Source organism: Vipera ursinii (assembly GCF_947247035.1).
Source record: "Vipera ursinii genome assembly, chromosome: 2".
Taxonomy (NCBI): Eukaryota; Metazoa; Chordata; class Lepidosauria; order Squamata; family Viperidae; genus Vipera; species Vipera ursinii.
In genome coordinates this window covers 21,815,633-21,878,530 of record NC_139513.1, presented here as the reverse complement: position 1 = coordinate 21,878,530, position 62,898 = coordinate 21,815,633, and the positions used below count along the sequence as shown (strand labels likewise).

The window sequence follows — 62,898 nt, the reverse complement described above, 5'->3', positions numbered from 1 at the left end:
ATATTGAAGTGATTGTCCACTACGACTCCGAGATCCCTCTCACAGTTACTAACTCTATTGGGAGGTGGAAAGTGCAAGCAGAAAGAAAGCAAAGCGTTTTATACTGTATTAATATAAGAAAAGTGAGTTTCCAAGGTATGTAGTTAAAAAGAATCAAAATAACTCCCATTTACCATCTTTCAAAGTAAACAAAATTAGCTACGTTGTCTCAGAAGGTGGCAGTGTCTAGCCAAACGTGATGGGGCTCCGTCAGCTCATTTCAGCAAAGTTCAGCTCAGACAACCCATACGATCTAGTAGTGGTTAAGATACCAGGTTGGAAACCAGGAGACGGTGAATTCTTGTCCCACCTTAGGAATGAGAGCCTGCCAGTCACTCTTTCTCAGCCCAACCCACATCACAGGGTTGCAGTTGTGAGGAAAATAGGAGGAGGAAGGAATGTTAAGTATGCTCACTGCCATGAGTTATTTATAAAAAGTAATAAAGATGGGATAAAAAAAAAATCTTTAAAAAAAATTCAAATCTGGTTTGTTCTTGAATAAGAGACCACCAAGAAATTGTACCTAAAATGGAAATGACAAATCACGTTCTATCTTATGTCTAAGTATATTTATCCATTTAGTATGTGTATTACCTTTATCCTTCTCATCTGTTCCTCTGCCTTCTCTATTGATAGCATTATTAGCATTATTATCCTTTGTTATTAGAATTATTATGTTGTTTTGCATGTACACTGAGAGCTTATGCACCGGAGACAAATTCCTTGTGTGTCTAATCACACTTAGCCAATAAACCATTCCACGTTAGCACCTACCTCAAAATGGGGACATGACCCAGATCCAAAGTTCCAAAAGTTGCACCCCTACCCACCCCCACCTGTAGTTATGACTGCATTTTGGGAACACAGCAACATGGGCACATTTAAACTGTTTACAGCATCCAACAGTCACATAACTGCATTTTACAATAGTTTTACTGAAAACCAGCACATGTGGTTTTCAACAAAACCACATCATGGTGGACAATGGGTTCATTGAATTCCTATGGCGTTTGCTTAAACTGCAAACAAAAAAAGTCGTAACATCAAGACAGTCATATAACTGACCCTTTGGGGGATGGTTAGGACTTAAGTCCTTAATGGGCAAACTTCATTGTGGTCATAACTTGAGGATTGCCAGTACGTGTGAGATTCTCATGTATATTCCCACAGTTTTCTTTGTATTTATGTTTGTTTTAACTGGTTATTTAAGACTGTTCTAATTGTCGGTTTTGTTACTCACCATCCAAGGGTCATGTGAGATAGATGGCTATATAAATTTGATAAGTAGATAAATACATAAATAAACAGTAAGCTCATCAGCTTGAGTTAGCAACCTAGAACTAAGGAAAAATTTCCTGACAGTTAAACAATTAATCAGTGGTTGTGAATGCTCCAAGACTTTTTGAGACTGGACAACCATTTGTCTGAAACGATGGGGTTTCCTGCCTGAGCAGGGGGTTGGGCTAAATGACCTCCAAGATCCCTTCCATATTATTGTTGTTGTTGTTGTTAAAAGACACTAGCTGCATTTCAACATCCTGCTAAGCTGCATTTTAAATAAGTACAGGCATCCTTGGAAATGCCACTGTAGACTTGTCTGCAGGGATACCTGAGAACTACAGTGATCTGCTTTTGAAAGCAGCCTCTGAACTGAGGCCTGTTAAAGCTGTTAAAACAGACATGTGAAACACAAGGCCCGGGGGCCAGATCCAGCCCGCGAAGTGGTTTCACGTGGCCCACGAAGCCATCCTGGAAACAGTGAGGGAACGGCCCCCACTGCCTTGGCCCAGAGACCCTCCTCCTGCCAGAGACCCTGAGATCTGTCCCACTCCTGCCCAGGCCCCCATAGGCACCCTTGATGCGAACCATGTAGAGCTGGCCACGCCCACCCAGTAGGCCATATGCACTCTAGCCACGCCCACCCAGTAGGCCACGCCCACCCAGGCCATACAACCGCAATGCTGATGCGGCCCTCAATGAAATTGAGCTTGACACCCCGTGTTAAAAGGAGCTCCGCAGAGGAAACACATGACTTCCTTCTTGAAAGAGCTATAGAGTGCATTTTGTGTTAAAAAAACAGCTTCTTGTAACTGTTATGGCCTTTTATGGTTTGGAACCAGAAGGGTTGCCTTTTGTTTGTGTGTGTGTGTGTGATCTGCCTTAGATTTCAGAATCCCCCCCCACCCCCGTGCTCCTGCATTCACAGGCTGAGCAAAAGGCCATGGGTGAGGACCAGGTCTGGTTCGCCAGATCTTCTGGTAACAATCATATTATTTTGGGCACAGCCTGCTTAGGTAGGATGAGTTGGTTTTCCTAAGCTTTATATAGGCAACTGCTTTGCCAGAAAAGATAACCTTATCGGCTGCCTAAGAGCTGTGGAAATTACAGCCCAGCACATCTGGAGGGAAATAGGATGTTTCCTGCCAGCTGTTTCAAGGCCAGTTGCTGCATTTTTTAAATGTCGGTCCAAATATGGGAAGAAGAAATCTCTCCCTTTAACTCAGACATGTCAAACACAAGGCCCGGGGGCTGGATCCGGCCCACGAAGTGGTTTCATGTGGCCTGCGAAGCCATCCTGGAAACAGTGAGGGAATGGCCCCCACTGCCTTGGCCCTGGCGCAGAGACCCTCCTCCTGCCAGAGACCCCCAGATCTGTCCCACTCCTGCCCAGGGCCTCATAGGCACCCTTGATGTGAACGATGTAGAGCTGGCCATGCCCACCCAGTAAGCCATACGCACTCTAGCCACGCCCACCCAGTATGCCACGCCCACCCAGGCCATACCCACCCGGCCCCCTGAGGACAACTGCAATATATATATATATATATATATATATATATATATATATATATATATATATATATATATATATATATGGGATGTGGTGGGTCAGTGGGTTAGGACGCTGAGCTTGTTAATCAGATGGTCGGCAGTTTGGTGGGTCGAATCCCGAGTGCCGCATAACAGAGTTACTGCCAACCTAGTTCGAAAGCACGTAAACATGCAAGTAGAAAAATAGGGACCATTACGGTGGGAAGGTAACAGCCTTCTGTGTGCCTTTGGTGTCCAGTCATGCCAGCCACATGACCACGGAGACGTCTTCAGCTTTGAAACGGAGATGAGCACCGGCCCCTAGAGTTGGAAACAACTAGCACGCATGTGCGGGGGAACCTTTACACACACACACACACACACACACACACACACACACACACACACACGTGTGTGTGTGTGTGTGTGTGTGTGTGTGTGTGTGATGTATGTATATGTATATACACATACACATCCCTGAAAGGAAAAAAAATGCACCCAATATGCTCATTATGACAGACATTTATACGTCTCACCCTTTGTATCAACTGTTTTTCAGACATGTCACTCAAATTTAACTCCAGGATGTCATCTGTCTCTCTCTGTTCATACTATGTTTGTTTCTTCTTTTTCTCCTGATCTTTTCATCTTTGTCTGATTGGGGAGGCAGGAGGGGGTGGGGGAGTAGGTGGCAGAAATCACAGCAATGGTGGAATAGCATCAGAAATGTGTGTGGAAGGGAAAAAAATATATCAATTTTTCCCAGAGCAGGAAATGTTGAAGTCTGGCAAATCTTAGTAACCCCAAGGTTATGTTTTAAAGCAAACCTGCTTTAAAACATCTAGTTATGAGCCCATGGAGCAACAGTGTTGCAAAAACTCCCCTTATCCTGATGGAGACTGATCAGATACAGTGTAGTATAAATATAAAAGTAAGTTTAAATGTTTCAACCTTAAGACAATGGTTGTGCCCAGAAAAGAAAAATGAGGGATTAATTATTCTGTAGGTTATTCCAAAAAGATTTCATTCCAGTGATATTATTCCTTCCACATCTGGCATCTGCCAGAATTCTTCAAAATCTTTTAAATGGATATCAAACTGTGGATTCTAACAACAGAAGCCTGGGACAACCCTAATGGAGTCCAACAAGTATAAACAGGAGGTTTTGACCATGTGATCAAAAGCCCAATGCTTTTTAATATGCATTGTGATGCATATACAGGTGGGCCTCAACCTACGACCCCAAAGGCGCCCTGAATTTTGACTGTCAGTCATTGCAGTCTTAAAGCGAATCACCATGGTCGTTGGAGAATGGGCTGGCAGGGGAATTCTGGGAGTTGAAGTCCACAAGTCTTTGATGTTGCCAAGTTTGGAGGCCCCTGCTTTAAGATAGTCCTGAGTCCTTCGGGAGAAGGGCGGTATAAAAATTTAATAAATAATAATAATAAGGTTTCAGCGTGAGACAGGAAACTGCACAGCATCTTGTTAAACAAAGCAACCCAGGCAGGTGTCAAAAGAACGAGAAGAGGAGGGTAGACAGAACGGGACCCCCCAAAATACATGCTTTAGTGTCGCCGTCTAATCTTGCCTCGCTTCTTCCCCTCTCCCAATTTTCTCTTAAATTGAACCATAGAGTAAACAGAGAAATATGGGCAGAAACCTCTCAGCTCCTCGGAAAACCTGGCCTGGATCCTTTTCTTCTTTCTCTTGTTTTCTGCGTGCCGGTGCCTCCTAGTAGTACTGTACTATGTAAAATAGGAGGATGTTTTGAGAAAGCCGTGCCTCGTTCAATATCTCTGGCCAGAATTTCTGGGCCACTTTCGGTCTTCCGCTCCACGTTTCTTCTTTCTCCTGAAAAAGCCTGGAAATGAATGATGGGTTGTTTTTAAAAGGTTGTGGCTGCTGGCCATCAGTCTTCCATTCATTGGATGGGATAGAGGGGTTTTTGTGTTCCCAATCCAGGCCTGGCTCTTTTTGAGAGTTTCTGACTTTGATCAGGGCGTCAAGAAGGTTGAGAACAGAATCTGCTGGAGTTTGGACCTTATATAATACGTGTGTGTGGGTGTATTACAACCAGTGCTTTTTTTGTAAAAGAAAAAGGTGCCAGAACTCACACATGTCATACAACCCACCTTGCCTACCCTACAAGGTTCCATCCAAAAAAGGTGCCGGAACTCCGTTCTGAGCGTTCTATAAGAAAAAAAGCCCTGAATACAACCATAATTAATTGACCTCCACCTACCCGCTCCTCCTCCACTCATCTTTTTAATTTTACATTATTTGTACTTCCATTGTTAGTTTTATTTCTTTACTATTATTTTACATTTTTTATCATTTATTCGTTTATTCATTATTTAACATGTTATTTTTGTAAGTCACCCAGAGTAGCCCCATGGCAAGATGGGGAGAAAAGAATATTTTCAAATAAATTTAACAAATAAAAAAAATATTTTAGTACCTTAATGAATCCTGCTGATTTGTTATCTTTTAAAACATCATATCTATCCCCACTTCAGTATATGGAGGAGGAAAGCTAACTCTACAAGGAGGAAAATGCACTTTGTACATATTGGCATTCTCAATTGTCCCTATAGCTTTTGTTTGTGTTTCGTGTGTGTTTACATCAATGCTGATTCCCTGAAATTGCCTGGACAAGTCCCTACACTTTTCTTGACAACTTTTGGGAAATGTTCTGCCCTTGTCTTCTTCTGGAGCTGAAAGAAAGGGACTGGCCCAAGGTCACCCAGTTGGTTTTGTGCCTAAGGCAGGACTGGAACTCTCAGTCACCCAGTTTCTAGGTTGGCGCCTCAGTCATAACACCAAGTGGCTCCTAGAAGCTGAATGAGTGACATTTCAGGAATGGTAGAAACATTAATTAGAACCTGTTTGGTGTAATGGTTAAATGAATCAGGTTTTTTAAAAAAATGGAAAATGTGAGTTCTGATCCCGCCTTAGGCACAAAGCTAGCTGGGTGACTTTGGCCCTGTCACTCCTTCTTAGCGCTAGCGAGAAATCAATAGCAAATCACTTCTGAAAAATGTTGCCAAAACAACTGCATGGAGTTGTAGTCAGCAGGAATTGAGACTGACATGAATAGTAGAGATGGAGTCTGGGCTAATTAACCTCTAATTAAAACTCTAATTCTCTGAGAAACGTGAATTTCTGAGTAAGACAGACGTCCATATCAGGAGGAAGCATAACAGACTCATTCTCTTTTACGGGCTGGTCCAAGTCAAATTTACATATTTTGTGTAGGAAAAGCATTAAACATTTATTTATACAAATGATTTGTGGTGTAAGTGTAGGAGTAGATTATAGATGCCAATGCTCCTCCAGACACGTCCCTTGGTCTACCGAGACCGGATGACCCATGTAAGTTGTAAAAGCTTTCTTTTAATAAAATAAGTTTAGGAAGCATAGTACTGGCATCTTAATTTCAAAGATTGCCATTGGGTTCCACAAAGCAGCATTTTGGATGACTAAGTTAGCTTTCTGAAAAATGGCCAATCTAAACAATAATCTCTCCCATGGCAGCTATTCTGTCTGAAGCCACCAAGCTGTTCAAATTCTCAGTGGACTCCTTGCCTGAGAACTGACTTCTTCCTGTCCTAACACACTCAGCTAACTCAGTAACAAGAGTAACACATTTTTTCCTAGAGGACTAAGCTTTTTACAGTAAAGTAGCACAGAATTGTATCTTCCCTCTTAAAAACTAACTACCGTATAAGCTTTTGTTAAACCCTAGTCCATTTTATCAACTGCATTGAATGTAGCCTTTTGAGAGGACAATTAACTATTTATCATATTTGTATATCCACCATTAAGTTTGCAGAATTGAATAATAGAATTCAGAAGCATTGAACCTGATGCACTAAATCTTTTCTGCTCTTCATTCAAGGATCCTGCCTTCATAGTTGCATTCACCTTAATGAGTAGATTCCTTAAAGTACCCCTTTCCCTCCCAATGGGATTGTTGTTGTTAGATGCGAAGTTGTGTCCAACCCATCACGACCCTATGGACAATGTTCTTCCAGGCCTTCCTGTCCACGCCACACCAGAGAAGCTTATGTAGAAGCTGGAAGACTAGCTAAAGTTTAACTTTAGACCAAGCCCTGAATAAGTTGTTGTTGTTAGCTGCGAAGTCATGTCCGACCCATCGCAACCCTATGGACAATGTTCTTCCAGGCCTTCCTGTCCTCTACCATCTTCTGGAGTCCATTTAAGCTCACGCCTACTGCTTCAGTGATTCCATCCAGCCACCTCATTCTCTGTCGTCCCCTTCTTCTATTGCCCTCAACCTTTCCCAGCATTAGGTTCTTCTCCAGTGAGTCCTTTCTTCTCATTAGGTGGCCAAAGTATCTGAGTTTTAGCTTCAGGATCTGGCCTTCTAAAGAGCAGTCAGGGTTGATCTCCTCCAGGACTGACCGGTTTGATCGCCTTGCAGTCCAAGGGACTCGCAGGAGTCTTCTCCAGCACCATAGTTCAAAGGCCTCAATTCTTTGGCGCTCAGCCTTTTTTATGGTCCAGCTTTGACTGCCATACATTGCAACTGGGAAGACCATAGCCTTGACTATACGCACTTTTGTTGACAGGGTGATGTCTCTGCTTTTTAATGTGCTGTCTAGATTTGCCATGGCTTTCATCCCCAGGAGCAAGCATCTTTTAATTTCTTGGCTGCAGTCCCCATCTGTGGTGATCTCGGAGCCCAGGAAAATAAAATCTGTCACTACCTCCATTTCTTCCCCTCCAATTTACTTGAAAGAACAGCACAGGGAGGGCTACAATGAGGCAAGGTCCAGAGCACCTCTTCCAAATAATTTCTAAAGCATGAGCAGCCCAACTAAATAAAGGGAGTTAGCAGAAGTAGTACAGAGTAATCATACTTCAGGATTTAATGGAATATTTTCATCACCAACTCCTACAAAATGTTAAGGGACCCCACCTCAAGAGTTGGAACAAACCTGGTCTTTGGATTCCTTTGCTCCATCCATGTTCCCACCTTGAAAGTGACAAAATTTTGTAGAGCATTGAATTGTCCCCCATGGAGTCGGCATGTTGCCGTTGCAAGTATTAGCTTTGGGCACTGATCCATTTGTCATGTCCAGGTTGTTGTGGGTCAGTCTTGAGAAATGATGGCAGATCTAATCTTGGGGTATATATAGGGAGACTTTCAAATGCAGCAGATTTAAACCACAAGGGTAACTCTTTATAGTTTGAACCAGGGCTATCCAACCTTGACAACTTTTAAGACCTGTGGATTCCAGCGCTGTGGAGTTAAAGTCCACAAGTCTTAAAGTTGCCAAGGTTGAACACACTTGGTTTAAACTTTCTGGGATTGAAATGAATTTCAACCCACAAAATGTTTTGCCCCACAAATTACTCTATGTAAGGCTGCTACAAGACTAGTGGTGTATATGTGTGTTTGCTGAAACTAATTAACATAGCTGTCGTTCTGGGAATAACCAGAAGTTTGCCTGCCTTTCCTTAATAGTGTTTGCCCATTTCTGTATCTTGATGAAGTTCTTCTCACATTATTTCCCTGGGAATTATCCTATGGCAATGTCTGGCAGGCCTGAGAAGAACTTTAATTCCAAAGTTGCCCCAGGCAGAGGAGAAGACAATTAAAATAGTTTGGTAGCACATCAGTGATAGCCTAAGACACCCAACATGGTTGGCTGGTCTTGAAGAAACACAAATATTTATATTTTATCAAAGAGCTTGGGGTGGCATACGCAGCATCATTCCTTCAGTCCTCATCACAACCTGTAAAATGGGCTTGTTGTAGATTTGGGCTGGATGAAATAGGCCTATATTGATCATAGAGGATGAAAATTGTGTGAGGGTTAAACTGGGAAAAGCTGGACTACAAAAAATTGACTTGCAAGTACTTGTAGGAAGCTCATATGTCTGGGTGAAGCTGGAATGTAAGTCTTCCTTAAGTCTAGAGTTGACTTCAACTTATTCCACAAACTCTTCACATGGTTGGGAGTGGGGCAAGCAACACAATTAAATAATCTGTGTTATTTGTAGAATGATTTTATGATGAACATGCCCCACCATCATAGCTTGTTTGTGTTTGGTTTAGCCTGTTCTGACAACCCAGCTAATGGCAGTGGAGCAATAAAATGGCTGTCTGTTCAAAGCTACCTTTTAAGATTCGAGCACATTGTGAAGTGATATGACCAAAATGAGCATTTGTGCGGAGCCAGTCTTTCTTCTGAATGATTCTTGCGGTAAGAAATGAGATTCCACACCAGCCCTTGTTGGCTTAATGTCCTCCAGATGTGTTGAATTTAAAATATTACTATCCCTCACTGCGCTATTTGACCAGGAGATGGGAGTTATAGCCCAACACATATTACAAGCCCCAGTCTCGAGAAGGCTTTGTGAGGTGTTTTCCAACTTACAACCGTTTAAGAATGATTCAAACTTACAATGGCTTCAGGAAAAGTGACTTACAACACATCCTCACAGTTACAACTATCGCACCACGCCTGCAGTCACGTGATCACAATTCAGATGTCTGGCAATCAGCTCACATTTAAAATGGTGATTTGCAACCTTCCCAGTTGGCTTCCAACAAGAAAAGCCAACTGGGAAGCCGGATTTGCTTACGCCCACAGGATTCCCTGAACGATGATTCACTTAATAGCCATCGTAAAAGTGGTCATAAAATTTAATAATCACCACAATTTACTAAATGACAACACTTACTGACCAAAATTCTGGTTACAGTTGTGGTCGTAAGTGGAGAACTACCAGTGTATTCCTGCAGTAGAAAATCTCTTCCTTCTTACAAGTACATAGATATTAATGTTTAGATAAGGTTGTTCTACAATGTTACCAACCAGGAACTAGCTTTCCAGAAACTTAATTCCCAATTTATGACCTTGTAATCCCTAAATTTGGGGGTAGAGTCAGGGCATGACTGGATGGAGTTGAGGGTTTACTGGCAAGATGCCCTTCCTGATGCCACATGGAGTTCACAGCAGATATTTTTACTTTGCACCCTAGGAGAGAAACATCTGCTACAACCTAGGATTGAACTCTCAACCTTCTGAATTGGAGGCAAGCATTTTCACCACTAGGCTACCTTAGATAAACCCCTCTAGGAACTAAATCTGAATTTATACTATTGGTACAGCGTCATAGCCAACTGATGACAGCCTCTGAGCAGGGTGAAAAGTAGGCACAGAATTTTTATCCAGCCATAGTTCAAGTCCTGCACATTTTTGAAGTCTGCTTATTTCCTTTCTGTTTGCACTTCCTTATTCTGCTGAATGCAACTCCATGTTTACATTTTCTCCATTGTTATCCTGCTGAAAGGCTGATGGCATAGTAACTTTGACAAGGATGATGGGATGAAATAGAAGAATAGAAGACAGCCTCTCCTCAAAAAGGTGGATGGGAGAAAAGGGAAATTGGAATAAAAGTCCAATGAAAACCTGGCTAGACACCACAGAAAATCCATAAATAAGTATGCTTGTTGTTTATGGTCCATGGTATTTTTAAAAGAATGTAGATGGCCTTTGAAGGTTAGTGTTTCATTTGACGGAGACTGGCTAACCATTCAGAAATAGGCCCTCAGTGACAATGCAACATTTGGCCAAACTGTTCAAGAAGGAATGGCATCTCAAGTTTAGTGTCATATCAAGTTTATTTGTGGGGCATTTGGGAAAACCTCACTTGCCATCTGAGACAGATCATTACAAAATCCTCTCGTGCAGATGGAGGTGTATAAATCTAGTTTTCAAAACATACTTCTACAATTGTTAATGGCATTTACATTATGACAGCTACAAGGTTTTCTAAGCAGGTACAACCTCAGCTGTATTGGAATTGGGATTGTGAGCCATAGCTGAACAGAGAGTCCTTGACTTACGATCATAATGCAGCCTGCCCATTATGGCTGTGAGTCATGATGGTCACATTTGTCTGAAATGGTATAGGGTTTCCTGCATGAGCAGGGGGTTGGACTAGATGACCTCCAAAGTCCCTTCCAACTATTATTATTATTATTATTATTATTATTATTATTATTATTATTATTATTATTATTATATTATTATTATTATTATTAACATGAACCTCAGTCAACTGAACATTCAAATTGATTGGCGCTGATGGTTGACACAGGTTGCTGCCAGCATCCTAGATATCAACCTGGTACCTCCTTAAAATGTAAGATGTTCCAAGTAGCGCAGGTTTGTTTTTTTTGTAACATTGCTGGAGTTATTGTAGGAAGCTGCAGTTTCTTGATGTATTTTGCAAAGTTTTTGGACGTAGTTCCCAGTGCCCCGATGACAATGGGTATCACTGTTACACGTTTCATCCATAATCGCAGAGTTTTGATGGCCAGGTGGCGATATTTCGTAACTATTATTATTACTAAGCAGGTCATCCTGTGACTGACCCGATTTTATGACTTTTTGCAGTGTTAATTAAGCAAATGCCACAGTCATTAAGTAAACCCATTATTTGCTTTGGGGTGGTTTTTTGCCAAAAACCAGAAGTAAATGGTGGTTTTGAGCAATGTGGTAAATCTTAAGTCAGGTACCCATGGGACATTGCAAATGCCTGTAAATGCAGGCCAGTTGGCTGAGTTTCCAAAATGCAGAAATATGACCATGGGGGGGGGAGACACTTTCAGAACTTCAGAATAAGGTCACAAGTACCTTTTCGGAGGGGGGGATCCTAACTTTGGCCGCTTAATTGACCAGTTGTACGTTGAGAACTATAGGTATCCGGAGAGAAAAAAAAATCAAGTTTCTAGCCCTGTGTACTAAGTGAAATGGCCTACTAGTTTTGATTTACAACTAGCAATAGCTCCTTTGAGTCCAAGCCATATAAGCCTCCAAGTGGGTCTTTCTGTAACCTTCCAAAACTGGAAACAGATTCTTGGCGCTCTGCTTTTAAAGGCACATCCATCATCCACCTTGGCCAAACAAGTCTAGTGGGTTTGAGTCTTATTGCTAGTGCTTAAGAAACCTGTTTGACGGGAAAGTTTTGGCATTACCAAGGAGCATTGGTTGGTGAAATTGACAGAACGTGCCCAGGTGGACAAATTGATTTCCCTGATTAGAAAAAAGGACAATATTTGTATTCTTTTTTTGGGGTGGGGTTGGTGACCAAAATCCCTAATAGACTCTTGCATTAAAAAAAAAAAGAATTTGTGACTTATGGTTTGGATAATTAAACAAGATAGATTATAGAAAGAAGAAAGCCATGATGTAACTTGAGAGAGAGAGAGAATGTTAAACGATAATTCTACTTATAATTAATTAGTGTGAAGAATATCAGAAGCCACTTCTTTGTATCTTTCTCTTTTTTTTACTTCCTTCTATTCTTTTTCTTATTGCACTTGGGAGCCTTTTCTTTTCGTGTTTTTTTTCCTTTTCGTTGTCCTTGTTCTACTGTAGATCGTATTAAGTTCCTACTGCTGCTAAAATATTGAATAAAAAAATATGCGAGAAAAAAGAGAGAGAGGCAGAGAAAGAGGGGGGGAAAGAGAAAAGGGGAAAATAGAGAAAAGGGGGAAAAAGAGGAAGAAAGCGAAAGGAAAAGAAAAAGAGAAAGAAAAAGAAAGACGGGGAGAGAGAAAGCAGAGAGAAAAAAAGAGAAAAAATATGCAAGAAAGGAGAAAAAAGAGAGAGAGGCAGAGAAAGAGGGGGGGGAAAGAGAAAAGGGGAAAATAGAGAAAAGGGGGGAAAGAGGAAGAAAGCGAAAGGAAAAGAAAGAGAAAGGAAAAAAGATGAAAGGAAGAGAGAAAGAAAAAGAAAGAGGGAAGAGAGAGAAAACAAAGAGAGAGAAAAACAGAAACGGGAAAGAGAGAGAAAGAAGAGGCAGAAAAAAAAGAGAGAAACGGGAAAGACAGAGAGAGAAAGAAGAAGAGACAGGGATAAAAGAGGAAGAGAGAAAGAAAAAGAAAGATGGAGAGAGAGAAAAAAAGAGAGAGAGAAAAGAGAAACGGGAAAGAGAGAGAAAGAAGAGGCAGAAAAAAAGAGAAACGGGAAAGAGAGAGAGAGAAAGAAGAGAGGGAAAAAGAGGAAGAGAGAAAGAAAAAGAAAGAGGGAAGAGAGAGAGAAAACAAAGAGAGAAAAAAGAGAAACGGGAAAGAGAGAGAAAGAAGAGGGAGGAAAAAAAAGAGAGAAACGGGAAAGACAGAGAGAGAAAGAAGAAGAGACAGGGGAAAAAGGAAGAGAAAGAAAAAGAAAGATGGAGAGAGAGAAAACAAAGAGATTAAAAAAAGAGAAACGGGAAAGAGGGAGAAAAAAAGAGAGAAACAGGAAAGAGAGAGAGAGAGAAGAAGAAGAGAGGGAGGAAAAAGAGGAAGAGAGAAAGAAAGAGGACACACAGAGAGGAACAGAAAGAAAAAGAAAGGGAAGGAAGGAAGGAAGGAGAGAGAGAAAAAAACCTGCTGGGTTGGGACAAAAGAGACCGCCCTGAGCTCCCAGGCCAGGACCTCTGCGGCCCTTTACAAAGGCTGGGCAAAGAACCGCAAAGGCCGCTTTCAAGGAAAGCCGAGAGAGCGGAGCACCGGCGGTGGTCCGGACGCGCCTCCGAGCTGAGGGTCCCGAATCGAGGCGACCCGGCCCGAGCCGCGCGGGCACTTTCTCCCTCGCGGGGGCCGAGCCAGCAGGGCCGGCTGGCTGGCTGGCCGGCCTCAGTTCCTGGGCGTGGCCGGAGTAGCGGAGGGAAGTTGAGGCGAAGTTGCGAGAGTCGCCTACTCGGCGCTGCTCCAGGCTCCCCGCCCGTCCTCCCGCCTTTCCTCGCCGCCCCTTGGGTCCCCGCCAGCCTCCCCTTCCTTCGCAGTCCGTCGAAGCCTCCTCCTCCTCCTCCTCCTCAGCCATGGCTGAAGAGAAGCCGCAGGTCGAGCTGTTCGTCAAGGTAAGCCGGCGGAGAGGTCGCCCCGGGGAGGGGAGGGGAGGCGAGGGGAGGGGGAAACTCGTCTCGCGCTTTACTGCGGGAGGCGAGCGGGGCTGCTCCTTTTATAACGCAGGGGGGGGGGTCTTCCAACTGGGCCCTTTTAATGACTTGTGGGACTTCAACTCCCAGAATTCCTCAGCCAGGCATGCCTGGCTGAGGAATTCTGGGAGATGAAGTCCGCAAGACATAAAAGGGCCCAGTTGGAAGACCCCTGTAAATTTAAACGCGAAGGAATCGGACGCCGCCAGAGACGAAAGGGAGCGTTTCAATGCGTGCGTGCGTGCGTGGGGGGTGGTTATCTCCAGCCTGCCCCCCCCTCCCTCCGTTTCCTTAAAAAAAAGCACGATTAACGCGCCTTTCTATCTTGGCGGGGCGAGTGGGGCGGGCGCGAAAAGCGGGAAACCTGGCCTCGCTCTTCTCTCTCTCCCCCTCCGGCCCACTTCCTCCCCGCTTGAGCCAAGGAGGGCCAAAAACCGGGGGGAAAAAGAGAGAAAAAGTTAGCCGGCGCGCGTCTTTTTTTTTCCTTTTCCTTTTTCTTAAGTCTCTTTGGCAGATTTCAACGAAGATTAGGATTTAGGATTTATTAAATTTATATGCCGCCCTTCTCCCTAAGGCAGGGGTCGGCAACCTCGGCTCTTTTATGACTCGTGGACTTCAACTCCCAGAATTCCTGAGCCAGCATAGCTGGCTCAGGAATTCTGGGAGTTGAAGTCCACGAGTCATAAAAGAGCCGAGGTTGCCGACCCCTGCCCTAAGGACTCGGGGCGGCTCACAACACTAAAAATGTAAGAGAGACATAAAATACAAAAATTAAAAAAAGAATTAAACAATGAATATAAGAAAGACGGGACAATTTAACACAATAAAAACCAAATTCAAAACCATGATCAGTCCAGGATGATTGGCTAGCTTGCTCGGGATGCTTTGGTTCGGGAGCGCGATCCGGGTTCGGAGGCGGGGTGGGGTTTGGGGATCGATGGGAAGTCAAAAGGAAGAAATCCAGAGGAGACCCGTCCGTCGGGCCCTGATCCCGGGGAATCCTCAGCTAGGCGTGGCGTGATCAGGTCGGAATTCGACCCCGACGCTCCTTGGACTCCCACTTCCGATCTGTCAAGTCGTGGCACAGGCGACCGGCGTCGGTGGAATCCCGGAAAAGACACAAAGTGAAACAAAAGAAGCGTGTGTGTGGCGTCTTACCAGGAAGGGGTCGATTCGATTCAGTTCGGCATAGAGCTGGAAGGGACCTTGGAGGTCTTCTAGTCCAACCCCCCCCCCTGCTCGAGCAGGGGACCTTATACCATTTCAGACAAATGGGTGTCCAGGCTCTTCTTGAAAACCTGCCGTGATGTGGAGCACCCACAACTCCTGAAGGCAAACTGTTAAAAGTGGTTAATTGCGTTCACTCTTTAGGAAGTTTCTCCTTAGTTCTAGGCTGCTTCTCTCCTTGGATCAGTCTATCTATCTATCTATCTATCTATCTATCTATCTATCTATCTATCTATCTATCTATCTATCTATCTATCTATCTGATAGATAGATAGATAGATAGATAGATAGATAGATAGATAGATAGATAGATATACTGCCATTCTCCCGAAGGACTCAGGGCGATGTACAGGGCAATAAAAAGAAGAATACAGGATACAAGATTTAAAGTTAAATGATTGTGCCCAATGTGGTAAGTTAGTTAAAAATAATGTTAAAACCCCAAACCCATCAGGCCAGGCTGGCTTGTTCGAATAGATAAGTTTTTAGATCACGCCGGAAGGAGCGAGCGAAGGTCGGGGGGGCCATCCGTAGTTCAGCCGGTAAGCGGTTCCAAAGGATTGGTGCGCCCACCGAGAATGCTCTCCCCCTGGGGGTCAGCAGTTTCCTGCTTCTTGTCCTGCCTTCAGGTGCTTTGGACAATAGGTTCACCCAGTGCTTTTTTTTGTAAAAGAAAAAAGTTGCCGGAACTCACACATGTCATACAACCCGCCTTGCCTAGGTTCCATCCAAAAATGGTGCTGGAACTCTGTTCTGAGTGTTCTATGAGAAAAAAAGCCCTGGGTTCACCCCCTCTTCCTTGTGGCAGCCCCTCAAACACTGAAATACTGCTAACATGTCACCCCTAAAGGTAAAGGTTCCCCCGCACATGCGTGCTAGTCGTTTCCGACTCTAGGGACCGGTGCTCATCTCCGTTTCAAAGCCAAAGAGCCAGCGCTTGTCCGAGGACGTCTCCGTGGTCATGTGGCCGGCATGACTAGACGCCAAAGGCGCACGGAACGCTGTTACTTTCCCACCGTCGTGGTCCCTATTTTTCTACTTGCATTTTTACGCGCTTTCGAGCTGCTAGGTTGGCAGAAGCTGGGACGAGTAACAGGCGCTCACTCTGCTACGCAGCACTCGGGATTCGACCCGCCAAACTGCCGACCTTCCAATCGACAAGTTCAGCGTCCTAACCCACTGAGCCACCGCATCCCTTCTATGTCACCCCTAGTGCTTCCTTTTTCTACATTAGCCATATCCAGTTCTTACAACCATTCTTCGCATGTTTTATTCTCCAGGCCCTTAGTTGCTCTTCTCTGTACTTTTCCCAGTGCTTCAACATCTTTTCTGTAATGTGGTGACCACAGCTGGATGCAGTATTCCAGGTGTCCTCAAACCCCCCCCCCCAACTGTTAGTCCTTTTCTTGCTGGTGGTAAAAATATCTCTTTTAGCTCACTTGGGGTATCAAAAGTGGCTGTTTAAACGAGCTAGCTTAGCTGAGAGAGTAACTTTGGGAAGTAACCAGCGATGATTTTAAAAATTCCCCTTCTAAATCCTCTGGTTCAGCTTGCTCCAAAAGGATGTCTCCCTGATGTGGTGGACTACAACTCCCATCATCTCATGCCATTAATGGAGGCTGATGGAAATTGTAATCTTAACACATCTTTCCTAAGCTTGGCTGAGGTATGCATTGGGTTGGTGGGGGCAGCAGTTTTGACATTTACTTGCTGGATTTGCACTTTTATTGAGATGAATTTATCCTAAGTCTCTTTATTGGAATAAAAGGAGTTCAGTTTTAGGATTTGGCAAGCTTCATTGTGACTTGTTAAAACAGCTTCTGGGGACTTGAGGCAGTAAAAATGCCCTCCAAGAAATGGAAAGAGACAGGATGAAAATGGAGACTAGAGAAACGTTCAACTTTCTTTTAAACCTCAGTAAACTTCAATAAATTAAGTACAGTTAAGACAGTTTTTCCTTTGTTTTCAATAATTTCCTTTTGCCAAATAATTATTGGCAACTTGGCTTCTGGAGGCTGAATTCAAGGCTTGGCAGGCAGCCACCTATAACTTGGCCTTCTTCATTTCTGTTCTACAGCACTGTCAATTTAAGGAAAAAAATTTAAGTCCGAATGAATCATCTACTCTCAAGCCTTGACATTTTTTTCTGTCTCTCAGACTTCATTTCCTTCCTCTTGAAGTGCATACCGATGAACTAAGAAAGGAGAATTTAAAATCTCTCCCATCGTTGGGGAATGGTGTCAGGAGGGTGGGGTGCCCTGATTTGGCTTGTGCCCTTTTAGACTGGTGGTGGTGTCTTTAAGAAAGGTTTTTAAGGAAGGAGGCTTAAAGAGAGTTGCTTTCAGTGAGATGGTGGCTATATAAATTCGATAAGTCAAGCGGAATAAATAATCCCTGAGCCTCTTTCTAAAAGCTAGGTTCTCTTCAGTCTTTCGAACTAGATATTTTCTGAATGTGACTTTTAAAGCATTTCTGCCTTCCCTCTTCGTCTGACAAGGATGCTCAAAAAGCCTGCTTATCTAAATAAACACATGATTAACAGATACACTTAAAGCACAGTTTAAAAAATAAATAGCTGTACAATCACACCACTGACAAAATAAAACACTGTCAGCACAAAACATTCATTTTATTCAATCATTTTTCATTCATTCAAAACATATATTATGTAAAGCCGTAAACATTAAAAACCTGGCATCAAAGTTATTCATTTAAAACATTTAGCTGCCCATCTTATATCAAACCCTGGGTGGTTCCCAACTAACAGTTACAAACATCGATAATAAAATAACATAATACACATATGTGATGTATACACACAACATGATGCAAATATGCTGTAAACCTAGTATTGTTGCAGTCAACAGCTGACACACTTTGCACCATTCAGACAAACTTCAGACATAGCCATTAGAAAGCACTTGACCATAATATAGTTATATATTAATTTGGTTGCCTTGTAAATATTGATATACTAAACATAACTGTGTAGACATTTTTCCATCAATGGTACCTGAAGATCCAGGAACAGGTGAGGATCAAGGAGGGCTTCCAAATTGCTACCTGCTATTTGAGGATGCTCCTTCAGAAAGTTTAAAAATTATGACTTTAGGGAAGACCAGGGCAGAAAGAACTTCTGTTTTTCTGATCCAACTTGGTATTTTCATTCGTCAAAAAGTTGAGAACCAAATCTGAATCCATTGAGAAAAATGCCATGCCACACTATTTTTCCTGATGGCTTTTTGATTGCTTCTTTACTTATGCCAGCCCATAGATAGCCAACCTGTGGTACAGTGTAGAAAACCTTGTAGGATATTTGGTGAACCGTAGAAGCTTTCTTTGGCCTGCAGTGTGTTCCACTTATGCTACTATATCAGAAAAGAATCAGGTTCATTAATCTGTCTAGTATGGATTTGTGTCCTTGTGCTCCGCTGTAATATGATTAGTTGAACTTTTGCTTGGTGCGTGGTGTGAATCCAACTTCATGATTTGGAAACCATGGTTTGAACTTTGGGTGAACTTGGATAATGGGAAGTTACTCAATAAACCACTGTGGACCTCTTAGATTTGGTGGTATATAAACAGTGTGAGAGGGACGCAGTGGCTCAGTGGGTTAGGACGCTGAGCTTGTCGATCAGAAGGTCGGCAGTTTGGCGGGTCGAATCCCGAGTGCCGCGTAACAGAGTGAGCGCCTGTTACTCGTCCCAGCTTCTGCCAACCTAGCAGTTCGAAAGCACGTAAAAATGCAAGTAGAAAAATAGGGACCACTACGGTGGGAAGGTAACAGCGTTCCGGGCGCCTTTGGCATCTAGTCATGCCGGCCACATGACATGGAGATGTCCTCGGACAACCGCTGGCTCTTCGGCTTTGAAACAGAGATGAGCACCGGCCCCTAGAGTCGGAAACGACTAGCATGCATGTGCAGGGGAACCTTTACCTTTTACCTTTAAACAATGTGAATGAGTAAGTAATCCATGACTAAATAAATACGTTGTGTAAAGTCTTTCTTTTCATTCCAGGATGTGTAGGAAGTTAGTCGGGAATGAGTCTTTTCCTGAGGCTACTTTTAGTGGAAGGTACTAGAAAGTGAGTTGGAGGTCTTTTCATGAAAACTTCTAGATTTTCTTCTTTCTTCAGTGCCAGACACCTCCTTTGATGGTCAACTCACCAGAAGGAGTTGTGGTGGCTTCCCTTTCTTTCCACTGTTTGTCCTTACATCTGCCATCCCTCCTTATCTTGTTTTCGTGCAAGCATTTTTCAAACTTGGTTTCTCCCCTAATGTGTTAGAGAGAGCAAGCAACAGGTTTGATGCAGTTTTGCAGAATGAATGCAAACTGTGAACAGACTTTCAGATGGCCCAAGGAAGATGTGATCCTGAGAACCTGTCACCTCTTTTAATTTATTCCCCTCTTCTGAGTTCCCGTCTGCATTTGGCCCTTAAAGGATCTTATTCTTGGAAGGAGCACTCGTGAAATATAGGTAATAAAGGCAAATATACCTGTCCCAGTATAATGTTTCAGGAACCAGTCTGAATCAGTCACCGGGACCAGAGCTTCGTCCTTCCAAGCTTTCGGACTTGTGCTGAAGCCCATCCGTGGGTAGATTCTCAATCTCCAGGCTCAACACATCCTGCTGATTGACAAGTCCGCTGAGGATGGGTTGCAGCACAAGTCCGAAAGCTTGGAAGAACAAATCTCCGGTCCCGGTGACTGACTCAGACTGGATCCTGAAATGTACTCGGGATTCGACCCGCCAAACTGCCGACCTTCTGATCGACAAGCTCAGCGTCCTAACCCACTGAGTCACCGCATCCCTTACGTATTTTTAGGACTGCTTTATTTCAATCCTAAAATGGTGAAATGGGCAGATCAGAAAGTGACAGCGACATAATGCCCCATCCTGCCATTGCTGCCAGGATAAGTCACAGTACTTTGTGCAAAGGCTGATTTGGGCGTTTCCACCTTAGCATTTCCTCATTTGCTACCAATCATGATGGCTTCTAGAAGTGCGATAATAATTCAGTACTCTGGTAATAGTTCTTCCCTTTGCAAAACCACATTGTGATTTAGAGCAGCAGTCGCAGTCTCTCTTCCCTCTTATCGCAGATGTTTCAGGTGCTGGGTGACAATTTTGATTAATTGCTGAAGCCTTGAGTTTGTTTTGCCAGGGGACTACAAATAGTCCTTGGCTTGCGACCACAACTGAGCCCCAAATTTCTGTCGCTAAGTGGTTAAGTGAATTTTGCCCCACTCTGTGACCTTTCTTGCCAGAGTTGTTAAGTGAATCACTGCAATTGTTAAGTTAGTAACATGGTTGTTGAGTGAATCTGGCTTCTCCATTGACTTTGCTTGTCAGAAGGGGATCACAGGATCACACGGGGCACGGCAACCGTCATAATTGCATGCCAGTTGTGAAGCGTCTGAATTTTGTTCATATGATCCTGGGGAGGCTGCAACGATCGTAAGTGTGAAAAATGGTACTTTCTTCAGTGTTGTTGTAATTTCAAACGGTCGCTAAGTGAATGGTTGTAAGTCAAAGACTACCAGTACGGTGATTTGTCAACTATTCAAAAGTCCTGTCATGCAAATATAGTACACTGAAAAATTGGGAGAGGGTCCTCGATCAGCTCTGCTTAAAATGCTGGTCCTCAAACATAACAAGTAATTGCAGCAGATTGTGGAGTTTGTTTTCAGAGGCGATGAAGTGGGCTCAAGATTTTTTACCCTTCCGTTATCGGCTTGCCATGTTGCCTCACCTCTGCGATCTAAATATAGACAACTGTTTAGTTTTGTGTGGTTTGAATCATAAGGTTTTTGACGGCGTTTCCTCTCTCACTCTGTGGCAACTGGGTGTCCTTATTATACAAAGAAAACCAAAATGATAATAACAGTTACAATAAGGGGTTGAAAAGGGTGCAGGTGTTACATTATTAATATGAAATATTAAACATTAAAAAAAAGATAAGTATGGATGAGACAGACTTGGTCGTCTGCTAAGATTTTTTTTAGTTTTCTGTGGAGTATTTTTGATATTCTCTTTAGGCCACCTGCCAGAGGCTGAATATTAATTCTGTTTACTTTGGATGTTAAAGATTAATTTAGAACCAGATTTTTTTTAAAAAAAAATGGGTGTGATCCTCCCTACTCTTTTCTTGTCACATCCACTTTTTGAGCATGGATCTTATTCAGCAAATAGATGGGGAAGAAATGGAGGTAGTGACAGATTTTATTTTCCTGGGCTCCAAGATGACTGCAGATGGGGACTGTAGCCAAGAAATTAAAAGACACTTGCTCCTGGGGATGAAAGCCATGGCAAATCTAGACAGCATACTAAAAAGCAGAGAAATCACCCTGTCAACAAAAGTGTGTATAGTCAAGGCTATGGTCTTCCCAGTTGCAATGTATGGCAGTCAAGGCTGGACCATAAAAAAGGCTGAGCGCCAAAGAATTGAGGCCTTTGAACTATGGTGCTGGAGAAGACTCCTGCGAGTCCCTTGGACTGTAAGGCGATCAAACCGGTCAGTCCTAGAGGAGATCAACCCTGACTGCTCTTTAGAAGGCCAGATTCTGAAGTTGAAACTCAAATACTTTGGACACCTAATGAGAAGAAAAGAGTCACTGGAGAAGAACCTAATGCTGGGAAAGGTTGAGGGCAAGAGAAGAAGGGGACGACAGAGAATGAGGTGGCTGGATGGAGTCACTGAAGCAGTAGGCGTGAGCTTAAATGGACTCCAGAAGATGGTAGAGGACAGGAAGGCCTGGAAGAACATTGTCCATAGGGTTGTGATGGGTCGGACATGACTTCGCAGCTAACAACAACAACTTATTCAGGGCTGGATGTGGCTCTTGGTCTAAAGTTAAACTTTAGCTAGTCTTCCAGCTTCTACATAAGCTTCTCTGGTGCGGCGTTTCCCAACCTTGACAAGTTTAAGCCATTAGGATGGCAGGTTAGAGAATTCTGAGAGTTGAAGTCGACATGTCTTAAAGTTGCCACGTTTGGGAAACCATTCCCTAGTTAGTGCAGGGATCTCCAAATTTGGCAACTTTAAGACTTGTGGACTTCTGGGAGATAAAGTCCACAAGTCTTAAAGTTGCCAAATTTGGAGGCCCCTGCCTCAGGGCCAGAAAGCTTCCATAAGGACATCGTTCCTTGTTGCACAAACATCTCTAACTCTTAACAAACTAGTATTGGATAGAAGATTGGTTCCTGTGTTATTGATAAATTTGGAGTGGGACATTTATCATTCAAAGCTTGTGCCTTCCACGTTGCTCTCTGCAAAACCATATCCATTCTCTTTTCCTCAAGGGACCATATTGTAGTTCTCATCCAAATGGACACACTCTTTAGCTGAGAGCAAAGATGAACAAGGACATGACCAAATTGTATAAGATCATGCATGGTATGGAGAATTGTTTCTCTCTTCCCCAGAGCAATAAGACAGATGATGCTGATTAGAAAGCACTTCTCCACCCAGTACACAATCTTTGAAATTAGCTGCCACAAACCATGGTGATGATCATTAACCTGAAAGCTCTTAAAGGGGTTGGATGAATTAATGAAGGGCAGATCTACCAAAGGCTGTTGGACTTGAAGAATAGAACAGAATAAAATAGAGCTGGAAGGGACGTTGGAGGTCTTCTAGTCCAGGTCCCTGCTCAAGCAGGAGAACCTATATCGTCTCAGACAAATGGGTGTTCAATCTCTTCTTAAAAACCTGCAGTGATGGAGCACCCACAACGTCTGGAAGGCAAACTCTTCCAGTGGTCGATTATCCTCACTGTCAGGAAGTTTCTCCTTAATTCTCTTTGATCAGTTTCCAGCCATTGTTTCTCGTCCTTCCCTCTGGTGCTTTGGTGAACAACCTGGCCCCCTCTGCCTTGTGGCAGCCCCTCAGATACTGGAACACTGCTATCATGTCTCCCCTATTTCTTCTTTTCTTTAGACCAGCCAAACCCAAGTCCCGCAGCCGTTCTTGGTATCTTTTTGGTCTCCAGGCCTTTGATCATCTTAGTTGCTCTTCTCTGAATTTTTTCCAAACTCTCAACATCTTTTTTGTGACATAGTGACCAAAACTGGCTGCGGTATTCCAGCTGTGGTCTTGCTAGGGTTTTATAAAGCAGTACTAATACTTTGCGTGATCTTGATTCTATGCCTCTGTTTATACAACCCAGGACTGTATTAACTTTTTTAGTTGCTGCTGCACACTGCCGGCTCATAGTCAAGTAATTGTCCACGAGGACTCCAAGGTCCCTCTCATGATTACTGTTTTTCAGCTGGGTCTATATTTGTACCTTCAATGGTACCTCTTGTTAGGAGTTTGTGTGTCTTCAAATTCCTGTTCTTGGAGAATAATGGTGAAAGAGAGCTTATGTCTTAGTCTTGAGTCCCTAAAGTCATCTAATTGGCCATGAATGCTGATTGGCCAGTCTAGGTCCTCTAAAGTCATCTTGTTGGCCACTCTAGGTCCTCCAAAGTCATCTTGTTGGCCATTCTAGGTCCTCCAAAGTCATCTTGTTGGCCTTTCTAGGTCCTCCAAAGGCATTCCCTTGGCCCTGAAAGGAACTCACTTCTCAAAGCAAAGTGCTGGACTTCTTCTTACAAGTATGTTATCTGGTTAAGGCCAAACTTGTATTTTACACACAATTTGATTTCTGTAGCTCACCAGGAGCTTATGAAAACATTGGAGTGCCATTCATCTTAGAAGAATTAGTTTGGTTTCCATATCCGTTTCTGTCTTATGGGCAGATAAATGATCACAAGACAAAGTAACTAAGGAACGGCCCTTCTCCTTTGACCATTAGGGGAAGGGGGGAATGCTGGTTGACAGAGGAGAGATGAATTGTCCATCTGGCCTCCAATTCCCCAAAAGAGGCCATTATTTCCCTGCTTTCTTTAAAAGAAAGATGCTTCTTTTGTAGAGGGGAAAACACATGTTGCTTCTTAGCAGATAAACAAAATCTGCTCTAGGCTTGAACGATTGGCATATTACATTTGTAGGATTGCCCAAGGCTGATTTATGATGTATCTTTCCGGTAAACTCTTATTCACCTTTTGTTAATTTGCCTTCTGACTTCTCATGGGACAGTGTTATGGCGACTGAGGTAGTTAACTCTTTTCCACTTAAATTCCCAAAGCTCATGCAAATTTTGCTGCTTTCATTTAGTTCTGGAAGCAGAAAAGTGACTTATGAACTAGAGTTCCTTAAATCGTAATCAGTCCCCCTCCAGGAATCATAGCTAATGAGGGGGACAGTCTACCAATCTGCAGAGGACAGCAAGTTTCCTTGTGACCACAGTTACCCATCACATTAAGCCCTAATAATGGCTTGTTTTACTAAACCAGTTTACTAAACCAGTTTATCTGAAGCTAGCCAACTGTGGCTGCTCTCTAATACCAGTTTTTTTAAATAAGTATTTTGTTTCTGTTTTGTAGTTAAAATTAAGCAGGACTTCAAAGTGGCTTGCCTTGGGAAGATTGCTTAAACCCCATTTAAATGCTATAGCACGGCAGTACCTCATTTAGAGTGGATCCAATAATAAAATAAAATAATAATTCCGTTTTCTAGAAAGAATGCTGCTCCTGCTTCTTCCCTGTTTTGATTTATAATCTAGGGCAGGGGTGTCAAACTCAATTTCATTGAGGGCCGCATCAGCATTGCGGTTGCCCTTAGGGGGCCGGGTGGGTGTGGCCTACTGGGTAGGCGTGGCCAGAGTGCGTATGGCCTACTGGGTGGGCGTGGCCAGCTCTATATCGTTCGCATCAAGGGTGCCTATGGGGGCCTGGGCAGGAGTGGGAGAGATCTGAGGGTCTCTGGCAGAAGGAGGGTCTCTGGGCCAGGGCCAAGGCAGTGGGAGCCGTTCCCTCACTGTTTCCAGGATGGCTTTGCGGGCCACATGAAACCATTTCGCGGGCCGGATCTGGCGCCCAGGCCTTGTGTTTGACATGTCTGATCTAGGGTTAGGGTCCCCAATCTTGCAACTTTGAGACACGTGTTCTTCAACCCCCAGAATTTCCCAGCCAGCATACCAAGATTGGGAACCCTTGATCTAGGCCAGTGTTTCTCAACTTCAGCAACTTTAAGAGGCTCAGTTTCCAGAACACTCCAGCCAGCATGTTGGGAGTTGAAGCCCACACCTCTTAAAGTTGCTGAGGCTGAGGAACACTGGCCTAGCCCTAGAGGGGCGATCAGTGAAAAATGATGTCGCTCTATAGGGCGCTTTCAAATTTTGAACAATACTCAAAAGAAGAGTTCCGAAAGTTTCAGAGAATTGGAAGAGTTATCCGGATCCTTTTTCGAGGGGGAACCCGCATTTCTGAGAGTGCAAGTTTGCCTTTTGTCTTTTTCTTTCACAAATGGCCTGTAATAGGGAGGACTGGAGCTGCATCAAGACCACAGTGTGAAATCTTTGCCATCGCAATGTTGTCTTCTCCACATCTGATTTTTGCAAAATAAGGAAAGCTTCCGTTAGATTGAAAAAAATGGCTTTTGGGCTCGAGATCTCCCCCCCCTTCCATTTCTGCTGTTCAAGTAGGAGATTTCCTTTGCTTATTATACTGGGAAAACATATGGGTGTTCCTGTGACATCTTGGCACAGGAAAACGCTGTTTTCTCTCCATTTCATTGCTCCAGTCTAGCTGGCGGCTGCGACTGTGAACAACTTGGCCTTTCTTACATGCCTTAATGCTCAGAAAAAAGGTGCTGAGGTTTTGATTGCATGATTGTGGCTGCCATCTTGACTTCTTTGGACTCCCATCCTGAAAATAATCCCTTCTCTGGTTTCATTCATTCATTCATTCATTCATGTGTGCTCCAAAGCTATTTACAGATAGAATTTTTTTTAATAAATTGTTACTGCTACACTTGGCTGCCATTAAAACTGAGTCTGCTTTTTAATGGAGTACATGTCATCCTTAATTTACAACGACAGTAGGGAGTGGAATTTTGGTCCCTAAGCAATGAGGTTGTTAAGTGACTGATCACATAATTGGATCCAATTTTATGACCATTGTTACAATGGCCCTTAAGCAAATCGCCACAGTTGTTAAGCTAACAAGGCTTTTACCATTGACTCACATCGGAAGCTGCTGGGACGATCATAAATTGTGATCAGATAACTAATGAGCCATGGTGTCGCTGTGGCTGGAATGCAGTATTGCAGGCTAATTCTGCTGCCAGCAGTTTGGCAGTTCGATCCTGAAGATAAGAATTACCAACAAGAATTACCAACAGCTGACTTGGTGTTAAACAGTAAACTGGAGGGACTGGTTTCTATTCCACTTTGACATAAAATTTTGTGGTTTATTCTATTCCAGTGTTGAAATGGCAGATTTAAATACGCGTTCAAAATCGAGAGCTTTAAATCTCACCCAGTAATTAGCAGCCCACAGTGTTTGTAAACATTCTAATTGCTCAGTGGAAAGTTTCTATCATCGAGAAATGATGACATTTCTCAGAAATTAACTGTTGGGTTAAGCATTAAAATCATCAAAAGATTAAGAAACAGATTCTTAGGAATGCTCTGTTGACAGAAAGATGGCAGGTTCAAAAGATGCAGAGCATCTTCAAAAGGTATCATATATGTAGGCCAAGCCTAAAATGTTCATGTCTTAATTTTGTTCAGATCTGAGACCAAGCAAAAGACCTTTGCACCCTCTTAACAAACTGTTAAATGCAAATCAGTAAAAGTATTAATTATTTGCATTCCTCAGAGGGTGGAAGAGAAGCTTAAAAGGAGTGGTGATGAGCTTGAGGGCATCTCTGGGTTGTATGCATACAGTACTGCAGTTTTGACAAATTGTTATTGTGGGTGGCTCTCCTTAAAGAGGAAATTGTGTCTTCCTGTGACACTTTTGGAAATGAATGTCCTTCAGTACTTCAGAGCTTAATTAAGTACTGGCATTCAGTGTTGCAGGATGTGTGGGATTTGGCTATTTGTTAAAGCTAATTAGGCATGTTTGCTCAATGAAATTTGTACATACATATGCAGGTTTCACGTTTTTTGGAAACTTGCGTAAATTTGGCAGGTCCCAGCAAGCAGGCCTTCTCTGCTGTGGTGGCTGCCTTATGGAACATTCTCTCCATTATTTTATTCATTAAATTTATATGCCGCTCCTCTCATCAATAAGGGCCTTATTGAAGTATTCACTTTCTCTATACACATAGCTCTCGACTTTAGTCACCGTTCAAAGTCACAACGGCACTGAAAAAAGTGACCTATGACCATTTTTCACACTTATGACCTTTGTAGCATTTTATTTATTTATTTATTTATTTATTTATTTATTTATTTATTTATTTATATTTATATTTATATTTATATACCGCCCTTTCTCGAAGGACTCAGGGCAGTTTACAGGGCATTTAAAAGAAAGGCAATACAAACGTTAAAACAAATTAAAAAAGATTAAATAAAACCCTGAGAAAAATAAAAACCCAGTTAAAATTAAAATTAAAAAAAATTCCCCATGATCATGTGATCAAAATTCAGATGTTTGGCACCTGGTTCTTACTTATGACTGTTGCCATGTCCCGAGGTCTTGTGATCACCTTTTGTGACCTTTTGACAAGCAAAGTCAATGGGGGAAGCCAGATTCACTGAACAATGGGGTTACTAACTTATCAACTGCAGTGATTCACTTAACAGCTATGGCCAAAAAATGTTGTAAACTGTGGCAAAATTCTCTTAAGAAATGTCTCACTTAACAACAGAAATTTTGGACTCAATTGGACTACCTGTACCTGGGATTGGTATATTTTACTTTTCAACATATTTTAGTTTTAATCATGACTGCATTTATTTATATAACTTGTTTTTATTTGTTTGTTGTGTGCTTCCCACTTTTTGTGAAGTTGGAAAATAAACAATAAATAAATACTGTCTAGGAGCAGAAAATCTTTGGTTTTGGAAGGTCTCCGTCGTTCCTGTGCTGCATTTCGCTTGTCTGCTCTGATCAGCCATTTTACCCCATGTAGTAAAATCTGTGGTGATTAATTTGCATTATATCTCTGTAACTTAAGAGATCTGCAATTGAAGCGGGGGGGGGGGGAATCCTCTGGGTCTGACTGTTGATAGAACCTTTTAAGTCACCATTTCTCCATTTCCAAGTAGTCCTTGACCTATCACCACAATTCAGCCCCAAATTCCCATTACTAAGGAAAGCAGATAGTTGTTAAGTGAGGTTTGCCCCATTTTACAAACTTTTTTTGCCACAGTTGTTAAAGCAAATCACTCCAGTGGTTAAGCATATCATGCAGTTCTTTGATGAATCTGGCTGCAGAAGGTTACAAATGGTGATCACGTGACCCCTCCCTCTCCCTCTCTCCGGACAACTATTATGCCACCACAATGGTCAAATATTTGCAATTTGGGTGCTTTGCAACCAGCTCGCATACTTTGCAACCAGCTCGCATAGCAATAGCACTTAAGACTTGTATACCGCCTCACAGTGCTTTACAATCCTTTCTCTCTCAGTGGTTTACAGAGTCAGCATATCGCCCCCCCAACAACCTGGGACCTCATTTTACTGACCTCGGAAGGATGGAAGGCTGAGTCAATCTTGAGCCAGTGAGACTTGAACTGCCGACAGCTGGCAGTCAGCAGAAGTAGCCTGCAATACTACATTTTAACCACTGCACCACCACGACTCAGTTAGGGGTGGACTTAACGTCTTGGTTTGAGATCATGTAGACCACTGCAGAGACATTGCTGACTGTGGCCGTGGGGGAAAAAAAATCTGCCTTTCGTGTGTATGTTGTGATTCAGGGTCAGCCTGTGGGTTCGGCAGTTGGGTTGGACGACTCAGAGGAGGAGGGGGGTGTTGAAGACCTTGCTGAGGGGGTTGAAGATCTTGCTGATGATAGCCCTCAGGCAGGCCCCTCCCACTTGGTCACCATGGAGACCCAGCTGTGTGAGCTGACAGTGTGGATGAAGATGACCCACAGCTGGCCCTGTTCAAGGATGCCCGACGCAGGAGGCAGTCAAGTAGGAGTAAACAGAGGAAGGCAGTGGGGCTTCTCGGAAGGAGGGAGAGAGAAGCCACGCCCTGAACTCTTTATAAAGGGAATGTGTGGGGAGGGCTGGTTTGCTGAAAGCAACCGCTCGGATAGTGTTTAAAAGCTCCTGTATCTTGGTTAGTGTCTTGTTTGTTTTTGTAGTAATAAATGTGGCAGACGTTATTCCAGCCTCTTGCCGTTTGTAAAGGGGTTGTCCCTGCTTTTGTTGCAGGGCCGGTAGCAGGCTGGTACAGAACAGTGTATAAAGATGCGGTTGTTTTCATAAGTCAGCCCTGACCCATCCTTTCAGGGGGTGAAAAAAAGCATGTGATTTCCCCTGATCGTATTTACTAAATTCACATGTATTTCCTGTGAGCCTGTCAGTATACGTTGGGAATATCCTCGGGACCCCAGAGGGACATTGTACTTTCTACCACTTCACAAAGGAAAATGCAAACAGAAACAAGGATCTCCTTGTTTTGCCTGCCCCATGCCGTATGTTTGTTTTTTGTTTTCGCTTAAATTCTCCCGTCCACCGCTGAGAACAGCTTCCTGCTCTGGGTGGGACAAAGGAAAAGAACCCAAATATTTACAGGTATTAATTAGCTTAACGATATGAGGATGCTTGTCATACTCGCCTGCCATGCTTTTAGCAAAGGGCCATGATCAAGTGGTCCGTGTTTGTGCAAATCTTTACCAGGCCAACCCAATGTCATCAACAGTGGGCTAGGATTCAGGTTCTCCTAGCCAGGTAACCTCCTAGCTGTTGGTGTTGGGATCTGGAGACCAGAACATGTGGAAGGCACCAAGGCCCTGAAGGCTGGCTGACCTCATGCATGGCATGAGAATAATAATAATAATAATAGTAATAATAATAATAATAATAATAATAATAATAATAATAATAATAATAATAATAATAATAATAATAATAATTTTATTTATATACCGCCCTTCTCCCGAAGGACTCAGGGCGGTGAACAGGGCAGATATATAAAAAATACAAAAATACAAAAGTTAAAAGAAAATTAAACATATGTCCAACTAAAAACAGTAAATACATATATTAAAAATGACAATAAAAACCCAACCCATCCCCCATCAGGCCAGGCCGGCTTGTTCAAATAAGAGTGTCTTCAGATCGCGACGGAAGGAGCGAAGGTCCGATTCCATAGCTCCGGGGCGCCCACAGAGAAGGCCCTCCCCCTGGGGGCCACCAATCGACATTCTCTGATCGGTGGTACCCTGAGGAGGCCCTCTCTGTGGGAGCGCACAGGGCGGAGGGAAGTTGATGCCGGCAGCAGGTGCTCCCTAAGGTACTCCGGACCCATGCCATGTAGGGCCTTGAACACCATTACCAGTACCTTGAATCTCACCCGGAAGACAACTGGTAACCAATGTCTTCTACAAGTCAATCATTTGTATGTCCAGTTCAACAGCCATTCAGTGGAGAGGGCCTTCAATCCCAGAGACCTCAAGCTTAAAAAAATAATAAAGATGGATATGTTTTGCTAATGGAGATTTATTACCATTAGAATGTGCAGAATTGGACTAAATGCACTTAACAGGTATTTGCTTAGTACTAGAAATTTTGGCTCAATTGTGGTCATAACCTGAGGACTATTTGTATTTAATTTGGCATTGATACCACCTTTATATGGAACATCTGGCCTATTTCCATTTAGTTTTGACTATTAAAATGAATAAGTGAGTGCAAGTGATTTTATATATTGTACAGTATTGATAAAGACTATTTGGATTTTTGAATGAGTGATGGACACCAAAAAGGATGTGTATATTATCTGCAAAAATGGTTTTGTTTTATATTCACTGATATAGTAATTAAATTATTGGATTCATCCAAATTATGGTGGTGCAGTGGTTAGAGTGCAGTATTGCAGGCTAGTTCTGCTGGCTGCCAGTTCGATTCTCACCAGCTCAAGGTTGACTCAGCCTTCCGAGTTTGGTAAAATGAGGATCCAGATTGTTGGGGGAGGAGGCATTACGCTGACTCTGTAAACCGCTTAAAGAGGCTGTAAAGCACTGTGAAGTGGTATATAAGTCTAAGTGCTACTGCTATCTGTCGGTTATTCTCATCCATTTACTACCATTCTGAAACTCCCAGTCTGCTTCCCTGCTGATTATGGAAACCCTAATGGAAATGCTGTAAGATTAATTGTGTTATTAATAATCACTTCTGCCTTTTAAAGCATATGGACAGTTACCTGCTAAGCAGGTAAATGTAAGTCATAAAGGGCTTCTGCATAATTTCCGTGATGGAGCCCTTTTATCAGAGTGTGCAGATTTCTTTTTCAATCAGGCTGGAGGCACTTGTATCATTGCATTAATTAATTTTAAAGCCATCTTTTAATTACCACTAAATTACCTTTGCCAATAGTTTGGCGAAATGCGCATTAACAAAATGCCACCTAAACTGAAATGTTGCAGTGATAAAACAGTTATTTTATAACGTTATACTAGTAGAACACTTACTCCAATGGTATTTCATTAATATTCATATTCCCATTTTTAAAAGAAACCATAACTGGGAAATACATTTTAATTACACGAATGATAAACTGATCCAACCTCAAAAGATAAGAGTGCATCTGTCTTATAACATCAAATTTCTTTTAGCCATCTATGGCAACTAAATCCTGCTAGCTGCCACGGTTAGAAGTCAAAAAGATGACTATATGGGGAAAAAATGCAGTTTTTCTCCTTAGCATAGAAAATCAACTGTAATTTTGCTTGTCACACAACAACTGAAGAATCAGTGGAAGGAACAACCGGGTGTGGTTCTAGTAGGAGGAAATCACGCATGCAGAACTTAGATTTTAGCCTGTCATTTTCTTATAAAAGTGCATTCCAGAGTGATGTGCCACTGTAAAAACAAAATCACAAAAAAAAACAATAAAAAAAGCATAACATTGAAAGAAGTTAAGACCAATGAAGAACATCTCCAATCAGCTGGAAACTTAATATACGGGTAGTCCTTAACTTACAACAGTTTATCTAGTGACCGTTCAAAGTTACAACAGCACTGAAAAAAGTGACTTATGGCTGCTTTTTCACACTTATGACCATTGCAGCATCCCCATGGTCACGTAATCAAACTTCAGACGCTTGGCAACTAGCTCATATTTATGACAGTTGCAGTGTCCCGGGCTCCTGTGATCCCCTTTGGCGACCTTCTGGCGAGCCAAGTCAATGGGGAAGCCAGATTCACTTAACGACCATGTTACTAATTTAACAACTGCAGCACAGAGGAAGGAGCTGTAGGCTGACATGGTTTGAGAGACCTCACAGTTGAGAGAAAGAGCTCCGGTAAATGTCTCATAGTACAGTCAAGAGGTTTAAGTGTCTGAACTTCATTCAAATTCCTTCATTCTGTCCGGAAACATCTGCTTTGAGAGCGCAGCTTTTGTGCTTTGAGAGGGCAGCTTTGAGCTTTTCTACAAGGGTCCTCCCAATAGATAATTTTCTCTCCTCTTGCTCAGTGGTCTGTCTCCTTAAACTGGAGACAATCTTCTTCTCTACAACAGAAGATCTTGGGTGAGCACTGAGGACGTGAAAGGGATTCTGAGGACTAGAGGTAGCAGCTAGTTATAAATGGGGTTATTTGCCTCTGGCCAAAAAAAAGGCAGAGTTTTTGTTTATTTAGAGATAGGACTGGAAATCAGTAGTCTGCCTCCTCTTAAGAGGGTTTCCGTAGGTCAAGGGTAGGCAAACTTGGCTTTTTTTATGACCCGTGGACTTCAACTCCCAGAATTCCTGAGCCAGCCACGCTGAGGGGAAAGGGAGAGGTTTCTAAGCTGAGCCCCGCTGGCTCAGGAATTCTGGGAGTTGAAGTCCACGAGTCATAAAAGAGCCTAGGTTGCCTTCCCCTGGCCTAGTCCTCCTGTCCTCCACAAAGTATCCAATCTCCTTTTGAAGCCATCCAAGTTAGTGGCTCCCATTCTGTCTTGTGGTCATGAAATCCACATATTAATTGGGTGTTCTGCCAAGATGGGCTTCCGTTCCTTTTGCCTGTTCTGAATTTCTTCCCAGTCAGTTTTGTTGCGCGATCTCTTCTCGTGTTGTTTTGAGAAAGGGAAACTTCCTCTATTGATTTTGATCACGTGTCTTTCCCCGTCTGCTTTTTTTTTCTTCTTCCCTAAACTAATGTGAGGGACGCGGTGGCTCAGTGGGTTAGGACGCTGAGCTTGTCGATCAGAAGGTTGGCAGTTTGGCGGGTCGAATCCCGAGTGCCACGTAACAGAATGGTAGAAGACAGGAAGGCCTGGAGGAACGTTGTCCATGGGGTTGCGATAGGTCGGACACAACTTTGCAGCTAACAATAACAAAAGAAGAGAATCTTATTCAAGAAATTGGCTACATAATGTCTTCAGTTTGATAGCACTGGAAGCCTCTTCTTGGAAGCAGGCACCGTTACAGTAACTTCAGTGGATGAATTTAGAACGTAATAACGTTCATTTACTTCCCAGGTCAATGAAGATCCAGCCTAACAATTTAAAAATTGAAGTTTAAAGTGCAACCTCGGCTATTGGTTTCTTAAAGAAAATCTGCACAAATCTGGTCCTAATTTTTTCAATTGTATTGATTTTGTTGTTTCTCTGTCTCTCTCACACACAAACTCACTATAATGATCATCTATCTATCTATCTATCTATCTATCTATCTATCTATCTATCTATCTATCTATCTATATCTATCTATCTGTTGTATGTATCTATTGTATCTATCGTATCTATGTATCGTATCTACAGTATATCTATCTGTATTGTATCTATCTATCATCTATCTATTGTTTGTATCTATTGTATGTATCTATTGTATCTATCTATGTATCTATCGTGAGGGACGTGGTGGTTCAGTGGGTTAGAACACTGAGCTTGTCGATCTGAAGGTCGGCAGTTTGGCGGGTCGAATCCTGAGTGCCATGTAACAGAGTGAGCGCCTGTTACTCGTCCCAGCTTCTGCCAACCTAGCAGTTCGAAAGCACGTAAAAATGCAAGTAGAAAAATAGGGACCACTACGGTGGGAAGGTAACAGCGTTCTGTGTGCGTTTGGCGTCTAGTCATGCCGGCCACATGACCACGGAGACGTCCTCGGACAAGTGCTGGCTCTTCGGCTTTGAAACGGAGATGAGCACCGGCCCCTAGAGTTGGAAACGACTAGCACGTATGTGCGGGGGAACCTTTACCTTTACCTTTAAACTAATGTGAGCCTGAAGCTCTGGTCTTTTCTCAGAAGGCAGATGCTGCTTATAAGCCCTACAGGCTTAGTGCTCAAAGCATTGTTGGAGACCCCCCCAAACACCCACCCACCTCATGGTCTGTTTCTGTTGTTTCCTCTCTGGGAAGAGGTTTAAGTATTTCTAGCAGGACAACCCGATTCTGTAATAGCTTTGTTCCCTATGCCATCCATCTGGTAAACTCTCAAGGCTTGTTTTTCTTGCCATGCACATGTATACATAACCCGAACTAGACTATGTTGTTTCTCTGTGCCATATAATATATGTGGGTATATTAATAATTCTATATTTATTTTTGTCACATATATGTAGTGCATGTTGGAGACGGTGACCCTTTGAGAGCTGTATGCAACAAAATGTCATTTTAGTATATGCCGATTAGTGTACATTCAAAGTGACAATAAAGTTATTATTCTAGATGTCCAAATTTCTGAATTGTTTTTGTGCTATTCATCTTTTTTTAAAAAAAAGTCAAAGAGAGGCTTACAGAGGCTACCAGAATGGGTGGAAAAAAGTCAAGGTGGCAGCTGTGATTGTACAGTTGTGACCATCCTGTCTTCTTTGTCCCCTCTCCTCTCCCCCAACAGATGAATAAAATCCTTAAATTTGTGTTTACCCATTTACATGTAGTCCTCGACTTACAACCATTTGTTTAGTGACTGTTCAGAGTTACGATGACACTGAAAAGGCAACGGGTTTGTATTTAGGACACAGGTCTGCAACCCGCGGCTCCGGAGCCTCATGCGGCTCTTTCAGCCATCTCCTGCGGCTCCCAGTCCTCTGCCATGTGCAGTCCCAAAAAAAAAAGTGGGACTAGAAAAGTTCAACCAATCAATTCAAATATGCAGGGTAGGTGCATATCTCACCTTGGCTCCACTCTTCAAACCCTGTTCTGTGCATGCGCGCATGTACGTGCATGTGCACACATTTTTTGCGGCTCCCAGTTTTTCCTTTTGTGAGGGAACTGGTTCCGAGTGGCTCTTTCACTGTTTCAGGTTGCTGACCCCTGATTTAGGACAATTGCATGGTCCCTGTGTCATGTGTACCCTTCCCAGTCAGCTTCCCACAAGCAAACTTAACAGGGGAAGCCAGATTCACTTAAAAAAATTGCATGATTTAATTAACTGCAGTGATTTGCTTAACATCCCAGGGCAGAAAATGTCATAAAATGGGGCACAACTCATTTAACAACCACCTTGCTTGACAATTTTGGGCTCAATCATACTCGTAAATCGAGGACTACCTGGGCTCTTGTTTCCTCCAAACTTTTCCTTTCGTTATTTGTAGCTCAAAATCTCTTTCCGATCTCTTTTTCTGTAATATGAATGCCACTTAATAAAATTTTCCTTTTGTGGTTTGTCTGAACCTCTAACAACCAGGAAATAATCTAGCACACAAAGTCAAAACAGAAGATTTATGTTCCAAATTATGTTAGCCTGAGGGGTGGGGTGGGGAAAACCCCTTGTAAAGTATTTTGTATTTGGGGATGTAGTCGTGCAATATATTTTTTTTTTATTTTTTATTTTATTTTTTATTTTTATTTATTTTATTTTATTTTTGCTTTTTCTGTTGGCTCTTGATTTTATTTTACTGCTCGGATAAGCTTAATGGATTGTGTATCCTCTTGGATATGTTTTTAAACAGGGAAGCAGTTAGCATATTTTTAATAAACGGGAAGATAGGTTGGCAGTTTTTTTCTTTAACTGTGCATGTTGCTTGCCATCTTGGATTTCTCTTGCTACAGAGCATCTGCTGTTTGTCTGTTATCTCTGTGAGACGCCACAATACAGCCTGTTGTCTCAGCTGCTCTTCCCATTACAGGATTCAAGGGGGAAGGGCTGGATGGGGAACCAGAGAAAAAGACAAAATGGCAGCAAAACAATATGCTTGCTGAAATCTAGATGGCATGTCAGCCTAAATGCTGTATGTTTTTTGTGGGGTATACCACCTGGCAGAAAGGAATCCCGGTTTGATGCATTTGGCCTTACTTGTTAACGTCTGAGAATCAGAAAACCATGTAGTAATGAAGTAGCTGGGTCTTTAATAATCGTGTATGACAGACATGTCAAACACAAGGCCCGGGGGCCAGATTCGGCCCGCGAAGTGGTTTCATGTGGCCCGTGAAGCCATCCTGGAAACAGTGAGGGAACGGCCCCCACTGCCTTGGCCCTGGCCCAGAGACCCTCCTTCTGCCAGAGACCCTCAGATCTGTCCCACTCCTGCCCAGGCCCCCATAGGCACCCTTGATGCGAAGGATGTAGAGCTGGCCACGCCCACCCAGTAGGCCATACGCACTCTAGCCACGCCCACCCAGTAGGCCACGCCTAGCCTGGCCATTACCCACCCGGCCCCCTGAGGGCAACCGCAATGCTGATGCGGCCCTCAATGAAATTGAGTTTGACACCCCTGGTGTATGAGATGGCGATGTGGGTTGCTGGGTGGATGGATGGATAGCAGAGGTGAAACGTGAAACATTGAACTTTCTGATTGCAGATAGTCCTTGACCTACGTCTACAGATCGGGATCAGAATTCCCATTGCTAATCAATATGGTCATTAACCAAATCATGCCCGACTTTATGACTTTCCATGTTGTGATTATTAAGCAGAGCTTGGAGTTGTTAAGCCAGGGGTCTTCAAACTTGGCCCTTTTATGACTTGTGGACTTCAACTCCCAGAATTCCTAAGCCAGGCATGTTAAGCGAATCCAGCCTTGTCCCCTTAACTTTGCTTGTTGGAAGCTGGCTGGGAAAGTCGCAAATGGCGATCACTTGACCCCGGGATGCTGTGACCATTGTAATTACATCCCAGTTTACCAAGCACCCAAATTCTGATCACGTGACTGCAGGAATGTTGCTATGATTGCAAGTGCGAGGACCGATCTCAGTCACTTTTTCAGCGACAGCCTAACTTCAAAAAGTTGTTGAGTGAATGGTCGTAAGTCAAGGACTACGTGTACTAGCTTCCTCTCCTGGTACGTTCAGATCTGCCTTTTTTAAAATGTAGCTCAGTAACAAACCACATGCTTTGCATAAAGAGTTGCAACTTTGGTATCTCCAGTTAAAAGGTGATTATATATGTGGCCTCTTCCTAACCATGAAGGGCCTTGTTGATCCTCTTGCTTTGTATAATTGGTCCTGTCACATGTTTGTAGATGTTCTTTGTGTTGTTTTTAGAAATTTAGATTTTAGTTTTACAAATCAAGATCTTGGCCCACAGCCAATGAGTTGTGGTGCTGAGTGTCAGTTAAAACACAGATCTCCAAGTTTCCGAGTGACTGTTTGGCTTTCATGTGATTGCATGATCATCTTCTTTTATCTGATTGAATTGAGGCAGATTTTAAAAATTCTCCTGAAATAAGAACCAAACTGCTAGTTTCGGATGGGTGTGTCAGGAATAATTCATCATTTCAGTTTTTCTTGCATCAAGGTTGGCATATGGAGCTGTTGTGGTTGGCTGTTTGCAGTCTGGAAAATAAGTTCAGTTTGTCCCCCAAGCAGAGGGGAAAAACTGACAATCCATGTTAGGATTGTGCAGTGTTTATTTCTTCCTGGGGCCTGAAGATGGCTCCTTACAAAGTTTGAACAGCGAGTCTCAGTTAGGTCTTTCCTGCCCATCTGTCTGTCTGTCTTTATATCCTGGCGTTCTTCTCAAGGTGGTTAACAGCATTTAAAAATAAAAAAAAGATAAGAGTTTAAGTGTAAAACTAACAAAAGCAATTTTGTTTGGAAGAATTTGGATAAAAGGAAACTAGGCTGACAAACACGATGGCTGGACACCATCAAAGCTGACACCAGCCAGAGCATATTAAAACTCAAAGAAGCTGTGCAAGATTGGAAGATGGTGGAGACACCTGGCCCATAGAATCGCCAAGAGTCAGACATGACTGAATGGAGAACATCATTATCCATCATCATCATCAACACAATCATCATCATCATCATCATTTGAGGGGCTGCTACAAAGAAGAGGGGGTCAAACTATTTCTCCAATGCCCCAGAGGGCAGGACAGAAAACAATGGTGGAAACTAATCAAAGAGATAAGCAACCTGGAGTTAAGCAGAAACTTCCTAACAGTGAGGACAATTAACCAGTCATACCACTTGCCTTCAGAAATCTGAAGAGAAGGATGAGGGGGGACATGATAGCAGTGTTCCAATATCTCAGGGGCTGCAACAAAGAAGAGGGAGTCAAGCTATTCTCCAAAGTACCTGAAGGCAAGACAAGAAGCAACGGATGGAAACTAACCAAAGAGAGAAGCAACCTAGAACTAAGGAGAAATTTCCTGACAGTTAACAACCTGCCTCTAGAAGCTGTGAATGCTCCAACACTAAAGTTTTTAAGAAGAGACTGGACAACCATTTGTCTGAAATGGTATAGGGTTTCCTGACTGAGCAGGGGGTTGGACTAGATGACTCCCAAGGTCCCTTCCAACTAATATTGTTGTTGTTGTTGTTATGATGATGATGATGATGATGATGATGATGATGATGATGATGATGATGATGGGTGCTCCATCACTGGAGGTTTTTAAGAAGAGACTGGACAGTCACTTGTCTGAGATGGTGTATAGGTTCTCCTGCTTAAGCGGGTGGTGGTGGTGGGGAGAGCTGGACTAGAAGACCTCTAAGGTCCCTTTCAGCTTCTATTCTATTCTATTCTATTCTATTCTATTCTATTCTATTCTATTCTATTCTATTCTATTCTATTCTATTCTATTCTATTCTATTCTATTCTATTCTATTCTATTCTCAATTAATGAATTAAAAGCTCAGTGAAAGAGAGGTGTCTTTCACTTTCCTAAATAGTGGGAAAGTAAAGGTCAAAGCCATCTCCCAGGAGAGCATATCCCATAGCTGGAGAAGACCCTGAAAATAACTGAGCTTCTGGCAATGGAGTCATCTTCAGAAGGGCTTTTCCTGCTCTTTGAAATGCCTCTGCTGGTTCATAGTGGGAGAGGTGCATATGTTCAGTCCTTAAGCCATTTAAGTTATTAAAAGTCAACAAAACAGCTTAAACTGTTGTATAGATGTGTTGCAAGTCTAGATCTTTTAGTAATCCTGCTTAAAGCACATTGCAGCAGCCAAGAACGGATATAGCTGGTGTCAATAAATGTTACTGAGCTTGACCTATTCAGAAGGGTTTGCAATGGACACACTAGCCGTACATCTGCAACCAACTAGCCATACTTCTTTCCCCAACCTTTGCCCACAAACAGCATTTCCAGATGGCATCTCACTTATTTTGACCATGTCATGCAGGGGAATTCACTAGAAAAAGCAGTTATGCTTGAAAGAGTTAGCAGTAAAGGGAAACTAGATTGCTAGAGAATGCGGTGGGTGGACACCATATCAAAGGTGACACCAGCCAGATCATAAAACAACTCAAAGAAGTATGCCAGATGTGGAGAGACCTGGAGAGACCTGTCCTATAGAATTGCTAAGACACTCTTTTAAGAGACTGGACAACCATTTGTCTGAAGTGGTATAGGGTTTCCTGCTTGAGCAGGCAGTTGGACTAGAAGACCTCCAAGGCCCCTTCCAACTCCATCATTATTATTAACTGAATGGATCTGCTCCTCCTCCTCACGCTGAAAATAATTCATAAGAACAGAATATGTGGTCGCCAGATTGCCTCCTGGTGATCTGCCAAACATGAAGTAAAAGTCAAAATGAATCTGATCCACTTTGTTTATAAAGAAGAATGAAAACTGCTCACTGTGAACCATCTGCTTCAGCTCTCCGTCTCCCAATTTTTAATGGTCACGCTGAATGGAGAAACATTCAGATGCAGTGGAGCAGAGGAGTCAACAGCATCCGTGCACACCCCCATCCAGTAGGATGTTATTAAGGAAATAAGGAAAACACTGGCAGGCATACCTTTAAATCTTGGGAATTCAACTCTTACCGTGTTCCTTGAGGACCTGCCAGCTGTATGTTAAGGCCTTTTCCTCAGGAATTCACAGGATACTTGTGATTCACAGACATTTACAGATAGTCCTCAACGACGACAATTGAGACAGGTTAAGTGAATCTTGCAGTATTTAAGTGAATCATGTCATTAAGCAAATCCAGTTTCCCCTGTTCACTTCATCAGCTGGGAATACTTCAAACTGCAGTCATGTGACGGCAAGGATGCTGCAACCGGTCATAAGTATGAACCAGTTGCTAAGCATCCAGATCACAACCACGTGATCCTTGGGGTGGGGTGACAGCTGTATAGCGATAGCAATAGCTCTTAGACTTATATACTGCTTCACGGTGCTTTACAGCCCTCTGTCAACCCTCCGGCTAGCAAATTCAGTATTGAAGAAACTCTACAATCTTAAGGTGCCATAAGAGATAAACTTTATTGAATACACATCGGGGACTGAAGAAGCAAAATCAACTCTAGTTTTCCCACGTGAAAATCTGGTTGGTTAACAATAGCTTTTCCTAACCCACCAAATGTTCACAATCACATCTCTTCAGTTTGTTATGGGAATAATCCACTTTTCCATCAGACACCAGTCTGTGGATGGCTTCTTGAAACTCCCATTTCTTTCCCATATACTTCCTCTCCCCTGTTTCTATGGCAAGTTGAGCAGCGGCAGAGGTTAACAAGCATCTTAGCAATTCAACTTTGACATCCTCTCTACACAATTTATTGCCCCCAACAGTCTGGGTCCTCATTTTACTGACCTTAGAAGGATGGAAGGCCGAGGCAGCCTTGAGCCGGTGAGGATCGAACTGCTGACAGCCGGCAGTCAGCGGAAGTAGCCTTCACTACTGCATTCTAACCACTGCGCCACCCCAACTCTATCTTCCAGGATAGGTTGTAGGTCACTTTTTCCAATGCTGTTGTAACTCCAAAGTGACAATTCCAAGCTATTTTTAAAACAAGTGGTCATAAGTGCAGGACTACCTGTGTTACAGAAGTTGGCTTTTGTTGATTTTATAGATTTATTGCATGCTATAAAACAAATTTATCTCTTTTTTTTCTCCTACAGTTCAACCTTGCTTATTAGAATCATTCTCACACCTATACGTGGATCCTATAAATTATAGATGACTTCTTCTTTTTTTGTTTCGCTTTCCTTGTTAAATGTCCCAAGCATGTTTGATCCAAGCCCTGATTGTATAGGTGTGGCCCTGAATGAGGAACAAGTAGTATGAAACTGAGGCTTTCATAGAACATGCTAAAGGCTAGAATACACATAGGGTGTAGTCAGCCAGTGAATTCTTGTTTTTATTTAGCAGAGATACAGCTACAATACCAACGATGAAACAATGATTACCCAACTAGCCAAGATATTGTTGTGAAGCAGAATTTGCTCAAAAGCAAGTGTTTAGAGTAGACTAACGGTACACTGGTTGGGGATAGGCATCTTGCAGATATAAGTTTAAAAGAAATTATTCTTTTTCTCCAAAATACCAGAGGGCAGGACAAGAAGCAATGAGTGGAAGCTTGTTAAAGAGAGACCCAACCTACCGTACAAGTAAGGAGAAATTTTCTGACAGTGAGAATAATACAATAGCTTGCTTCCGGGAGTTGTGGGTGCTCCATGACTGGAAGTTTTCAAAAATAGACCAGACAACCGGGATGGTATAAGGTCTCCTGCCTGGAGCAGGAGGTTGGACCTAGAAGACCTCCGAGGTCCTTTCCAGCCCCGTGATTCTATTGTCCACACTGCTAACATCGGATGTATTCGCTTTGACAAAAGATGGAAGAAGCAGCTATTTTATATTTCTACTTGTGTATCACTTTTAGAGTTAAAGTTAGATGAAGATGGGAGGGGGAAGGAAGAATATGCATGGGGGATTAATAACATAGCATTTTCAAGGTTGTATGTAATAAGAGGCATAAGAACTGGCAGGGTTAAGCTAAGGAGGGAAAACTTACCTTTCAAACTAATTGGAGAATGTGATTTATGATGGTTAACTAAAGGAGGGAACTATGCTTTAATATTATTGTGCTCAGGGGAGGGGAATCCAGATTTCAGCTTTAACCAAGTATTGCCAATGTTATGTTGCTGTAATAAAGACTTTTAAGGTAAACAATGCCTCAGAGGTCTTTGAAGAGTTCGTGGGAAGCTTGATGTCTATATTTTATGAAATACAAAGAATTCACTGGTTCTGTATAAAGAAGTATAGCTGGAGCTAATCTAGTAGAAATTACTTTGTTAACATACTGGGAAAAAAAGTAGCCTGCATTTGAATGAAACAGTATTTGACTAAGGATTATCTTTGTTTTTTAGTACTTGTTCTTCGTCTGGTGCTATTTTCAACCATATTAAGTTGCCAATTCCTAAGTCAGAGAGTAAGAGGAATTATTCAGGCATAATACTAATCTCAGCGCAAGATCAGTTGCGGGATGCATTTAAAACCATTGGAGCAAAACCGATCCAGATAGAATGACTCACTGTTTGTATTTGTGCAAATAAATAAATAGTTACTTGATCCGTCTGATTTTGAATTTGTTCTATTTTTTGTACTGTATGCTGCCAAGGGTGGAACATCTACTGGCGACAAATAAAAGGTGTACGTAATGAAAGAAAAACAAAGGTCTCATATTTGTTAAGACGCGATTAACTTCGGAAGTACCAAAAATACCGAGTCAACAGAAGCTTAATAGGATAGAATTAAATTGCTGAGCTTGTATGTCAGACTTCCTGAATTTGACCTCGGATCCTATTAAAATCCATGTAAGAACAATTCTACATTTTGGCAATCTTCCCTTCAATGGTCCTGTTCCTATATCATTTCTCTTGTTACACTAATCTGGGAGTGCCCATTTCCATATTGCCTGGGAGGACTGTAGGAAATTAAAATCATATCCGGCTGCTAAGCTTAGTTCAGGGCCAGACAAAGGAATTGATTGAGGATTTCACCAGCACACGAAGCCCAGAAAGACTTAAGGTTTGATGTCTGGCACGCCCTTTTCATTGCAGCTGTTACACCCAGCATAGTTTCACGTGCTCTTCTCCCCTCCCCTGCCCACATTTTTACCCTTGACATCCTCAACGATGGTATCTTGACTCACTCTTTTCCTTCCGGACAATCCTCTGAGGTGGGTTAGTTTAAGGACAAAAGTCCTTCTGATGCAAAACTCCAGATAGCTGCTAGGTGGCAGGAGAGGATCAGCTTCTCCTGTTTTTCTTTGCTGCCACCTAGTGGTCACCATACAGTTTTTTGCAGCTTGGAAATGTTAGAAACCTTTTTACAAGTACCTGAAGGTAGTAGCAGTTTAGCTTCATGGTAGAGATGAATGGGACACGGTGGCTCAGTGGGTTAGGACGCTGAGCTTGTCGATCAGAAGATTGGCAGTTTGGCGGGTCGAATCCTGAGTGCCGCGTAGCGGAGTGAGCGCCTGTTACTCATCCCAGCTTCTGCCAACCTAGCAGTTGGAAAGCATGTAAAAATGCAAGTAGAAAAATAGGGACCACTACGGTGGGAAGGTAACAGCGTTCCGTGTGCCTTTGGCGTCTAGTCATGCCGGCCACATGACCATGGAGATGTCCACGGACAAGCGCTGGCTCTTCGGCTTTGAAACGGAGATGAGCACCGCCCCCTAGAGTTGGAAACGACTAGCACGCATGTGCGGGGGAACCTTTACCTTTACCTTTGGAGATGAATGATAATAGAATAATTATAGATTAAGAGGAATTTGATTGCAGCCAGATACCACGCAGAGAGAGGATCTTTGGAGTGTGATTGAGGAATAAGCTGTAGGGGTTGGTTCATACTTAGCAGGAAGTCACGGTGGTACGTTTCACTCACTGTAGTAAGTTGAAAAGAAAGAAAACCATGGTCTGACTTCTGAATCCAGACAACAAGAGCTCCCACTGACTTCTCCCTCCCATTTGGGGCATCTATCTGCCTTGTGGGTGGGTATTGCAGTCAGGATAAGGGGTACAAAACTAAAGGCAAGCAGAATGTGAGGTTAATCGGATTTACTTATAGACCCCAGGTTCTGCTCTTCCAAGATTTTATCCTAGTTTGAAATGTAAATACATAAATGCATAATTATTAGACTAGAGACAAGCAATGGGCCAATGCCCTTAGCTTGAAAAAGAGAGTGAGGCTAGTGCAAGGGGTGGAGGCTGAGAATAAAGCCTCCACACATTTTTCTTCTCACTTGGCACAAGTGCAAATGCACGCGCACATGAGGACCCAGATTGTTGGGGGCAATAAGCTGACTTTGTAAAAATGCCGCTGGGGGGGGGGTGAAAGCCCTAATAAGCAGGCATATACATAGAATGAAGGCTATTGCTAAGCACATTGGTTTGTGCTTCTTAGATTGTAAGCCGCCCTGAGTCTTCGGAGAAGGGCGGGATATAAATGGGATAAAAAAAACCAACAAAAAACATACATGCACATACGTGCAGAGAATTGAAAACGGGGGCTCCTGGTTCCTTGTTTGTCTATGTCAGGGGTCTTCAAACTTGGCCCTTTTATGACTTGTGGATTTCAACTCCCAGAATTCCTCAGCCAGCATGCCTGGCTGAGGAATTCTGGGAGTTGAAGTCCACAAGTCATAAAAGGGCCAAGTTTGAAGACCCCTGGTCTATGTTATATTTAGCAGGTTGGAAGTGACACACCTCCAGAACTGGCTTTGTCTTCGAGGGTTTTGTCACGCCGCATTCTTGGAACAGGTTCCTTCTTTTAAACATAGGTTAAACCTAGCAGGGCTGCAATCCAAGTATTTGTGTACAAGTCCTGCCAGGTGAGGCTCTCTTGGTTGCCAAACCGAGATTAGCTCTGCCTGCAGCTTCTCCTGAGCAAGCAGGAAACCTGCTGAAGTCTTCTGCCACTTTCAGTGATGGACCTTCTCCACCCACTGTAGCTTAAGCATGTTGCCTGACAGTCTGATTGACTGAGATTCCCTTATGGGAGAGAAGCAGGACTAAGAAGTTCAAAGTTTAGAAGGAATCCGCAAAAGGATATAAGGCAAACAGAAGTAACCTGGAGGTGTAGAATTGGATAGCCTGGCCAAATGTGGCATGGTTTCTAAAGTTCTAACCCAGACATGTCAAACACAAGGCCCGGGGGCCAGATCCGGCCCGCGAAGTGGTTTCATGTGGCCCCCAAAGCCATCCTGGAAACAGTGAGGGAACGACCCCCACTGCCTTGGCCCTGGCTCAGAGACCCTCCTTCTGCCAGAGACCCCCAGATCTGTCCCACTCCTGCCCAGGCCCCCATAGGCACCCTTGATGCGAACGATGTAGAGCTGGCCATGCCCACCCAGTAGGCCATACGCACTCTAGCCACGCCCACCCAGTAGGCCACGCCCACCCTGGCCATACCCACCCGGCCCCCTGAGGGTAACCACAATGCTGATGTGGCCCTCAATGAAATTGAGTTTGACACCCCTGTCCTAACCGAATGTTGAGTACAAAAGATATCCGGGGTGGGTGCTGTTTGGGAGAAATGGGATGAGAGAAAAGAACTGGGTGCTACCAAGAGAAGAAAAAAGGTATCAAAGATAATTGATTTGAGCTCGTTTCCACCCAATCCTTGCTTCAGCCTTTAGCACCATACCAATCTAATCTCAGAATAACACAGTTGGAAGAGACTTTGGAGGTCTTCTAGCCCAACCCCCTTCTCAAGCAGAAAACCCTCTACCATTTCAGACAAATGGTTGTCCAATCTCTACTTCAAAACCTCCAGGGCTGGAGCACCCAACTTCCAGAGGCAAGACGTTCCACTAATTAATTGTTCTAACTGTCAGGAAATTCCCCCTTAATTCTAGGCTGCTTCTCTTTTTTTGTTCAGTTCCCATCCATTGCTTCTTCTCCTCCCCTTCAGGTGCTTGAGAGAACAGCTTGACACCCCACCCCTTCTTTGTGGCAGCCCCTTAGATCAGACATGTCAAACACAAGGCCTGCGGGTCAGATCCGGCCCGCGAAGTGGTTTCATGTGGCCTGCGAAGCCATCCTGGAAACAGTGAGGGAACGGACCCCACTGCCTTGGCCCTGGCCCAGAGATCCTCCTTCTACTAGAGACCCTCAGATCTGCCCCACTCCTGCCCAGGCCCCCATAGGCACCCTTGATGCAAATGATGTAGAGCTGGCCACGCCCACCCAGTAGGCCATACGCACTCTAGCCACGCCCACCCAGTAGGCCACGCCCACCCTGGCCATACCCACCCGGCCCCCTGAGGGCAACCGCAATGCTGATGCGGCCCTCAATGAAATTGAGTTTGACACCCCTGCCTTAGATATTTGAACACTGCTATCATGTCACTACTAGTCCTTCTTTTCATTAAACTAGACTAGACATACTCAAGGAAGGTATTTGTGAAAGAATAAACATTGTTCCACTCCGGTGTAAGGCAGAGGGGTTGAGATAAAGAAAATATCTGCCAGGTTCCAGAAAGAACTTGGGACATCTAAGAGTTTCAACATCTGACTGGACTTTGCTTTTTAGTCTGTGGACTAAAGTCCTGCTTGTACCGTAGGTAGAGCACTGTTTTTGTTTTTTTTCAAAGATGGCAACTTTAAAATTTATGGATTTCAACTCCCCAAATTCTCCAGCTTTGAGAATTGAAATCCACACATTTTAAAGTAGCCAAGTTTGATAAACACTAATGGACAGGTAGTCCCCACAAATGGGACCAGAATTTTCATTGTTAAGTAAAGGGGTTGAACAGTGAGTCTCATCCAACTTTATGACCTTATTTTTTTTTATCATTGTTAAATGAATCCCTGCAGTGGTTAAGTGATCACAGGGTTGTTAAGCAAATGCAGCTTCCCCCATTGACTTTGCTTGTTGGAAGCCAGTTAGGAAACGGTAACCACCATGGCCCCAGGATGCTGCAGCCATTGTAAATACATGCTAGTTGCCAAGTGCCTGTATTTTGACCACATGACTGTGGGGATGCTGAAGCAGTTGCAAGTTCGAGGATTGCTTGCAAGTTACGTGTTTTCAATGCTGTAGTAACTTCGAATGGTTGCTAAACGAACGGTTGTTAAGTAAAAGATTACCTGTGGGGTATTAGATCATTCTGGTACACCAATTTGGATGGTACCCTTCATCTTCCATCCTTTCTTTAGCAAAACAAAAGGCTGGTCAGAGAATGTGTTCTGATGATAAGCTGAATTAAAGGCTAGGAGGTTTTGGTGAAGCTGGGAGGAATCTGATAAATTAGAGGGCAGGATTGAGCACTTTTAACTGTTTTTAACTGGTTTAAAGAGTGGAAGGTTTTGATGGTTGGTATGACAGAGTCACATGCAAGTGAGATGGATGTCCATATACGCTAATCAAATAAATATCATAGAATGAGGAAGTTGTTAAATACAATGGGGAGTAATACTGGTATTAAATTACAACATTTTTTGTCTTGGCTCTGTCCATTTTCCGCTCCATGGGCTGCTTATTTGTAGCCAGTGATTTGTCACTTTTGGGGAGGGGCGGCGGTTAATTTGCACCCCTGATTCAGCCTGGTCAGTGGAATGGCTGCAGGCTGATGGAGTTATGTTGCTTCTGGAAATGGAGTGAAATGGAGCGAATTGAATAAAGATAAGCTGAGGGTTGGGCACATAAGGAGCTTCTGACGGGGGCACATAAGAAGCTTCTGACGGCTTAAAGTGGAATTTCCTGTCTACTGTTGAATAGAAATGTTCCTTTTTGGCAATCCTTCTCAAGTCTCAGGATGAGATCAGCCGGGGAAGCCCCCATCTTTCTCCTGATGAGACGAGACAGGCATGAATACAGTAATTCGGTTTTAGTTCGAACATCTCCCCTGCCTTTCTTGAAATGTTCATGCAGCCCTTTACCCCAGGAGTTGACTGAAATCTTATTTTTATGGCTCCTTCGCGCTTGATCAAGTTCCAGGAAAAGAATATTTTCTCCATGTAAAGATTTGCAGTTTGGGGTTGGGTTCCCCCCCCACACTCTTCCTGAGCCACTGGAAGAATCAGTTTTGAATTAAAAACTAGTAGTCCCTGACAATGACAGATGACGAATTATAATTGGTGAATCATAAGGGAGAAGAATGTCCATTTAAAGCTACTTGCAGTGGTTTTTGGCAGAAAAGGTTGTAGAGGAGGAATCTGGGGAAAGGTTTTCCCCCTCTACTGGTAAATTCCTTCTTCTCTAAGAAATCCCAATTTAAAAAATAATCATCCTGAACTGTGACCAGTCATTCTGACACATAATCCTTCAAGGAAGGGCATTCTGTAAGCATTCCGCTTCTTTCTTTCTTTCTTTCTTTCTTTCTTTCTTTCTTTCTTTCTTTCTTTCTTTCTTTCTTTCTTTCTTTCTTTCTTCCTTCCTTCCTTCCTTCCTTCCTTCCTTCCTTCTTTCTTTCTTTCTTTCTTTCTTTCTTTCTTTCTTTCTTTCTTTCTTTCTCTCTCTCTCTCTCCCTCCCTCCCTCCCTCCCTCCCTCCCTCCCATAAATTTATTCATTTTATGCCATATTTATTACTTTAGAAAAAACTCAAGGCGGTCAACATGTATAATACTCCTTCCTCCTCCTATTTTCCCCACAACAACCCTGTGAAGTGGGTTGGGCAGAGAGAGAGAGGGGGGGAGTAGCCCAAGATCATCTAGCTCAGGTATGTCAAACTGCCAGCCCGTGGGCAGGGTGCATCACAACGAAACCAGGCCCTCCCCATTGCCAGCAATGGGGAAAAAGTCGCGATACGTCACGCGACGTCACGTGATGTCGTGAGTTTGACACGCCTGATCTAGCTGGCTTTGATGCCTTAGGCAGGACTAGAACTCCCTGTCACCTGCTGCCTTAACCACTAGACCAGAGTGGGTCTCTTTATAGTTCCCCAAACCCCTTAAAGTGGGCAGGACCTGAAATTTTGATTGTGGGCTTTTTTTGTGTGTATTTTGGAGAGTGTGGGGCCTTTAAGGAGTGAAATAGGCTTAAAGGTTTTAAAAATATGTGCTTCATCCCTTAACACCCATCCTCCCTGAAGTCATTCTTCCATATTTTGGAAGGGGTATTCTTTTAATTTCCCAGGTTTATTTGAAACTGCTGAGCTGCAGATGCTAAGAACGGACAGCTGCTTAAAGTTACAAATAAGCCATCTGCTCCTGCAGCATCTTAATCCAGCCAGTAGCATCTCAAGAGATGTTCCTGTTTGCATTTACTTTCTTCCTCCCCACAATTTCAGCATGGGAAGGACTAAAATAACCATGACTCCTCCATCTCTTTTAGCCCGCTTCCAGGAGCCCTCTTCCTCCATCCTAATTCTGCCATTTGTTAAAAAAAAAAAAGAAGGCCAACTCCCTATTCTTTGCACAGGCTGGATGGCCCATTCATCCAAATTGCATGGGTGGCAGCTGTAAGGCGGCCATTTTGCCTCCCAATTTGCTCCTTGTTTCGTTCTGTTTGGGTGTTGTCTTGGCAACCCTGCTAGCCAGTGGATGCAAATGCTCTCCAGATGCAAATGCTGTCTGGGCACAAAATGCTCTCTGTGAGCTCCAGATTAGCCAGTGGATTTGAGAGGAGCCAGACTGTTCCCATAGCAGCGGGTTGATGGCTGTAGAGTGTAAACCTTTGGGAGTGTCATTTGCCTATCTCTGCGATTGCTGGCCGAGTGCCTCCAGACCATGGCAACTGTTGCTAAGAGAGTTCCCCATGGTCTTGGCATCCTACGACTGTTCCCATGAGGGCTGTCTTGTGGATCAAGCAGTCAGGAGGACCTGGAAGAAACTCCTTCTTCTTTGCTCCTGTTGTTGTTCAGAGTTATCAGTTGTTGCCAGCCTGGCTATAAATCAAGCCTAAAGTAGCACATTTGATGCATATTAGCATAAAGTGCCCAACTGAATCTGAGAAGGATTTATTTATTCTGCTCAACACAGCGCAGCAGAAAGAGACAGACTGCAAGTCCTGAGTGCCTAAAAAAAATTGGGTTCTTTTCCTTGAACCCCCCCCCTCCCTGAATCCCCTCAAAAGTAATTCCCAAATTGTCATTTACAATGTGAGTTAAATATCAATTGTTTTATTGATTCAATTTATTTTGATTGATTCAATTTATACCCATCTCACACGCATGACTTTGGGCATTGCACAACTTTAAAATAAGTAAAAATATACGGTAATCATTCAACGATCACAAAACATATACAGATAGTCCTCAACTTACAGCTGTTCGCCTAGTAGCCATTTGAAGTTACAACAGCATGGAAATAAATGACTATTTTTCCACACTTACGACCTTTGCAGCATCCCCATGGTCACGTGATTTACATTTGGATCCTTGACAACTGACTGATATTTATGTCAGATGTTTGAAGTGTCCCAGAATCATGTGATCCCCTTTTGCGACCTTCTGACAAGCAAAGTCAATGGGGAAGCTGGATTCATTTAACAACCAGGTTACTAATTTAACAACTGCAGTGATTCACTTAACAAATGGGGCAAGAAAAGTCATAAAATGGGGCAAAACTCACTTAACAAATTTCTCATTTAGCAACCTAAATTTTAGGCTCATTTGTGGTCGTAAGCTGAGGTCTACCTATACAATAAATAAAAACACACAACAGCAGGGGAATCGTAAAATGGCCTTCAACATAGTTAGGAAGTGGGGTCCACAAACCCGTCTCTCTTACATGCACACTTCTTTTGATTGTCACATTAAAAAAAATAAAATTTCAAATAATTCACTAATACCATCAAGTAGAAACTGAGCAAATGTGGAAAAAGCAAGTAGTGGTGAAATCAATAAGAACTGCTGCATTTGGTGCTGTGCCAAAGATTTGGAAAAGCTCTTGGATACAGTCAGAATGGAAGGAATCTCAATTTGTCAATTACAAAAAGTTGCAGTATTTGGAACAGTGCATATATTATTTAGGTAGTCTAGATTTGGTCATCAAAAATACCAAGTCCAATCAGAACTATTATAGAAAATGAAGAATGTAAAGTGCTCTAGCACTTTAGAATTCAAACAGACAGGCATCTGCCACATAACATGCCGGACTTAACAATTGTCGGTTAGAAAGACAACAAAAGTCTGGATAGTGGATCTGGCAGTACCCGGAGACCACAGAATAGAAGAGAAACAACTGGAGAATATAACAAAATACAAAACCTGCAAATAGAAATAGAATGACTGTGGCAAAAGAAAGCAAAGATAATACCAATAGTCATAGGAGCCTTGGGTGCAATCCCAAAACAACTGGAGCACCACTTAAACACCATCGGCATTGACAAATTCACCATCAGTCAATTGCAAAAGGCAGCTTTGCTTAGGAACAGCTTACATCCTGTGACGATAACTAACACCATCAAACATTAACATCTGCCTATCCCCAGCCCTTAAGAGGAACTCGATAGGTGGATAAAGAAGTTAAATCCAGTCCGATCAGCTGGCTTGACTGTATAATGAACAATAATAGTAAGTTTTGGTTCTGGTCCCACTGGGTTTTCAAAATAAAACCCCTGGCTTTCCAAATGCTGTGGTTAGAAAAAAAATTGTAAGCTCTTAGTAAAAGAAACTAAGAAAGATTGAGGGCAATAGAAGAAGGGGACGACAGAGAATGAGGTGGCTGGATGGAGTCACTGAAGCAGTAGGCGTGAGCTTAAATGGACCCCAGAAGATGGTGGAGGACAGGAAGGCCTGGAGGAACGTTGTCCATGGGGTTGCGATGGGTCGGACACGACTTCTCAACTAACCATAACAACAAAAGAGACTAAAACACTTGCAGGTCTGTAGTTAAAGTTTCTGCTAGCAGGCTTGGTATTCATAAGGCTATCTTGTCAGAAAAGTGAAAGTTTAATGTTGGTTACACTGTGTTTTACTGGAAGGGATTATGCTACTGTGAAAAGCATATCACCTGGTGATTAATGCTGAAGTTGCATTATTCTAAGGAGAGCTCAGCATTTTTATGGGGTGTGTTTGTAACCTTTGTGACTGCAGAGACGCAATTTTTCATGGTCACCAGAAAAAAAACAACCCAGTAGTTCTTTAACAGGAACTGCAATAGTTGTAGCGGAAACTATTGTTTGGTATAGTTTTCTTTTTAAAGGCTGAGTAGCATTGTTAAAATTTGCCAGTAATTGAGACTCATGGAAAATACTGTCTTCTATAACGTACAGGAGGAATCATCTTAGTTTCCCCTTGCATCTTGAGGGTTGGCTGATACACAAAGTAGCTGCATCTCAAACCTGCTAGAATATTTTAGGCTCTAAAAAGGCTTTTAGAGTCTACACCAGGGGTCTTCAAACTTGGCCCTTTTATGACTTGTGGACTTCAATTCCCAGAATTCCTCAGCCAGGCATACTGGCTGAGGAATTCTGGGAGTTGAAGTCCACAAGTCATAAAAGGGACAAGTTTGAAGATCCCTGGTCTACACTTTTAGAAGGATAGTTCACGGAGGAGAAGAAACTGGTACATTTAGTCTTCTGCTCCCCTTGCTGTAGCTCTTTTCCTCTCCTAAATAATGAGCATCGTTCTCTCTCTGTTGACCTGGTGTTGGCCCTCCTGGAGAAGTGTGGATAGAACCTGTTCTTGTCTGTGACATGTTTGTGGTACTGTGCGTTGCCTGGGGCTATAGTTCTCTGTCTCCTGTATGATCAAAGAATAGAATTGCACATATGAATTGCATTATGCTTTGGTTTAGTTTTAAGGCATCCTTTTTTTTTTGCTCTGAACAATCACCTTAATACAGCTAGTCCTTGACTTGTGACCGTAATGGAGTCTGGCATTACAGTCACAAGTCATTGCAATCATTAAGCAGGTCACTTGACTGGACCTGATGTTTGGGCATTTTTTGGCAGCAATTGTTAAGTGAATATGGAGGTTGTTAAATGAATCCATTTTACTCAGTGGGTATTTTTTTTTACCAGAAACTGGCAAAAAATATTGAAAGTTGTGGGCACGTGACTATGGGATGCTAAAGATGAGCTAGTTTTGATTGTGGTCGTAAAGATGCACTGGTTGCCAAGTGTCCAAAATCCAATCATCTAACACACTCCCTCTCTCCCTCTCTCTCTCTCCATTTTTTCAAAATCAGGTCATAAGTAGCTATTTGGGGTGGGTGGGTTTGTCTCCTGTAAGTTTGAACAGTTGCTAAGACCAACACACTTTCCTCCTCCTATGTTTTCCACAAACAGAATCCCTGTGAGGTGAGTTGGACTAGGAGAGACTCACCAAGATGACTTTCATGACTAAGGCAGGACTAGAACTCACAGTCTCCTGTTTTCTAGCCTGGTGCCTTAACCACTAGACCAAACTGGCTCTCATGTAGTGCTTTATGGTATATGCAGGGAACAAGAAAACTTGTTTTGTCCAAGGAATTTATAATATATTTGGAAACATATTTCCAGTTGCAGCCCCAATTTGATTTCCCAATGATCAAAGGTGTTCAGAAAGACTTCACACAATAGGTGGGTCTGAGGCAAGATTTTAAAATGGCCGACCAACTTTTCTGTATGGTCGGAAGATGCATTAAAATGGTATGTGGGGATAAATAACGCAAAATAGTCTATGGAGATTCTGAATCAACCAGGCCATGGTTGTCCCAAAGGTGCTTTTTCAAAAAGCAACTGGACTTGGTTTTTCCTTGAAGACCTTTTGCTTCTCATCCAAGAAGCTTCTTCACTTCAGAACTGAAAAAGCTTCTTGAATGAGAAGCGAAACGTCTTCAAGGAAAAACAAAGAAAGTCTAGTTGCCTTTTGAAAAAGCACCCTTGGGACTAGGTAGTGAGTGCCATGGTATGTCTTTGAGCCAAGGCAGATGCTACGTTTATTCCTCTGGGATTTAGGGGAGGAATTTTGAATAGTCTTAAATCAGAAACAACATTAATATTGGGCTTAAACTCTTAATTTTGATGAATTTCCTGCCTCTGAAAGATGGGAAACTCTGCTGCTGTTTTTCTGCACTTGTGGTTGGAAACCTCAGAGGGTTGGAGGAAAAAAAAAGGGAGAAGTTATGTCAGCCTTGCTTGGTAAACCAGATAGGAACTGCAACCAGATGAGCTGATTCCACTTTATTGTAGAACTACACTGACAGAATCTTGCAAATCTGAAAATATACTTATTCCCTTATAGGTCTCTTCTCATCCTTTTGCCGCATCCACGGTCCGCTTATGGGGCTAAGCTACCTCTTATCTGACTATCCCTTGGCAGACTCTCTTTGCCAAGTCTTCCCCGTATGCCTTTATAAGTTGGGCCTGCATGAGTATAGATTACTCACCCCTGATGAGAAGGAAAAGGGATCTTAGGAGGAGCAGTTTGGGTTTAATGAGAAAGCCAGTGACAAGAAGCCAAAATATTTTTTTCAGAAGGAAAAAGGTGGTGGTGGAATTAGTGGAGATACCAGTTATTTTGCAAGAAGCAAGGGTGGAGTGTTGGATAAAAGTTAAAAAAAAAAAAGAAGTAAGAATGGCTATGTGAGAGAGAGAGGGAGGGAGGGAAGGAAGGAAGGAAGGAAGAAAGGAAGGGAGAAAGAAGGGGAAGGAAGGAAGGAAGGAAGGAAGGAAGGAAGGAAGGAAGGAAGGGCGGGAAAAGAGAGAGAGAAAGAGAGGCAAGCTATTTGGCTGTTCCTGACATAAAGAAATTCTATGAAGATTGTCACCATATTTCTGTGAAATGGCAGCATCTAGTGGTGTTCACAGGGATTGCTGACTTTTCCCCCGACATCCTGTCTTGTGCCCAGAGAAACAAAACTCTTTGTCATTATTCCTCTTGCTACCAATTCCAGGCCAATATGAGCTATAGACCAGAATGATTTCTGCTGAACTGTGAGTTGCGGTTTGATGCTTGTGTATTTAAGCCTCGCTGTTTGGATTGGGCTCTTTTGCAGGCTGGCAGTGATGGAGCCAAAATTGGGAATTGCCCCTTCTCCCAACGACTCTTTATGGTTCTCTGGCTCAAGGGAGTGACCTTCAATGTCACCACAGTGGACACCAAAAGGTAGGTGAGACAACCCTAATCCTGTTCTATTCCCCTGACACTAGTGATCAGCCTCCTTCTCCATTCCACTCTGGACCTCAGCTCTCAAACATTCCCAACTAAATCCCAAACACATGGAAAGAAGTTAGATGGGGGTCAAACGCATGAGCATATCCAATTTATGTTACAGGTAGTCTTCAACTTGCAACCATTCGTTTAGTGACTATTCGAAGTTACAAAAAAAAGCTGACTTATGACCATTATTGACACTTACAACCATTGCAGCATCTCCGTGGTCACCTGATCAAAAATTGGGCACTTGGCAACTGGCATGTATCTATAACGATTGCGCTGTTCCTGGTGATCACCAGTTGTAACCTTTCCAGATGGCTTCCGACAAGCAAAGTCAATGGGGGAAGCCATATTGGCTTAACGACTGCACGATTCGCTTAACGACTGCAGTGATTCGCTTAACAACTTGGCAAAAAAGATCATAAAATGGGGAAAAACTCACTTAACTGCTGCCCGGCTTAGCAGCGGAAATTTTGGGCTCAGTTGTGGTTGTAATTTGAGGACTATCTGTAAATTAGCTGCCTCAAAGGTGTTTTTTCAAAAGGAAACGGGACTGGGTTTTTTTCCTTGAGGAAGAAGATGTTTCGCTGCTCATTCAAGAAGCTTCATCAGTTCTGATGGTGGGGAGGATGGAAGGACAGGTTCGGACAGGATGGTGGGGTGGAAATGGAAGGATTGTCTTTCTTTGCAGTCATCTGGTTATTAGTCCTCTCTCTGAGAGCCTTTGAGGCCCCTTGGGGGATTTATCCGTGTAAATTAGCTGTTTTTCATTTCTTACTTAACATTTCCCTTTTTTCCATAGGAGAACCGAGGCCGTGCAGAAGCTCTGCCCTGGAGGCCAGCTCCCATTCCTGATGTATGGGACCGAGGTCCATACGGACACTAACAAGATTGAAGAATTCCTGGAAGAGGTTCTGTGCCCTCCTAGGTACGAACTAAACAAAGCCATAGAGCTGATTGGCAAAGTGGATTTTGGGATATAGAAAGAATTTCATAATATTATCAAACTCTATGGATTTTTTTTTATTAAAGAGTTTTACAAAAACAAGATTTTACAATATATCCCCAAATCCCCCCCAAACCAAACCCGCCCACTTCCCCCCCACTTCCCAGAGCTAAATACAGGATTATAGTTATAATAATCATATTCTAAATAAAAATTATGCATAATATACGATTAACCAAATTCATAATGTGCTTTAACTCCCCTTTAACATAAATACGTACAAAGTACCAACACTAAAATCAATAACAATATCCCTCTAAAATCTACTCATAAGCTAAATGGAACTTTTTAGTCCCATATTTATTCTGAATATAATCTATCCATCTCCTCCAAACTGAAATATATCTTTCCTGTGAATGATCTTTCAAATAAGCAGAAATCTTAGACATTTCTGCAAGATTCAAAACTTTAAACACCCATTCTTCTATAGTAGGCAAACTATCCTTCTTCCAATATTGTCCCACCAGTAACCGTGCTCCTGTTATCATATTCAACATCAAATTGGTTTCTTTAACATCACAATCTACAACAATACCCAATAAAAACAATTGCGGAGAAAACTTTATCTTTCTCTTGAAAATCTTTTGAATGTTCCACCAAATTTTGATCCAAAAAGCTTTTATATTTCTACAAGTCCACCACATATGAAAACTCTATGGATTTTTTGTTGTTGTTTCTTTCTTAGGTATCCAAAGCTGGCTGCTAATAACCCTGAATCTAACACAGCTGGCCTTGATGTCTTTGCCAAATTCTCTGCCTATATCAAGAACTCAAACCCATCTCTCAACGCCAGTGAGTATCTTGGACCAAAAGTCCTGATTGCTGTTCCTGTGTGATTACTTAATAACTCTTGGGAATTCATTTCCTTTTCCTTGCTTCTTGGTTGGGATGTGTTCCTCAACCTTGCCTTTTCACTTTCTTCTTTCTCTTTTGGCTTCTCTTCTCCAATCCAAAATTCCTCGGCTCATTTCCCACAAAGTGTCACTTGTACAATATATGGATAAGCAACAGGAGAAAGTAAGTACATTTGTGGGAAACCTAACATTTGCAGTAGGGCTCTGCGTGGCTGTATAAGGTTAAAGAAAGGATCTCATTGGGGGGAGGAAAACCTCAGGAGCCAATAAGGAAATGCCTATTAAAAAGGGGGAGGGGAAAAGGAGGGAACAGAGAGCAGAATGGAATAGACCAGGGGTAGGCAACCTCGGCTCTTTTATGACTCATGGACTTCAACTCCCAGAATTCTATGCTGACTCGGGAATTCTGGGAGTTGAAGTCCATGAGTCATAAAAGAGCCGAGGTTGCCTACCCCTGGAATAGACCGACTTGAAGATGGGTGTGACTGGCCAGCAGGAACCTAAGAAAACAGCACTCAATTCTGCAATATTTGGTACAGTAAATAGCTTCCAAGTGCAGCGCCTCACTGGTTGTTTATTTATTTTTATTTATATGAATTTATAAGCCACCCAACCCCAATGTACTCTCAACATTTCTAACTTGCCACTCCATTCTCATTGGTCTGTAATGTAACGTTCTTCCTGCTTGCTTTCACTGTGAAATTACCCGTCAATTACTTCATTACCTGTTGCCTTTAATCTTTCCTAGCTAAATCTTTTTTTTTTTGACATTATTTGTTTTTTTTACTTGTATACAGTTCAGAGGCTAACTGGGCAGCTTCCATTAAAAACAATAAGAACGCTTTTAAAAATGAAACAAAATCATTGTTGCCTACCATTTAGTTGTTGTCCCTCATTTCCCACCAACAGCTATGCCTCTTTTTGAGTTTACCCCCAAAATCCTAGAGACGGAATCGATCCTCTTTCTGCCCTCTTACTAATGTTCTTCTTCTTTTCTAGTTCCATATCTTGAATCTCACTGGCCCTATTTGCTTTCTTCTTGGATACTGTCAAGCTTGCAAAGTAATCCAGACCAGAAGTAGATCCCGGATTACTAGCGCCATCTTTATTGTAAGGTTACATTAACAGAATTTGGAAGTACTCTTCCCTTCCCTCCCTCCCTTTTTTCACAGCCCTGTGGTCCCTTAATTTGGGGTAGAGTCGGGGTGACTAGATGGAGCTGAGCATTTACTGGCTGAATGCCCTTCCTGATGCCTATGAGGTGTTCACAGCAAATATTTTTTTCCTCTGTGCCCTGAGAGAGAAACATCTGCCACTACCTAGGGTTGAACTCTCAACCTTCCAGGTCAGAGGCGAGTGTCTTCACCACTAGGCCACTGTGCAGCTCACTTTCTTCCCTCACTTATTTCCCCCCAAAGTAGGGAGGGTCCCTTCTGAGTTGCCTTTTGACACCCCTCCTCCTCTGAATGCAAATTTTATTTGTCAGACTATTATCTAGGCCAGGGGTAGGCAACCTTGGCTCTTTTATGACTCGTGGACTTCAACTCCCAGAATTCCTGAGCCAGCTATGCTGAGGGGAAAGGGACAGGTTTCCATGCTTAGCCATGCTGGCTCAGGAATTCTGGGAGTTGAAGTCCACGAGTCATAAAAGAGCCAAGGTTGCCTACATCTGATCTAGGCTGTGGCTCTACCTCCTATATCTCCTAAGATCAGTGCTTTTTTTGTAAAAGAAAAAGGTGCCGGAACTCACACATGTCATACAACCCGCCTTGCTTATCCTACAAGGTTCCATCCAAAAAAGGTGCCGGAACTCCGTTCTGAGCGTTCTATGAGAAAAAAAGCCCTGCCCAAGATCATTCCATTATAGCTACTGTTGGCTTCCTCTCTGTTTCTGCCTTGTTCCTCTTGTTCTAAACCTCCTGAGCTTTTTCCCAATTCAATGACCAACTGAATCCTTCCAGCTGCGTTGACTTCTCCTTTAGATTTTTCATTGGTACCTCTTATCCCTTTTCCTTCCTACCCCACTCTTCAATTCCTAGATCTTGAGAAAGGTTTGCTGAAAGCACTGAAAGTGCTGGACGTTTATTTGATGACACCGCAACCTGAAGAGGTGGATGAGAACAGCGCAGAAGATGAAGGCCAATCCAACCGCAAATTTCTTGACGGAAATGAACTTACGTTGGCAGACTGCAATCTGCTGCCCAAGCTCCATATTGTCAAGGTGAAAAACTTTCCGGAGACAGGGTTGCCTCTAAATTATTATGGGGAACGGGAGCTAAGAGGGTGGTTTCCTTCACATCCTATTTGTAAGCCTCCCAGAAGCATACAGTTGAGGAAAAAATGCGGGAAGAATGACATTTTTGGTCTTATTTTCATAACTCCTAGTTTTATACAGGAAGGCACAAAGGCCTCCACCAGAGCATTTGAGGCCCATCTTAGGAGTGCCATATTCAGATCTGAAATGCTGAGGGCGCTTCGTATTTGGTGTGTTCATCCTTTCTTCATCTGTCAGCTGTTACTTGAAGCTCTGCCTTTTCCTGGGCTTGTGTGAGGTCAGGGAAATAGGCACAATTGAGTTGAGGAGGCAACGACAGAAGGGAACAACATGTTGCTGTCTCCTTAACTCCAACACATTTTTTCTTGAGCTCATGCAGCATCTGTGTGAGGCCAGGAAAAATTGAGAAACGGTTGACAGAGACAGGGTTACCACATCAGATTCAAAGCACTCTTGCCTACTTCAGATATGATTCAGATCCATAGCATACTACAGGTAGTCCTCAAACCTACAACCATAATTGAGCCCCAAAATTTATGTTGCTGAATGAAAAATTTGTTAAGTGGGTTTTGCCCCATTTTATGACTTTTCTCGTAAAGTTGTTAATCACTGCAGTTCTTAAACTAGTAACCTGGTTGTTAAGTGAATTGGCTTCCCCATTGACTTTGCTTGTCAGAAAGTCGCAAAAGGGGATCACATGACTCTGGGACACTGCAGCCGTCATAAATATGAATCAGTTGTCAAGCATCCAAATGTAAATCACATGTCTATGGGGATGCAACGGTCATAAGTGTGAAAAATGGTTGTAAGTCATTTTTTTTAGTGGTGTTGTAACTTTGAGAGTCACTAAATGAACGGTTGACAGTTGAGGACTATCTGTGTTGTGATTTCCCCAAAATCTTTTCAGGCCTTTCTTAGCTGAGACTTCCTTACAGATAGTTCTTAACTTACAACCATTCATTTAGTGACCATTAAAAAGTTCCAATGGCATTGAAAAAAGTGAGTTATGACCATTTTTCACACATATGACTGTTGCAGAATCCCCATAGTCACATTGATTAAAATTGAGACGGTTGGCAACTGGCTCATATTTATGACTGTTGCAGTGTCCCCGGGTCATGTGATCACCTTTTGCGACCTTCCGACAAGCAAAGACAATAGGAGAGCCAGATTCATGTCACAACCATATTGCTAACTTAACAACTGCAGTGATTCACTTAACAACTGTAGCAAGAAAGGTCATAAAATGAGGCAAAACTTTACAAATGTCCTGCTTAGCAACATAAATTTGAGGCTCAATTGTGGTCATACCCTTATCAGCATATTGTAGCAGTGGGCTACAAACTAGTCTTCATAAAAAGCTAAGACTCTTAGAGCCTAATGCTATGCAGTTGCCAGCTTTATTTATTAATTAGATTTGTTTGCTGCTCATCTTGCCAAATAGCAATAACTCTAGCTTTTGGACCAGGGGTCTTCAAACTTGGCCCTTTTGTGACTTGTGGACTTCAACTCCCAGAATTCCTCAGCCAGCGTGCCTGGCTGAGGAATTCTGGGAGTTGAAGTCCACAAGTCATAAAAGGGCCAAGTTTGAAGACCCCTGTCTTAGATTTATATACTGCCCCATAGCGCTTTACAGCACTCTCTGGGTGGTTTGCAGAGTCAGCACATTGCCCCCAACAATCTGGGTCCTCATTTTACTGACCTCACAAGGAGGGGAGGCTGAGCCAACCTTGAGCCCTGTCAGGATCGAACCCCAGGCTGTGGGCAAAGTTTGCCTGCAATCCAGCCTTCCAACCACTGAGCCACCAGGGTTCCTTCCTTGCAGAATGTACCAATTGATCAGTAGGTTGAAACTGCAAATAATTTGTACTTGTACACCTTCCCACCAGGTGGTTTGCAAGAAATACCGTAACTTTACCATTCCTGAGGAATTCTGTGGCATCCATCGCTATCTCAAGAATGCCTACGCTCGTGAGGAGTTTGCCAGCACCTGCCCAGATGACGAAGAAATTGAATTAGCTTATGAGCTGGTTGCCAAAGCTTTGAAGTAGTAAACTTCTAAAATGTGGAGAAGGGACACAGGGCTTCCCTGGCAGGGATTCTTGGATTTGGGCTCCTCCAAGAGTATTTTAACATGTGTATTTGTGTTTGGCCACCGGAGGGGGAATGTTTGTTTTCTGGAGGGACAAAATGATTCGAATTTAAATATGAGCAAGTATGAAATAAAAAAATACATGTTTTTAAAAATAGGAAGTTTCTTGTTGTACTTGTTCCCTACCCAAAGCATGATATTATGACTGCTACAGGAATACTGGGTTACTTCTGTAGTTATGAGATTCCCTGCTGGATAATTCTGCAAAGCAGATGGTGCAAGCTAATATGAATCCTGACTTTTAGGTTATTCAACATTTCATACTGGTTGCTCAGAAGAACAGGCAATGTTGCTTTGGCAGTTCAGAGGTTAAGCAAGTTTGGGCCTGTTGAGTATGCAGAATAACAGAGTTGGAAGGGACCTTGGAGGTCTTCTAGTCCAACCCCCTGCTCAGTCAGGAAACCCTATACCATTTCAGACAAATGGTTGTCCAATCTCATCTTAAAAACTTCCAGTGTTGGAACATTCAAAACTTCTGAAGGCAAGTTGTTCCACTGATTAATTGTTCTGTCAGGAAGTTTCTCCTTAGTTCTAGGTTGCTTCTCTCCTTGACTAGTTTCCATCTGTTGCTTCTTGTCCTGCCTTCAGGTGCTTTGGAGAATAGCTTGACTCCCTCTTCTTTGTGGCAGCCCCTGAGATATTGAAAGATTACTATCATGTCACCCCTAGTCCTTCTCTTTATTAAGCTAGACATGGCCAATTCCTGCAACCGTTCTTCATATTTTTTAGCCTCCAGTCCCCTAATCATCTTTGCAGATGTTAGACTACAAGGTGGACACCAGATCTGTAGGATAGGCCAGGAAGATAAAACAAAAATCTCCTAGAAGAAAGCAAGACCAAGCCACTTTTGAACTGTTGCCAAGAAAAGTGTGCAAACACAGCCATGAAGTCATCACGAGTCGATCCTGGTTCTCTTCAACCCAAACTTTACAACTGAAGAGAACATCAAACATGTGTGACCCAGGTCAGAACTGATCTGTGGTGCTTCCCAATGAATCCTTTGGCTATAATTGAAAAAAAACACAACACCCCGTACAGTCTTTAATATATTTTCTACTTAAAGTTAACGATTCCTTAAAATGGTCCCTAGGAACTATTCTTGTTGTCAATTTGGAGGATGGTTTTCATTACCCATCAAGCAAGCGTTCTCTGCCTTACAAAGACAATTGTGGTAACTAACACTATTAAATTATAGCATCTTAGCTAAAGGGTACCCAATAACTCTCAGATTGTAATCTCACTTTGTAATCGGATGTCACTGGAGCCGATTCCACGGCTGAAATCTTTGAATTCATGAATGATATTTCCAATGTTACCTTGCTGACGTAGACTTTAGCTCCAAGATCTTGCGATATGAGGAGAATTGCCTGGAAGAAAAGAGGGCTGAGGAAGGCTGATCTTGGGCAATTACTTTTTTG

The 62,898-nt window shown here is 42.8% G+C and overlaps 1 protein-coding gene across 1 annotated transcript; it reads left to right on the top strand.

Annotated features, from left to right (window-relative positions):
• The first annotated feature begins 13,540 nt into the window (after window positions 1–13,540).
• CLIC1 (chloride intracellular channel 1) lies at window positions 13,541–61,567 on the top strand. The gene is made up of 6 exons (XM_083355148.1): window positions 13,541–13,737; window positions 55,033–55,142; window positions 55,996–56,121; window positions 56,885–56,991; window positions 59,093–59,274; window positions 61,218–61,567. The coding sequence occupies exons 1-6, from the start codon at window positions 13,699–13,701 to the stop codon at window positions 61,377–61,379; spliced, it is 726 nt and encodes a 241-aa protein (XP_083211274.1). The 5' UTR covers window positions 13,541–13,698; the 3' UTR covers window positions 61,380–61,567.
• Window positions 61,568–62,898: the final 1,331 nt, after the last annotated feature.

Coding starts and splice junctions, on each gene's coding strand:
- CLIC1 (XM_083355148.1), top strand. CDS start 13,699: ATGGCTGAAGAGAAGCCGCAGGTCGAGCTGTTCGTCAAG. Junction 13,738..55,032: donor AGGTCGAGCTGTTCGTCAAG/GTAAGCCGGCGG, acceptor GCTCTTTTGCAG/GCTGGCAGTGATGGAGCCAA. Junction 56,992..59,092: donor AAACCCATCTCTCAACGCCA/GTGAGTATCTTG, acceptor TTCAATTCCTAG/ATCTTGAGAAAGGTTTGCTG.